Source organism: Haemaphysalis longicornis, unplaced genomic scaffold (assembly GCF_048455015.1).
Source record: "Haemaphysalis longicornis isolate Haplotype H1 unplaced genomic scaffold, Haemaphysalis longicornis Haplotype H1 scaffold_2, whole genome shotgun sequence".
In the NCBI taxonomy this organism is placed as follows: domain Eukaryota; kingdom Metazoa; phylum Arthropoda; class Arachnida; order Ixodida; family Ixodidae; genus Haemaphysalis; species Haemaphysalis longicornis.
In genome coordinates, this window is record NW_027526295.1 from 117,778,027 (window position 1) to 117,838,958 (window position 60,932).

General features: G+C 47.3%; 1 protein-coding gene across 2 annotated transcripts; it reads left to right on the plus strand.

Annotated features, from left to right (window-relative positions):
* Nucleotides 1–15,628: 15,628 nt before the first annotated feature.
* On the plus strand, nucleotides 15,629–56,773 carry LOC144167331 (uncharacterized). Of its 2 annotated transcripts, XM_077696624.1 has the most exons (6): nucleotides 15,637–16,113; nucleotides 18,374–18,474; nucleotides 27,703–27,765; nucleotides 39,449–39,523; nucleotides 50,891–50,944; nucleotides 56,581–56,773. In XM_077696624.1, exons 1-6 carry the CDS (start codon nucleotides 15,960–15,962, stop codon nucleotides 56,662–56,664), a joined length of 531 nt encoding a protein of 176 aa, XP_077552750.1. In that variant the 5' UTR covers nucleotides 15,637–15,959; the 3' UTR covers nucleotides 56,665–56,773. The 2 variants fall into 2 exon arrangements, with proteins under 2 accessions (XP_077552751.1, XP_077552750.1); XM_077696625.1 differs by lacking the exon at nucleotides 39,449–39,523 and having other exon boundaries at nucleotides 15,629–16,113.
* Nucleotides 56,774–60,932: the final 4,159 nt, after the last annotated feature.

Consider the following 60,932-nt stretch of genomic DNA (forward strand, 5'->3'; position numbering starts at 1 on the left):
CCAGATATCCTGGAGAATACGTCGGGTGGGTAGCTGTGTCGTCGTGCCTAGATTTTTGATACAACTGATCTTCAGTTGTAAAGGACCTTGCAAGCTGGCGGCACTCTTCCGCGTACTTGGCAGCTTCAGAAGCTGGGGAGCACTCGGAGCGATCCGGTCGGTAGGGGAGAACCGTATCAAGGGTACATGACGGCTCGCGACCATACAGGAGGAAAAAGGGCGAGAAACCTGTTGTGGCCTCAATGGCTGTATTGTACGCATAAATCACGTAGGGCAGCACAAGGTCCCAGTCGTCGTGATCCGCTGAGATGTACATCGACAGCATGTCGCCGAGGGTGCGGTTGAAGCGCTGAGTGAGGCCGTTTGTCTGCGGATGGTACGCTGTACTTGTTCGATGGACAACACGGCACTCAGCGAGGAGGGCACGAATAACGTCTGACAGAAACACACGTCCCCTGTCACTGAGGAGCTCACGAGGCGCCCCATGCCGCAGAATGAAGCGCCGTATGATCAAAGAGGCGACGTCTCGTGCTGTGGCGGCAGGCAGAGCCGCAGTTTCGGCATAGCGCGTCAGGTGATCGACGGCGACGATAACCCATCGGTTGCCGGAGACTGTGTGGGGCAAAGGTCCATACAGGTCTTTACCAACACGGTGAAATGGTTTCTCCGGGCAAGGAAGCGGCTGCAGTGGACCCACCGAGCTTGGAAGGCGAAGACTTGCGACGCTGGCAGGTAGTGCATGACCTAACGTACTTGTGCACAAAGGCGTACGTGCCACGCCAGTAATAGCGGAGACGGACACGGTGGTATGTTTTTAACAAGCCAGCGTGGGCACACGTTGGATCGGCATGAAGCGATGCGCAAATGTCGGTGCGAAGGTGCCGAGGAATTACGAGCAGCCACTTCCGCCCTTCGTTGAGGTAATTCCGCCGGTAGAGCAACCCGTCACGAAGAGTGAAATGCAATGCTTGTCTGCGCAGGGCCCGAGGTAGTTCAGTACGGGAGACGCCCGAGAGCAAGGGATGAGGGAAGCAATCAATGGGTCCTTGCGTTGTTCAGAGGGCATGTCAGTGAAAGAGAGAGGGGACACAACAGCGTCGTCAGGCAGGATGCAGGCATTCTCTGGTGACACTGGAGAACGGGATAAGGCATCAGCGTCGGAATGTTCGCGGCCAGACCGATATATGTCGTACTCTTGTAGCCGTAAAGCCCAGCAAGCTAGCCGTCCAGACGGATCTTTTAGTGTGGACAACCAGCATAGCGCATGATGGTCTGTGACGACGTCGAAAGGGCGGCCGTACAAGTAAGGTCGGAACTTATCTAGTGCCCAAACTATGGCCAAACACTCTTTTTCCGTGACGGAGTAGTTTGCTTCAGCCTTTGTAAGAGTACGGCTAGCGTAGGCGACAACGTACTCGTCAAAGCCCGATTTTCGCTGAGCAAGCACAGCCGCAAGACCAACGCCGCTGGCATCAGTATGAACCTCAGTGGGGGCGTTCGGGTCGAAATGCCGCAGGATAGGTGGCGACGTAAGAAGCTTCCGCACGTCAATGGTGCAACGATGGTCGCAAAGTTGCGGACGAAGCGCCTGAAGTAAGAACAGAGTCCGAGGAAGCTCCTGTCGGTCTTCATAGATGTCGGCTTCGGGAACTCCGCAACTGCCTTAAGCTTAGACGTGTCGGGTAGAACTCCAACCTTCGAAACGACGTGGCCCAAAATAGTGAGCTTGCTAGCGGCGAAGCGACATTTCTTGAGGTTGAGCTGTAGCTTCCCGTCGGCAAGACAAGTTAAAACGTGTTCTAATCGGCGTAAATGTGTCTCGAAATCCGGAGAAAAAACGACGATGTCGTCAAGGTAGCACAGGCATGCTTTCCATTTTAGTTTGCGCAAAATGCTGTCCATCATGCGCTCGAAAGTGGCAGGCGCATTAAAAAGGACGAACGGCATCACATTGAACTCATACAGGCCGTCAGGTGTTATGAAAGCCGTCTTTCCGCGATCAGCCTCGGCCATAGGTACCTGCCAGTACCGGGAGCGCAAGTCGTGCGACGAGAAATATTCGGCACCCTGCCGACAGTCGAGGGCGTCATCAATACGCGGGAGAGGGTAGACATCCTTTCTAGTTATCTTATTAAGGCGCCGATAGTCGACGCAAAAGCGTATCGAACCGTCCTTCTTGGTCGCAAGGACTGCGGGAGACGCCCAGGGACTGTTGGAGGGCCTAATGACGCCTCGCTCAAGCATTTCGTCCACGTTTTCATCAACAGTACGTCGTTCTTTGTGGGAAACGCGATAAGGTCCTTGTCGTAGCGGCGCGTGCGAGCCAGTGTCAATCGTGTGTTCGACTGTTGATGTTTGACTTAGCGGAGCTTTCAAGCAGTCAAAAGACAAGCGAAACCGATGGAGGAGGGGCAGCAGTTGATCTCGTTGTGTGGGCGTGAGATCTCCATCGATAGCCTGATTGAAAACGTCGGATGGTAAAACCTCTGCTTCGGATGTAGCACTCAATTCTGCCACATGAGTGATGATGGGAGTATCGTCGGGAACATCGATGACAGCACTTGGCTCGACAGGCTCAATCCTCCCGATAGTCTCGCCCTGTAGCAGCGAAATTTTATCCGAGGACCAGTTACTAACAAGCATGCGGCTCGTACCAGCATAGGTCGTTAACAGAGCGGACGGCAGCGGAAGACGTCTCCGTCGGAGGAAGAGGTCGGACGGCGTAAAAAGCACGGTTGTGTCACCAGTGCACGCACAGCACAGGGGCAAGGAAACCGAGCAGTGCGGCAACATTTTTGTATCTTCGCTGACGACCAATTTAGCAGCAGTTGCCTCATTAGGTGCGCGTCGCAATCTGGTGCGAATTCAACTTCCGCACGCGCACAAGCGATGACGGCGTGGTGACGAGCGAGAAAATCCCAACCCAATATGAGGTCATGGGAACAAGTACGAAGCACGATGAACTCTACAATGTAAAAAACATCCTGGATCGTCACTCGCGCCGTGCACGCTGCAGATGCATGGACGTGCTGTGCGTTTGCGGTACTTAGCGCAAAGCCATCCAACGGCGTCGTCACTTTTCTAAGCACACGGCAAAGGTCGGCATGAATAACTGAAACGGCAGCGCCCGTGTCGACTAACGTCAATGCATGTCGATCTTCCACAAATACGTCTATAACATTTGAGGGCGAAAAATGAGGACTTGGACAGTTCGCTGGTAACGCAGTTCTTGCCTCCTGAACTGCGTCAACTAGTTTTCCTCTTCGGTAACGGTTGGTCGGCGGCGCAAGGGAGAAAGAGACCGACGACGAGGGGAGGACGAGCGACGGGTAGCGAAAGTGCGGGAGTCAGAAGGTGCAGCGGTGAAGTCGGACCTGTAGGAGACTTCGCGTGGCGATCGGCTGCGATGGCCATAAGTAGGGGCTCCGGTATCGTCATTGGTGGGCGTCAGGCGTCGGCGGCAGTATCGAGCGACAATTGAAACAGATGGGATGGTTGTCCTACGTTCGCCAGGCACTGCTGGATTGCGGCAGAGGCCGAGACAAGGGCGGTGGCCTCATCGGTACAGGGTGTTGGTAAGACATGGGGACCCGCTGAGGGGGGACACCCACGGCGTCAGCGTACGTGACGATCGGTACCGGAGTCGTCCTTGCGACGCTTTCGGCATACGGAAGCAGTGTGGTAACGGTGAAGTTATGACGAGGAGGCGCAGTGGAAGTCGGCGAAATGGCGTCAGCAACTTGCTCTTGAATTACACTGCGGAGTGTGGGCGCCAAAGTAGACGAAGGCTTCGGGGTGTATGGCAGCAGGGAGAGCTGACGGGCGACTTCTTCCCGCACTATCTGCTTGATCTGCAACAGCAGAGAAGAGTTCTCGGGGTCACGGACCAAGCTCGCTATGGCGTCGTCTTGGACAAAGCTACGTCGTGTGCTCACTCGCTGTCGACGAAGCTCCTCGTAACTCTGGCAAAGGTTCACCAGTTCAGCAATGGAGCCCGGGCCTCTCGCCAAGAGCATCTGGAAGGCACCCTCGTCGATGCCTTTCATGACGTGCTTGATTTTCTCAGGGTCTGTCATAGATGGGTTCAGACGCTTGCAGAGGTCCAAAACATCCTCGATGTAGCTCGTGAACGTCTCGCCGGTCTTGTGGACGCGGCCGTGCAAGCGTTGTTCGGTGAGCAGTTTCTGCACAGCGGGACGGCCAAAAGCAGCAATTAATTCCGTCTTGAAGGCACGCCACGCAGTTATGCCGGATCCGTGGTTGTTGAACCACACTTCGGCGAGACCGGTGAAAGAAAAGCTGACGTTATTGAGTTTCATGGCGTCAACCCATCTGTTATGCGTGCTCACACGTTCAAAGGACGCCAATCAGTCCTCAACGTCTTGCTCCTCATTGCCGTTGAACTTGGCAGGTTCACGTTCACGGAGAGCGCCAGCGCAGATGATAGCTGGGCTCGGAGGCACATGGGGCGTGTCGTTACCGCCAGGCATGGCCGTTGGTATGGTGCGGCTGCGTAGTTCCGGGGCTTGGTCAGGGACGCCGACCGACGCCGACCGACGCGATTCTTGAGCCTTGAGGGGATTGCTTCAGGAACCCAGACGGGCGTAGCTGAAGAACCGCAACCTCCACCAAAATGAAAGGGGGTTTATTGGCTGGTAGATGCAGACGGTCGCAGAGGTCCAGAACCACAGAGACCGAAAGAGCCGACGAACGGTCACACCCAAAGCCGCGCAGACCGAGCTTCTTCTTCGTTCACACGAGCGGCTGGTTGTCTGCTAGCAACATGGCGATGTCCAATGGCACATAGCCATTACAAGGGATTGTCCGCAGTGCCTAATTATTGAAGCCCACGTTACCTCATTACAATATTGATATATATATATATATATATATATATATATATATTTATATATATATATATATATATATATATATATATATATATTTAGTACATACTGCAGGCCCAGTTTGGGCCCAAGCAGGAGGGGCGATACAGCACATACAATACACGCAAATAAACAGCAATCCGTTATCGTACCAATCCGTTATCGTACGGGGAAAGGAGTTTTTAAACAGATTCGTTATGGCATTATAAGGTGTTAACGATTTTTCATGTCGATGTCTTGTCAGTCGACACCAAAGGTTGTATATATATATATATATACATATATATATATATACATAGTCTCGAAACATACAAACTCCCACAGAGCGGGAGAAAATAAGGCAAGTAACGACAGAGACAAACGAGAACAACATTAACACATAAAATTTTACTAACGTTTCAGAAAGAGGACTTCCTTTCTTCCGAGTACAGAATAAGTTGGTTTGAGAATTATCTATATATATATATATATATATATATATATATATATATATATATATATATATATATAGTAAGGAAATGAGGGGCTCGTTGAGGAAATACAGAAAGATAGGTCAGCAGTCTACGACGCCAAAGGAGGCATAGGGGTGTGGTTAGGCTCTTTTCTTTTTTTTACTACGGTTAATGAAGTGAACATTTTTTTAATATACAGAAGAAAGAAAGAAAAACACGCGCCCAGAGTGGGGACCGAACCCACGCCTTTCGATTACATGTCGAATGCCTTACCAATTCGGTAAGGCATTCGATTGGGCAATTGGTATATATATATATATATATATATATATATATATATATATATATATATATATAAATATATATATATATATAATGTTTGTAGATGGAATTATGGTTCGTGGGCAGCGAAAAAATGGGAGAAGTGGAATAGGGAACAAAAGGATAACCAGAAATCACAGTCACACGGTACGCACATGACAAAAAGAACCAAAAAGGCAACAAACAGAACGAGAAAAAATTTTCAACGAGGTAATACTCCTTTTCTACGGTGGCAACAGGGGTGAAAAAGGCGCCAAAACAAGATGTGCCCATGCACCCATTTTTCATCGCCAAAAAAATCACTGTCAGGCGGAACGAACATGAGAAAACAAGAACTAAAAGAAGAAACAGAACAAAAAAAATTAGGAAGGTAATTACCTTTTCCCGCCCTGGGAATATGGGGGAAAAAGAGGGATGAAAACAAGATATGCCCTTGCACGCATTTGGCATGGGCATAAAAAAGATAACAAGGAAATCACAGTCGCCTGGTACGAACTTGAGAAAGAAGTAAGAAGAAAAAGAAATTCACAATTTAATTGGTATTTTCAGTGTCCCGTGGCAACTGAGGGCAAGAGAAAGGTCAAAAGAAGATATGCCCATGCACGCATAAGGCGCACATCTGGCCATACACCACCGTTCTAAGAATCAGAGTCAGGTGATTAAAACATGAGAGTACTATACTTGGCTTCTGTTGGTGGGGAGTAAGGGTCGCGTCCAAAAGCAGTCAGACGGGCAGTTTTGACAGGACATGATTGTACATTCATATACAAAGAGCAGAATAAAGCAGGAAAAAAGAAAAGTGGAAGAAGAAATTACCCCACCTTCCCGCGAGGGGAAGCCTGGGAGATGCGACGCATCTTGGGGGTTCACTTGGCGTTTCCGTTGGGTTGATTCTCTAATTGCGTGAAACGTGTGAGGAACGCGTATGATGTATTCTTTATTTAACACGCGGCGTAACTTTAGGAGCGTATGGCAGCGGCTTCACGTTGACGAAGTTCAGCATCGGCTGCTTGCTTCAAACGTTTGCATTCGGTATCACGTTTACGAAGTTTGGAATCGGCTGCTCGCTTCAATCGTTTGCGTTCAGCATCACGTTCACGCCGCTTCGCAGCCTTGTCTTCAGTGGTGCTACCATTCCTGTTATCACAGTGATCGGTGCTTGTTACGGTTGCGCGGGCGATAGCAGAATTGTCAGGCTCCATTCAACGCATCGATGGAAATCGGAACGCCGGTGCTGGAACGACCGCGGCTATGACGCAACGTGGCGCGGCTATGATGCAACGCAATCCAACACAATCAACTTTAATCCAATCCAATTCAAATCCAATCACATCCAATCCAATCCAAGCGACGCCAAGCCAAGCAAACTCAATCGAATCCAATCCAACGCCCCTCGCGAGAGAGTGTTCGCTATCGGAGAAGAGAGGGGGTGAGCGGCAGAAAGCGCAGCTTGCGCGGCGAGGAAAATGGGGGAGGGGTGTGGACGGACAACAACAACGCCGCATGGAGGGACAAGGCGAGTGAATGAGATGCAGTCGCATCTAAAAGACAGGGTCAACCAAGTCATGACAATAAAGATAAAAAAACGCAGGTTCACGCGCATGACGCGCACATGGGGGTGCACATCTGGTCGGCACATGGTACCAGGCGAGGCGCCAGCAACGGACATTGGAAAACAGAAATACAAAAAAGGAAGAGTAGAGGAAAGCAATCTCACACACTCGCGTGCGTAAATCGATTACATGCTAACAAGGGGAGAGTATCAAAGCTAACAATGGTACCGCAGCCTTCTACGCAGAACATAATGTCCAGACTTGCTGGTCAGATTTGGTTTAGTGAAGCCACTGGGCTACAAAACGCGGTGCTAGCACGAAGCTATTACCCTCTACAGCGGGTCGCCAACTAATGGGAGAATATTATCGACGGAAAGAAATGAACAGGCATAACACTGCCCTTAAGAATGCAGGATTCCAGCATATGAATAAGAAGGAGAGAGGTAGAGGAGAAGGCGAAAGCCGAAAGTTTATTTGCAGCAAAGACGCGTCAATTTCTCATAACTTTCATTGATGCCAAACGACGCTGACTTAAACTTAGAGATGAGGTAGGAATCACGAACCTCGCGATCGTGATGTGTTTTAAAACTAGATTCGAGAATTGTGGCTTTCAGGTGTTCAAAAAAAATGACCAATAATGTTAGAGGCAAAGAAGAGAGGCAAAGAAGGGCCGGTTTTTGCATGACAGCGGTGATTGTTAAACCTCAAACGATAGGGTGTTTCAGTCCAATGTATTCTTTGCCGCAGGCGGTGCATTCCAGCAGGTATACGACGTTGGCCGATCAGAGTTAAAGTTATTTTGTACATTAACATAATAGTTTGAAGGTGTGCTGGCGGCGCTACAGCGGTCGTCATTTGTGGGCATCCTACACCGTGGTTTGTTACAGGGCATGCAACCAGTAGTCTGTGGTGGGCTGATGCAGGATTCGATGAGAACGTCGCTCAAATTTTTGCTGCGTCTATAAACAACGCGTGGCGGCTGGGGAAATAAAATTTTCAGGCGTTCGCTTTCAACAAGGATATTGTAATGTTTTCTTATTGCGGATGCAACTTTTGGGAAACAGGCCGAATTGGTAAAAACAAGGTTTGTGTTTGGATTGGGTTTCGGAGCTTTTTTACGAAGAATTTCAGTGTGATTCAACTGGTATGCTTGTATAATCTCGTCGTCGATCACCTGTTCTGGCTATTTTTGATTCAAGAGCATGGTTTTAAGTTCTCCGCATTTAAAATCGAAATCCATTTGGCTTGTGCAGATTCGCCTAAAACGGTGAGATTAGCTATAGGGTATTGCGGAATTGCACTGCCTGACATGGCAGCTATGGAAGGGCAGTTACTGGCGCGTGTCCGTAGGTTTCCTATAGAGATTAGTCTGAAAGCTGCCCTGAGAAACTGCCTGTAACATCCAGGAAATTTATGCTGTGCGTAGAGTAGCAATAAGAGAGGGAGATAGTAGGATGCCCAAGGTTAAAAGCTTCAATAAACGTAAGAAGCTCCATTTCACCATGCTGCCATATCATGAATATATTGTCTATGTACCTTTTGTAGTACAGTGGCTTCAGATTTTGGGTTGCGAGGAAGTTTGACTCTAGACATCCCATATAGATATTCGCGCAGTTGGGCCCGATTTATCTGGTTTGTATTCCGCATCCCCAGCTTCGGGATTTTTTTGGTGTATGGTACTTTGTGCCACATGCTCATTCCCTTCAAAAAGCCTGAACCCTGCGAGAAACGCTTTAAACGTTTTGTACTACGAATGCCCTTTTATTTTAAATTTGTTTTTGCTTTTGTTGAAGGGTAAATTCTTTAGTAGCGTCTTCCCTATAAGCACATCAATGCTGTTAGGGAACAGCACCCACTTAAACCCTATGCACAGCACCTGCTCCTCTCAGAGGAGGCCTCGTGGAAAGTGTCAGCAGCGCGGCTACTTAACCTTTATACCAAGGGACGCGTAAATCTGCTACCTAATCTCAACGCATTGCACTCATACGCCGTGGGTCTCGCAAGATGCGTCGAAGGGGAATAAAGCAGATGAGCGCGGAGTCGCCTCACAAACGATATTACCTACGTACCATAATCCACCCTTGTCGAACTCGAGTATAGCACTGTAATCGTTAGAAATTACAAGCTTCCACAACCTCATGAATGCCACGATATCTCTTCAGAGGTTCTAATACTTGCAATCTCATCTCCGGTCGCTTTATAATAGGTTAACGACGAGTGTTGCTTCATTGTGTCTATGAATACGCCTAGCGCGTGACATCATAACATTGGTAGTTAGCAGTTTTTGCCAAATATGAATTACCCCTGATGTTTTGTTTTTCCTCTCTCAGTAATGTGAGTCCAAGTACCTTCCCGCCGTTATATGTCTGGATATATACGCTTTTAGCTGGATTAACGACCTTATCTCAAAGTGAAACAATAAGCCCCAACGACACCGTGCAGACGAGCGAAACATGAGACTGCAAATGAACCCATTACTGCGGTTTTCATGGCTTACAGGATTCAATAAACTGGCCAGAAACCAAAGAAGCAGGGACTCTTTAAACATGAATTTGACTGCACTGAAAGGCTGACGCAACGGTACGAAACCAGAGCAGCGTTCGCTTTTGGTCTCTACAATAAGGGCGAAAGCTTTCTATTTCCTCTTTTCCAAAAAACCGGCGTTGTTGTTTCTCGAATCTAGAACTGGCCGCTGCGGTAAAAAAAGGAAAAAGCACTCGAGTTCATTAGTGAATACAGTCCTGGTCATTACAGTAGGATTCGAGTGTGTTAGCGCTGCGATGCTGCCTAAGCAAGTGGTCAGTGGTGGAAGAAGGTCTAGCCTTTTGCGTGTGGCGGTGACACAAATCGCGTGACGCGTGACCGCGACAGCATATTGGGAAAACAGGTGCCCGCCAGCCAGTCAGTACTGCTATTCTGAACAAGCTGTGGCCTGCGGTGCCGCCACTTAATGTTTAAACGGGTTGTGCCAAAAAACAAGGAAACGTATGCACAAACACACATGCAACGACCGCGTACAGAAAAAATTCATAGATAAGGATTGCCAGGGGAAACGATAGGGCTCTGGCTTTAAAAGTCCGAATGCAGGCTTGAAGGCACCGAACATATTTGCTATAGTCATACCTCTCTCAGTGCGTCTCGAGATATTTATACAACCAACTATTGAAATACATACGTACATACACACACATAAATACATACATGCAAACTGATTACCGGGCAAGAGATTTAAAAAATGTCTTAGCAGAACCGAGCGAATGGGCACTGCATAGGACATGAATATTTATCAGCGGGCCACGACTTCCCTTTCTCCCAATCAGAGCGTAGCCACCAACCTCACATGAAAAGCAAAAGAGCGCTATGCATTGATACTAAGCCGCCGCACATCTTTAATGAACGAGTTTAAAACGCTCCTGGAATTTAACACACACCTAATTGACTTTGTCAGCCAAGGTAAAATGTTTTACGCCGCATGTTTTCGGCCGCTCATATTTTCAAGTGTCTCACAAGTCCAAGCCGACCAGCTTTCTACATTCAGTGGTCATGCTGCACGAAAGCTACGTGCTCCATTGAATGCTGAGGCACAGCAGCCTTGTCCTGCGTCAAACATCCGAAACAATAAAGAAGAGCATTGAGACATGCCTAAACGACCGTTTACGCATGCCTTAGGCTTTGGAAGGCACCTCCGAAATGCTGAACCTTGGCAGGGACACGTTGTTTGTTTTTTGAGGTGACTAAACAACGGAGGACTCTTCGAGTGTACCGGAGCCCTAGAGCTGACGCAAAGAAACACTTTTGATGCCGAGTCCTCTGGTTTTTATTTTCCCAAAGCGATTGACAATATTCCGCTGTTCATTATAACTCAGACAACACAAATATCACCGCCACGTTATCCCTCCACAGAACCTTGCGTCCTAACAAATTCACTGTCGCATCCCTGGCCCAACTGGCCCAAAAAAGCCAATGCCTCATCCATAAAAACCGTATATCACGCTTATCTACACGTACCTAATGCATTGGACTATAACAGACACATTTAAATTTAAAGATTAGTCATCATCCCCATAAAGTTCCTCGTTATTGCACGAGCCACAAAGTGGGGTCAGATGCTTTCATATAAAGCGACCAACCATTTCAGCAGCGTTTGAATTCTATCCCCTTACAGAAGAAATCTCTGACAACCTGCTCCACGTGCTCCACTGACGAAGCCTGTTTACGGACCCCATGTCAGCTCTGCAAATTTCATCTAGGAGGAGTAGTTCTTCCCCCAGCGCATTGGTGCGTGCCATGCCCTTTATATTAATCAACTCGCCTAAATTTCTAGAAAGGACATAACATTGCAGCGGATACCTGGTTCCAATAGTACCGCAAAGAATAATACAAGCCGATGCAAAGCGCCTTAAAGCCTGCTCGATTGAAAATATTACAAAGTTTTCTTTACTAAAGGAAAGGCTTTCACCACGGCTTAGCGATATGCAGTAGCCGAAAGAAACTGGCAATGGTGGAGCCACAAAAATAACCACTGCGTTTTTCAAGCAGTCGACAGGACGTTCAAATCGACGATTCCAAGTCAACTCCTTTGTATCGTAAAATCCTGAAGCTGTAACCTGGGACTGACTTCATCTTACACAAACAAATATCTTTGTCTTGTTCAAATGACAACAAACCGACAATTGTTCTTTTATAAAAACAGATCTGCATATTTTATTGGAACGTGCGGCCAACATGATCCCAAGATGGCCCATTTTTCATGATATTGAGCGCCTAGAGAAAGGACACCAACTGTTAATATTATTCCATCAGCATAGCCTAGCTCCCCAAAACAGCTCCATTCTCTAAAATGTTTGTCCACTTAATTGCAGGACATCAGCAGCATTTGGAAAGTGTTGATTCTGAGACGCAAGCTAAAAAAAAAGTTCGCGGTTCCACGCCTAGCCCACTCCAGTTTTTTCCTTCTTGTCCACGTCATTGTAGGGCACTTTTTCGTACATCGGCGACTCTCAGGAGAGAAGCGCTCAGGAGACTGTAAACTCCAACAAAACTGTCTGCTCTTTTTTCCAAGAAAGCCATTCGTTCTCCTTTCTTCACCTTCCTGACTTTCTGCATTTTCAAATCTGGGCATTCGTTACCGCTTCTTTAACATTCGACCTATTACCATAGGTTTAAAAAACTTTCTACAGTTGTACAGTTGTACATATTGTGCACATTGTAACCCGAAAATTTTTCTAGTGAACAGTATTACATTTGACGGCTATGCTAACGTTCTCTAATCGGTATGAGCTTCAAATGCTGCACCCAGCCTCTGCTTCGCAGTATATAGCAAGGACGAGTCAGTATGCTCGCTTCAGTGCACCGGAGCTTGCTTGATCTGTGGACCACACCTCATAAATTACCATTCAAGCATTACATCAGGCATTAGATTGCACTGACGTTACTTGAGCCGCGCCTTGTGTTCTATAGCGGTGAGCTCGACCTCATTATTTTCCCCTAAACGTTGAATATGCATGTACATGTCCCTTGAATGCTTGCCTGTTTACAACAATCAGATTAGAGCTGCCTGTTTTCCTCTATGCAGAGCCTGTACTGGTTTTGTAGTTTACGCAACGGGGTCTATCTGCACAAGAAACCCCGCAATCTCGTATAACCCTATTTTAAATAAATCACAGTAAGGAAGACACCGGACCCGCCATGGTGGCTCAGTGGCTAAGGCGTTGCGCTGCTGAGCACAAGGTCACGGGTTCGATTCGCGCCGCGGCTGCCGCTTTTCTGATGGAGGCGAAAAAGCAAAAACGTCCGTGCGTACGAGATTTCGGCGCATGTTATAGATCCCTAGGTGGTCGAAATTAATCCGCAGCCCTCCACTCCGGCGCGCCTCATCGCCTGCGTTGCGTCGGCGCGTTGAACCCTGCAATCAATCAAATCAGAGGAAGGTGCCGGGGCCTCAATCACTTTTCTTTTCGGTGCGTCTCTGTCTTTATGCGACGGTCGGAGAACAAAATACGAACGGCAGCAATTTTCGCTTGCCTGCCATAATCTCAGAGCATTCATCTCAATGTTGCAGGCATGGGCAGTCGCTTTGCAACGAAAAGAGAGACAACTGAATTTTTTAATGTCCCGTGTTAGTGACCACTAGTTTGAGCCTGACTACGACAATGCCATTCCGAGTTAATTAAACGGCTTCGACTTGGAGAAGTGCCTAGTGACCAGAAATCAGTGATGCCCAGCGCACCCCCACTGTCTAAATATTTATCCATAAGAAAAGACCTCGATTCATGTCCACATAGAATGAACAACTCGGTCACCACAAAGTATAGAATGTGGTTAGAGCAAGTGAAGGCGTAAATGCGCTGGAGTGTGGTCCTGAGAATCGGGATATTGGTTTCCATGACGTGTTAAAGGTACTCCTAATATCTGGTGAGTCATCGATCGGCAGGGGGATAACGGTTGCGGCAATATTGTATTGCACGACCATATCACGAGTGGCGATTAGACGGCCCCCAGCGGATTTATACCGTGATAGGGGTGAGACGACCACCAGCCCGAAAGCTGAGTACCCTTACCACATAAGACATCGTCGTGTTACCTCTTAGACAAGTGCAGAGAGGGGTTCCAAATGTGCTCAACTGGAGACGTCGGCGGATTCTTTCCTCCGCTGTGTAGTTTGCACTTTCTTGTTCGTTCTGTAGATGGCCGTGAGGACGTAGCCTTTCTGATGGCGGTACCTTGCGGCATCCAAATACGATATATGTTAGCGGATGGACAATTTCGTTCCCTGTGCTCGAGCCGGTCATCCATATGAACTCGATGGGGCGCAGGGTGCATGTTCACATCAAGGAGATGAACACGGAGACTGGCATTGGTGCCCCGCAATTTGGACTTGCGAGTCTGAAATCGCTGAGGAGAGGGGACACAAAATCTAATATCTGCTCACCACCTCAACTAGCGGTCATTCATTGGGGTTGGTAGATGTGACAAACTTCGATCCGTTTCCGAGCCGTATTGTGATTACCTAAGACATCAAGCCTGACAGTAAATACATTTTGGGGGATTTCCAATGCTATCATGTCGACTTTCTTCATTACACTACAAGTCTACCAAGCCCACACTTGGTGTAGGGTAGAGAATATGCGATCTTTCTGATGATGAATGACTGCACAAGTTGTAGCCAGCCCTCTCCCCGCACCCGTTGTTACGATAAGGCACCGGTGGATCAGATTCAATTGAGACACCCAATTTATTTTACACAGAAACGGAACTGGGAGAGATATAATTAGGTTATATTGTCAGCTTTAACACTTGGAGCATTGGCACGTCTTGAGCAGGGTAACCGTCCACAAAATTTATCGTGTCTGGCAGCGCGCTTCAGACGCAGGTTCCGCCGCCACCATCTGGACCACAAACATTTATGCGAGCGCATTAAATGCCTCAACAAGCGAATATCAGGCGCCCTGCGTCGGCCTGGCCAAAAGGCCGCCCGAAAATGTCCAACGGCGAAACATTAAACAAACAGAAATAAATTTCAGCCGGGCTGGAGGATTCCAAATACCCGCCCAGTTTTTATCAGCGCAGATTTACCAAGTTAGTATTGTCACGTATCGAAAGACTACGCTGCTGTCTTGAAGGGAAAACAAGTTTATTTGAGCGAACTTGTGCTCCCCTGACAACTGAAAAAATACACAGGCGGCGAAACAGCAGTCAAAAAAGTGACGTGCGCAGACTGGTGTCGACGAGTCGAATACCGCGGCGTCTGCTCTCCGGGCTTTTATCTTTCAGCGCGAGTGTTTCTCGAACCGTCGATTTACATCCAGAACATTGTAGATCAACGAAGATTATTCTAGGCTATTGACGTTAGGGCGAAACGCTTCCCGTATTAGGATGAGATGACCCGTGCGGCATAAAATAAAGAATAGAACACGCCCTTCGCTTGAGAAACAGATGACGCAGCCGGGCGCGGACGGGCAGTAAAAACAAAACATAAAGAAACAAACCCAATGCATGGTTCGCGGCAATAGTCATGACGATAATTACAGTGGCTAGTCTGTTCTAAGGGATTGTCTTTGCAGAATAGGCATAGCTCACACCTAAATCTTCCACTCGCCATTACTACTGAACCATACCACGCCTGACTCAGTTCCATACTTTTTGATTAGTCAAACATTCGTGAGTGCTCAATGGAGATGCCATTAGGAACCAGTAACGTCTGCTAACATTACTCAGTATGCAGTTTGCCGCTGCCAGTGCAACCTTGCATTATTGGAGAACTACGATTAAGGACTTTTCTGCGATGATCGGTAATTTTGCTTCTTGCCTGGGTGTATACGCTCCTCTATATTTTTTCAAGCCATCTGCGCGCGTTCTTCCGTGGACACAACTGTGAAAATGGGTAGGACAGTTAAAGCAGGAAATATCCGTCGGCTTGCTTTAGAGAAACGCTCAAAATCTCATCAAAGGCATTGCGACGGGATGATAAAACCTCTCTCTTCCTTTTTTCTTTAATAATGTGACACAGAATGACATTTTTTTTTGTCTTCAAAGCAGGTGTGCACGGTCGCAACTGACTCTTAGTACTTACTACTTAGTCGAATCATTTCGCTATTGGGGCATTTTGGATTTATGTTGTTCTTGTGCAAACTGTAGGAGTCTGGAAATATTCCAGTCTCTTCACGGTGCTGTGATTTCTTTTCTTTTTTAAAAAAGCTCCTAGGAATAAAATATCTGTGTTTTGCATAAATTTGTCGCATGCGCTAATGAACTCAGGGAGTCTCGATGCAGGCACGCAGTGCAACGAGCTGCAGAAAATGAAGCCAGTTTTGGTGCTTGTCTTTGCAAGCGTCATTCTTGGGCTAAAAAAGCCCGTTCCCTTTTCGACCAAGCCATTTGACTTTTGCTACGAGCCATTGAGTGAGTTGATATTAATTACTATCTACCAGTTACCACCTGATTGCTCCACTTGTGCTCTTGTTTATATGTTCCTGTGATACCGGCAGGGCTGTGCCTTCAACGTTTTTCCTAGGTAAGATGTAAGGTCAAGGCAAATAGAGGAATCAAGAAGGTGTCTGTTTCAATTTTCTTCGATCGATCTTGTACAGAAATATAGGTGTCCGAACTATTTTAAAATAAATCAGTGAATACAGCCAACTGTGTTAAAGAGTTGATTTCTAAAGCTATGTTAACTCTAAAACTTCGTTTATCCCATCTTCAACCAGATTTCGTGCAGATGGCTGCTAGTGTAGTCATGTGAGCCGTGGTGTGTGGCGAATGTTTGCACAATTTGCAAAACATTTTTACATGATTCTGTGTTAGTATTAAAGGTAAACTTTTGCGGCTTCATACTAACTACCTTCATTAGCGTCTGTTATTTATTCCTTACAAGCAGCTTTCTTTTCTCTCAGAGTCGACGGCACTGCGTTGTCGAACAGGAGCCGAGTAGTTTTTCCCTGCCCAATGGCATCTTTCTAATAGGGGCGAAAAAGCAAAGCGCCACTCTGCCGAACTCTTACCCGTCGTGTACATTTACAGCTAACCTACATAAAAGTTTAGCCTCCTACAATACTTTCCTGTAAAAAAGTATACATTGATTAACCGATACGGTGAGTAAATACCAGGCTAAATGAACATAATTGTTCAAAGGGGATACACTACCATTGCCGTGTATTAATTGTTGATTGTGTACCTGTAATTGAACTCACAATCATTTTAATACGGCATAATAACCAGTAAACACCAGAAATTGTAGAAGTCAGCCACATTTTAAAAGCTGCTTCGGATTGCATCAGTCATCCGTCTATTGCTTTGCTTGTCCGGGGAGTCGCACACTTAGATGGGTAAGAAGCACGAGTACGGTGCCTCACATGGCATTCGTGTTGGGAGGCTAAACTTATGATGTATCTGTTATGCGGTTCTCGATGGTTTTTGTCATTTGTGTGACTAAAAGATTATTATTGTTTTCTGTACGTGCGATCGAGTGTGCCGAGACCTGTAACGCACGTAGGGCGTTTCAAATGGGCGCTGGGGTATTCATGCTTTTGATGTCTGCAACAACGAAAAACGAAACAATACATTAATAAACAAAATCGATAAACAAAAAGAACAATAAAAACAGCCGACATTTAGGAAAATACAGATTCCACGCAGACACATTCAAGTACTCATTTTTCCCCAAGCAATCAGAGATTGGAATGCGTTACCAGATAACGTGGTTGCATGCAGAACCCTTGATGTTTTTTGTCGGCAGTATCAAGCCCTGGACCAAGTCTGAGCATTGCCCGTATCAGTTATCTATTGCGGTTTTGAGTCTGTCATTTTTGCACGCGTGTGCACGTGCATGGTCATTATACCGTTCACACATTGTCATCTTTATCCCCCATGACGAATTTTGATTCACAAAAATGACATATTGTGTTTACCTTAAATCGTGAACTGTCGCAGTTTCGCTACATCGCTCTTATTTTTCATGCCTTACGTTTCCCTTCTTCAAATACATTGTAAACGCGAAGTGTGCTTTGGATTTCTTTCTGGCGTGTGCTATGTCATTGCTCTGTTTTAAATGCGAAGTGTGCTGCGAAAGTTTATTTGAAGTGTCCTATGTCATTGTTCGGAATGTATCCCCCAATTCCTGCAAAATCCTCCACTAAGAGGCTATCAGTATCTTCTAAATAAATAAATAAAATAAAACAGTTTACGATACTGCGCTTGTGTTGTCCTCATGTATGCCTGACTCCGTTACCATGCGTGGAGTGATTGGTTTTACGATGGACGTTCTTTATTTTTGATAAGTAGTAAAATTGCCAATCCAAGGACGCAGGCTCCGTATTAACGTAGTTTAGTTCGCGCCCGGTGCATTTTTACTGTATTTTCTCCTCCACTGCATTCTCCCGCAATGTACGTTTGTCCGCTGTTTTATTGTGGTTTGCCCTTATTAGGTACTTGTTAAAAACAATATTATTTATTCCACTTACTTACCTAGTAGGGACAAGCAGACGGGCGTTTTGTATTGCTGCACAGGAGGTAGAAAAGGTAATTGTCATGATAACAGAAGACATTACACCATTAGCCTTCCCACTTTGAACGGAAGAAAAATTAGTTACGGGGATTAATCCCCCGTGAAGTTATACTAGTCGCAGCGTGAGTGCATACATTGCAATCTGTATTTTCTTTCCAGACCCAGTGGAAACTGCACGAGCAACGAAGATGATAACAGATATGTTCTTGTCTTGTAAACAAGAAATATTTAATCTCAACATCAAGCCCGGGGTTATAAGGGTAATTTGATGAACACGTAACTCTGTTTTCAGCTTTAAGGTATGAGTTTTATAGTGTATTCGTTGACTTCACTCCAGTCAGAAAAGATTACACAAGCTACTATGTTCACAACTGTAGTGCTGTGTTAGGAAAAGAGCTCGATATTTAACCTTCGTGGGCGCATTCAGACTACTCAGGCTACTCTTTTTAAAACGCATACTTTGGCAGACCTTGCTGTAAATTTTCAACGCTGGCGCATGTACACTACTCAGGTTACTCTTTTTGAAATGTATACTTTTGAAGACCTTGCTGTAAATTTTCACCGCTATGCGTGATTTTTTAGGCTTACAAAATCATCTCAGTGCCAAGATGACCAAAAAGCAGCATGAGTTCGTAGCCTTTCAATAACATATTGTTAACTCGATAGGAATCAATGAAAGAAGGCTGTTGGTTGACCAACACTTATTGGACAAGTGTGCGCTCAGCCGATTTTAAGCCGAATAACATGCCTGCTACGTATTGAAGCCTTGTACGCTTAAATGTTTTTACAGACTTGATTATTCAGAAAATTAATCATTGCTGCCTGTTGTTTTCAAACTCTCCCGGGTGTATGCTCGTTACATGGCTTATGCGTGACAACGCTCAGCCGATATTGTTGTAGGCATGGCTACATGGCGAGCAAGAATTCTAGACGGCAACAAATTTTCCAACCAGCCCTGGAATGGTATAAAACGGTTAAATCTAGAGTAGCATGTGCGCAAAATATGTGTCTACTGTTCCTATAAGTACGTTGTCGGACTGATATACTATCTGTCTGAGCATATTTTCAGCCCTCAATTCCCTTAACGTGACAAAAAGACTGTGAGATTGCCGCGCCGAAGTTGGACGAGGACTATAAAATACACAGTAGTGGGATGTGGTGAAACGATATAAACCAGGTTTGAAACATTGCGATTTGCTGTAATGACACCAAAATACAATGCATAAACTACTTAGAGCAGTGAACCGGGTCATGATAAACATCAAAAAATATAAAAAGACACTCACGTAAGGAAGCAAACAGAAAGAACCAGAAAACGCTTGAAGCTGAGCGCAAGAAACTTAGGCCTATGTCTTTTTGAGCTGTTCAAAAAAAAAGCTTTGTGGCAAGGGTATTCTAATTTACTTGCAGTTATTTCAAACTGATCGATAGATTTCTCTTTTCAGAAACATGTCTCCTTATGTACAATACTGATGGTCTTAGGTATCTTTCGCCAAAAAAATTACATTTACCCATACTTCCCCCATCACCCATCCTGCACGTAAAGTCTGTTGTAAAGTAATAAATTCAAACCTTAGTAGCAGCTCATTTCCAAATCGCAGTGATCTAAAATACTTGTATATTTATTGTTATCATTCCTGTTATCTCTTTTTAATCCTCCATAAGGCACACGTCATGTTTCCAGCGTGTTTGAAAAAGTCAAGGAAGGGAAAGACAACGTGGGCAGCGCAAGCGTAGCGTGGGGTTTATGGAACAACAATTGCGTCAAGGCTTTAACAATGATTGCACGCGTGTAATATTTCATCTGTCCTCAACATTTTGGTTTCTTGAAACCGGGAAGAAGACCGGCATATAGCGATCAACCATGAATTAGCTGCGCGACAGCAACGAGTTATTTTCGGTGCCAATAAGAGGCGACAGTCAAGGCGGAGATTGAGAATTATTAAAACCCGTCACAGTATTCGCATGACTTGCAAGAGGGGTTTGACGAACTTGTCAGGAAAAGACATTACATTTTGCAGCCACACAAGAAGACGGGCGAGCTACGTGAACGCAACGGTATTGGTCAGGATATCTTCGACGCCTAGGGATACCAAGAAAACATTCGCCATGCACTCAGTCGGCTCCCCATTACCGTAAATTCTGTAAGGGCGGCCGGCGTGATAATTAATAATGATGGCGCTACAGGCGAGCCGGTCTCCGCTTAACAGCCGAGAATCGTGTCCAATGCTATTCGCCCAACCGCCCAGGCGGACGACCGCTCTCACGCACATGAACTTTGTGAGCTGTCCTGCCCATGCAGAAAGTCGACACTAGTAACAGTGAGCCACAAGAAAGGCAGGGGTTTTAGGAGCACTTTCAGACTCCGATACCCAACAACGCACACCCTCCGGCTATCGTCAGCGTAAGAAACTTTCCCGGCTGTCAACCAACGATCGAGTGCTTCAGCAGCCACATAAGCTTACGCTCACGCTCATCGCACCGAGCAAAGAAAGTGGAAACTGATCCTGCTGCGTTCTCTACGTCATGAAGTCCTGAATTTCGACCCAGGATATTGTAGATTTAAAAGTATATTTGAGTACTTTTGTTGTAACTGTCGTAGCAGGTGTGTTCCATACCACATTACGATTACAGCGACATGCGGTACTTAGAAATGCTTCCAGTCTCTACCGCAACAGTAGCAGTCGATTAAGACTGACAACAGCAGTACTTTATTTTGTATGGTATCTAAAGTTTGCATTAAGGAAAACGCCATCGTTACACCTAATACACAGCAATCCCCAAATGCCGAAGATGAGATGCAACGCAAATGCCCGCCTGCAGAAAACGGCGTCGAAATAGCGTCAAATGTACTAACAATGGACAAGTGCGAAGAACACAAAATACGCCTGTCGCACACAACGACCATTCAGCGGTAGCGGTCCAAGCACAGGACGTAAAATGGGTAGGTTTCAATGACGTGAAGGAAAGGATAGTGACGTCATAATTTGACTTAGACCGAATCTGCATTTCAGAGACTGCACAAATGGGGGTCCCGTACCAGAGCGATTCAAAATCAGGCGAGAGGAATCGCCGAAAGAGTGCGAAAGTTTGCACCATTGTTCAAATCTGCACCGTTAGAGATCACAGAAATTGGAAAGGCCGAAGAACCCTGTCTGAAGAACTAGCGAGGCATCGTCGAGAAACAGTACCGTAAGTTGAGGCAACGCCAGTCACAAAAATAAAATTGTCGGAAATGACATGTACAAAAATCAAAGAGGAGCAGCCGCAAGACAGATCATGGAACACCGCTCGACTGGCTGTACCAATGCTACCGTAACTGCGACACACTGAAAGTGGGCTGACATCGCCTTCAGGACAAATGCTGCAACACTAAACTACAGCAGTCGTTTCAGAAAGTTGTACGCACAGTTCGTTTCTCGTCTGCTTCCATTTGGCGGCACTTTCCGGTTCGGACATTTGCAGGACTGTAAAAACAGTGCGTGAAAAAAAAAAGACATGACAGCTTTCGGAAACATTTTGGAAAAAGTGGCGAAACCGAATTGTTGCGATCACTGAATAATGTCTCATTTTCACCGTTTTTCTTCCTAACGGGGTTAAAGAATATGACAAGCACGTTCGACCGGACAGGATTGAGCTCGGACCTGATGCACAACAAGGAGTCATCAGAAGCCACGCGGGTCTGCGTATAGCTGAGCACGAGGACGCAGGTTTGATTCCCGGCCACGGCAGCTGCTTTTCTGATAGAGGCGAAAAGCAAAAAAATGCCCGTGTGTTCGAGATTTCGGCGCACGTTAAAGATGCCGCAGGGGTCAAAATTATCTGGAGGCCTCCACTACGGCCCGCCTCATCGCCTGCGTTTCGTCGGCGTGTTAAACCCTACTATCAATCAATCGGGTCTGCATACAGACACGAGAAACGTTCTTAGCTTCCGGCTACCGATTCATTATTCACGGAAATGTCTCAGAGCGATGGCCGTTACATGATGTGTAATCTTCTGGCTGTTGAGAAGCGCATAATACATACAGAGAGACTTCTTGAAGACAAAGGGGCAGGGCTGGACAAGGTACATTGGTTTCTATAAAACGCACCATCCAGGAAATGTCACTGGGGCTGTATAAGAAGGACAAGTGCATACAAAGGCTTCCCCAGCGACCCCACATGAGATATAGAATGTCACTTCGCGCAGTATTTTACTGAGAAATTCCTGAAGGAATACCGCCACTCGGCTGCTGCGACCTCGAGGTAGAGTTCGGGGAACTGGCGCTGACACCTCTTGTCGAGCCTTTGTGGGTGTAACAGCGTTTTCTTTTCTAAATTTTTATTTGATCAATTGTAGGGTTTAACGCGCCCACCTAACGCAGGTGACGAGGCGCTCCGTAGTGACTGGCTCCGAATTAATTTTGAACACTGGGGATCTTTAACGCGCACCGAAATCTTTTACGCACAGGCGTTTTTGCTTTTCGCCTCCATCACAAAAGCAGACGTAACGGCCGGAAACAGAACCCGTGTCCTCGTGCTCGCATCACAACGCCTCAGCCACTGAGCCACTACAGAGGGTTGTTTTTAGTTCTTACATTTAAAACAAAAATTGGTTGGTGATTACGATACTCTATAATGGGATATTTGGGCACAGCATGAGTGCTTTGAGGCAGCACTCACTTGTGCGTTGTCTCGATGGCAGCGATGATAAGCCTCTGCGTCAGCGGCGGCAAGTGCGTCTCAGAAAGGGACCGCGAACTGCGTGTTAAGCGATTGATTGATTGAAAATATCTTTATTGAAAAGAAAAGAAAAAAGAGGGGAAAAATAAGGTGGCTATCCCAATTCCGGGATTCCACTGGCCTCCATCGCCGCTATGGCTCTCTCTACCAGCCATCGCGGGCAGGCAGGGTCATCGCTGCGCAGGGAGGCCTCCAACTGCTCCCTTGACGTGTTTGTGAGTGGGCGTACTGTTGGTATGTACTGGCATGCCCACACTGTGTGGTACGCGTCCGCCCTCCCCCGGCAGTGCGGGCAAAAAGGTGAATATAACGTGGGGTACCAGCAGTGTAATCTAGCCAGTGTGGGTAATGTGTCTGTCTGCAATCTCCTGAGAATGTGCTCTTCGTCATTACTGAGGCTTTTGTCCGGTGGTGGATTTGTTCTTCTGTAGAGTCTCAATATGCTCAAATATTCGGTGAAGGGAACGCTCACCATGTTTAAGGACGGGGCTTGGTACAAGGGGGCCGGGATAAGAAGACCTCGGGCTGTGGCATCTGCGGCCTCATTCCCCTTGTGACCCGTGTGTCCTGCGTCCATATGATGAGCACATTTTCCGGTGGGCGTTTACGAAGAATTTGGTGGGTGATTTTGAAGACATTGCCCTGTATAAAATTTCTGCAGGCCTCTTGCGAGTCAAATAAAATTATTGCCCTGGGGTTGTAAGCGATAGCTAGGGTGATGGCTGCTTCTTCCCCCTGGGCGGCTATTTTTGTCTTTAGGGTAGCCGAATTTACAACTCTTCCATCCGCGTCGTAACTGCTGCTACCATCTTGTCCTTTTAAGGTCCGGTGGCGTCCACGTATAAAGTATTCTGGTTGCTGCCCCATAGTCACCCTAGGTACTCAGCCCTGGCTTTCCTTCTCTTCGCGTTATGTATGGGAGCGAATGCACATCACAGACACGCGCACAACCCCACGTTTTCACCAAGCGTCGTGCCGTCGAGCGCTTCGTTCGAGCACAGCATACTGCTCCCCCACGGCACCCTTTCGGAAAGCGCTGGCTCGCACCGCCACTGCGAACCGACCTCCCCTCCCAATTTCACGACACTATGCTTCTATGCCGTGTTTCACTCGTCGGTCTTCCCATCTTTCGCTTTATATTTCACTCGTTTGTCTTCCTATCCTTTAAACGCCCGTGTGTTTGATATTTCGGCGCATGTTAAAGATCCCCAGGTGGTCAAAATTGATCCGGAGCCCTCCACTAGGGCACGCCTCATCGCCTGCATTGCGTCGGCGCATTAAACCCTACAATCGATCAATTAATCTTCCTATCCCTCGCTTGTTTCGACGACGGCGACCCGGTTTGGCCATTCACGGGCGACAAAGGGCTGCGCCCTAAAACATTTTTTTTAAATCTGTTGTGCGGGTTGTTTTTGTTAATAATAGTGGCTTAACATCCTCTGGGGTAGTGTAAAGCCCCTAAAATTACTAAGGCAGCGGCTACTGCTCGCTTCTTCTCCGCCGCTCTGCTCATGTTTACTTTGTCGTCTCCCGCAGCGCGGCGCGCCCTTTAACTTCGCGACGGTGCCGCCGTCTTTGTTTACCTCTTCAGCCTAGACGCCCTCACTGGTCCATTGGGATGCAGACTGCAGACGGTTTTTCTCGCAGTTTGCTCTTGTTTCGGTGCCCCAATCGCATTTTGGTGGCATTTATAGGATTTCTAGATCCCAGTTAACACAAGGAAGGAAAGAAGCGATGGTGAAGGAGAAAGGCGCCGATATCATCAGATGGCGCTACCTTAGCTATTTTAGGTGCCTTAGGGTGGGGAAGTTTTGTGCTCTACGTGGAACCTTAGCATGACATGGCAAAGGAGGCATCGCGCCACCATGCAAAGCAAAATGCGAGGCGCTCAACAAGAAAAGCGACGATGCGGGTGCTTTCCATCGTCATGAAAACAACTAGCGTTCACATCGGAGCTCTCACTCTGCGGGAAGACATCTTGAAAGCGCCAGGAGTGGCACATCACCGCATAATTCTATGAGGAGCCTAAACTTTCATATACCTCATGAATGAACTGCGGGACTCGCTGCACTCGCCCCGTCCTGAATCGAACTAACTCGACGTGCGGCAAATGAGCATGGAACTCCGAAATGTGATCAATATGGTGCGGCAGCTGAAGGAACTGTCAAACAGCGAACAAGTCCGTCGTACGAGCTCAGGTAATTCAATGGCTTCAGCTCTGTGCTGCTGGGCGCCACGACGCGGGTTCGGTCCTGGTCGCGAGGGCCATTTTAAGTGCGAATGCACTTCTTAAGCGACCCTGAATCACGCGTCCACCGCCGTCCGTCCGTCCGCACCACATACCCACTTAGGGCGATTGGCCAAGAAGAGTTCCTAATTTCTTTAGCACATACCCACTTAGGGCGATTGGCCAAGAAGAATTCTTTCGCATCACCCGTGCATTCCCACTTCCCCATCGACGACTGCTGCTTCGCCAGGAGCGGAAGTCGGGGCGAGTACTGCGGCGTCTACCTCGTCGGTCACGTCTACGCGAACCTCGTGTCGCACGCCGTGTCCACCTCGCCGGTCAGGGACGAGTCGCCGTACAGTGCCGTCTGCACCGACGCGTACTCGGGCGACGGAATCGTGGTCGTCACCCTCTACCTCGCGCCAAACATCTCGCGCGACGACGTCGTCGAATACGTGGACGCGGCGATGGAGAGTGTGGCCAGGCGCGTAAAGCCCTCGGACCCGGTCGTGGTTGTTGGGGACTTTAACGTGGACGTGCGAAAGGGCGGCGAGTGGTTGATGGAATACATGCTCGCCAACCACTCCATGACGTGCCTACCGCTAGAGGCTCCCACCACCATCAACGGCAGCTACATCGACCTGGCCTTTGCGAGGAACTGTCTGATACACGCGGTCTTGCAACAACGCTTGACCGTACATTTCAGTGACCACAAGGCGGTCATAATGACCGTCAACTACAACGACAACACCAACAAGGGCTGAATAAAGAATACTGTCGTTTCACTTTACTTGCGTGTGTGTATGATCGCCTCGAACATACACTTTACTTCACCAAGATTTCCAGAGAACGACTAACGGGGTGTGTGAATCCCCACTTGATCACGCGGGGGTGTTAAATGCAACTAACGGGCGAATGCCAACACAGTTCAACATAACTCCCCCTCATAGCATCACCCGTGCATTCGCACTTCCCCATGCTCGCCTTCGGGGAAATGCGGGTAATTTTTTGAAGACGGAAGTCTTTCTTGGGCTACCTAAACGGGGAAATTTCGGTCTGTCTGTATGTCTGTCTGACTAGATTTAACCACGTGGCCAAAGTCAAACAGAAGTTCCGCAATAGTCTTATATACCCAAAGCCAGCTCTAAACGTCTACGTCCGGTTGCAACGTCCATACTTGTCAACATTGTTGTAACAAGAACAAGACATTACGCAAATATAAGATAAAAATCACTACATTAGTAACGTTTGCAGTGTTTCTTTGTTAAAAATTTCGTGGTTGCTCGGTGTTTGCGATAACAAGGGAAATACTACATCTACTTCAGAAAACCGACGCCTGCTGTCGCGCGCGCCTATATAGCTCGTGACAGCATTTTAAGAAATCAAACGGCGACGGCAACGAAAGGTTCCACTAGATAGGTTCCACATTCTGTTTGCAACGCACGGGGAGAAGAGAAATGGGGTTCCATAAATATTGTAGTGGAGTGCCTCGATTATCGCGCGTCTCCGCCGTACGGCTGCGCTGGCATCTAGGCACCAGACTTGGTGCAGTGTAACGGCGTAAATTTAAATTGACCCCCGCAAACCTCTAGCGTGTTTATCTTTGGAGGAACGAGATTGGAGAGGAACAGCAAGAGAGGTGAGCGAGAAAGAGAAGGAAGGCAGGAGGCATTCACTAGGCAGGGGTGACAGTCGACTATCGTCATTCGTCGACATTTGCAACGAAACAAGACGATAAGTGGCTATTTTGTATGTGGAGGCGAACTGTGAAAACGCCTTCGTTTCTTGAGTTGGGGGCACGTAACAGATCCGCAGGTGGCCGAAATTGTTGGTTAGCTGTCTACTACGGCACATCTTGTGTACCCCAGACGCTTCTTCGGCTGGTAGAAAAGTATAATTTTTTAATGTTTGTTTTGTGTTGCGGCGCTTGCGCATGAAGGAGGTAGACGCGAACACTGCGGGAACCGGAAGACGCTGGATGCCCCGCTGGAATAACTGGCGTTTTGCGCCAATTTGGCATGGCAAAAAAAGGAAGCGGCGATGTGGGTAGCCTTAGGCAAGCAAGGGGTTCATAGAATGACGGTGAAGTAAAAGTAGCGGCTACAAGGCGTTCCGAATGATCGCGCACGGTACGAGCTTTTCGCAGGTTTAAACAATCTTAATTACCACGATCATCTTTCAACTGTGAATTGTATCCTGGCTACCCGATGCACCGTCGTACAGAAATCGCCACGTTTCTGCAGTCTGCTCACGATTTACCTCTTCTTTCTTTCACATCCCCTAATATTGGCGCGCTTTTGTCTAAAGTGAGAAGCCGTAAACTTTCACACTTGAATGGAAACTTTTTAAATAATGGTAAAAGTGCACGTTGTAGTAGAACTGCTGGTTGAGCTTTCCTCATTTTTGTCGGAGTTTGAAAACGAAACGCGGCTACTTAGCCACGTTCTGTGCTTAAACGCTGAAGTTAAGATGATATATATTGAATTCATCCTTCGAACCGGTTCTTGCGCACTAAGGAATAAACCATATATCTTTGCAGGAGTCTTCTGCTCTGTGTATATCTTTTCGGTTTTGCTACAGCCTTGCAGAGGAAAGAACCAACGTAAGTGCATACTGTGATTTTGTGGCATTGAGTTATACCCGTACACATAGGTTTAAACGACCTCTGAAACAACGTCTGCTGTGAGGCAAATTTAGGAAGCAAATAGGTGCAAAAAATAACCCCAATTTTTTCGCAGCAGAGGTCGCTTTTCTTATCAAGTTTTCGGCGTCTCATTTGCCTGAAAGGTATACAAAACAAGTAACATGCATGATTACGGACCCAAAATTTAATAGAAACTCAATTCATTATTTTCAATCATGTGTAGTTATGCAGTGTTCAAATAGGAAATTCGAATGGAATCCATTATTGCGTACACATAGCCCAATACAAACTAAATTTGTTACATTCAACCATGTGCAGTCATTCAGTGATTAAAAAACCTTGGGTGTACAGCAAGACTCAGTGCTCATGCATCCCGTATTTACTATTATTATAATGATGTTTTGAAGTCATCTGTGGAACACTTGTAAACATAGGTTTGTATGCAGATGATTGTATGTTGCACAACCACATTACCACTTCCCAAGGCAAGTGAATGCCTAACAGTGAATTATCGGTAATTTGACATTGAATTGACACGTGCTATATGCCCATAAGTTACCACAACATTGTAGCTATGACTTTCTCGAATTAAAAACAGCCTCCCAGTTTCCCTTTTACTTACAATGGGTGCTTCCTAGTTCATGTTAGCAAATTCAAATATCTTAACCTCCCATTGTCACCCGACCCTAAACACGGCAGACATGTATATCAGATAAGTTGCCACGCTGTACCGCAAATTGACTACTTAGAGCGTAGATTAGAAACCTCTACAACACAATGCCAGTTAACTAACTACTTAGCGCAAAACGCGGAATACTATCAGTGCGCAAAACGCGTAGCACAGATCCTATGAACATGGTACCCTCCAGATCTCTCCTCGACTACTTCAAAATTTTGTTTTTCCGCGCACGGTTAAATGTGGAGCGAACTTGACGAGCTTCGCGTAGAATAAACACTGAAGATCTCAAGAAGAACTTTGGGTGTTACAAAATTGTGTTCGGTGCTTGCTTTTGTTTTTTGTTTGATTTTCTGTACCCACTCCTGCAATGTCCCGGCCACGGAACAGCGTATTTGTAAATAAATAAACGAATTGTAATGGAGATTGCTTGAAGTGCTCTCGCCGTCCAATCCCTCTTCACCCACCGGTCAATCCCCGAATGAGCATGTACCACGGACCAACGGCTGTCATCACCAGTGCCTGATCGCGCGGCTCGAGTCGAATCATCTGGCTGGTTCACCTTGGACGGTTTTGCCTCTTGATCCCTGTCTAGCGGACTCCGTCTTCCTTCAAATAAACCCCTTTGCAATTGGTGGAGGAGCCGGGGTTTCAGGTAAACCGTCGTACAGCCTGGAAATCCGCAGCCGGAAGCTACCAATGCCCGTCACACCCATGGCCGCTGCCGACCAACCGCCTCCACAGGTGCCATCGGTCATCTGCGCTGGGGCGCTCCGTCAGCGCGACCCGCCGTTTTTCAGCGGTAAAGGTGACTATGACGTTGAAGATTGGTTGTCTTCTTACGAGCGAGTTAGCGCTTACAACACATGGGACGACGCTACCAAGCTGCACAACGTCCCATTTTCCCTCGAAAAACCCGCGATCTTGTGGTATAACAACATCGCAGCGACCATGAAGACCTGGGCTGACTTCAAGAACAACTTAACTCGGGACTTTGATCGACCCGCCGTACGGAAACTGCACGCTGAACAACGCCTGCGTACATGGGCGCAACTACCGGGTGAGAATTTCACCAGTTACATTGAAGACGTTGTGGATCTTTGTCGGCGCGTTAACTCGTCCATGTCCGATGATGACAAAATCAAACACATCATGAAAGGAGTGGACAACGACACGTTCCACATGCTTGTGTCCAAGAACCCTCGATCCGTGACTGAAGTCATTGGCCTGTGCCAGAGTTTTGAGGAACTGCGCCGGCAAAGGGCCTTGGTTCGCCATTCATTGCCGACCACGGAATCTCTCTCGAGCCTCACGTTCTCTTCGAACCAATTGCAGCTCGAGGCGAAAATCAAAGAATTTGTCCGCGAGGAAGTAGCACGTCAGCTATCGCTGGTGCCGTTTACTGAGCAGGCTTCGTCCAGCCTGCCTTCTGCTCTGCAGGCAACCATTCGCGAACAAGTTGCCGAGGCACTCCCGCCTGCTAACGTCGCTACCGCAGTGGTCGCACCCCTGGCCGTTCCGCAGGTGGCAGCTACAGTCGCGGCGCCGCTCACAGCTACAGTCGCTGCAGCTCCAGCAGTCATGCCAATGACGTACGCCGACTGTCTCGCGCAGCCAGTGCACCCATCTTTTCGGTCGTTTGGGCCAGCGATACCAGCAGTGGCACCTCCCACTTTGCAGCCCGCTCCTCAGTTTCCACCGACCCGACCACCAGCTGTGCCGTACGGTAATCCCTGGCGCACTCCCGACAACCGGCCTATATGTTTTTCTTGCTGCTGCCCCGGTCACGTTGCCCGTTACTGCCGCCGTGTCGCTTCATCTCCTCGTGTGCCCCAGACGTCCGCCTACGCCGCACGACCACCACATCATAACGTGTCCTCAGGACCGCCTCCAACCTCGTTTTCCGCCGACCGTCAGATCTTCGAAGGCCGCCGATCGCCGTCACCCCGTCGCCGCTCCCTATCCCCCATGCGCCGCCACTCCGCCCCCACTCCAGAGGGAAACTGATTCGCGCAGTTCCTGAGGCACGACCTGCGTACCCGTCGAAATACCGAAGCCCTCACCTACCTCCGCAAAATGTAATTGACGTGTTAATAGATGGAGTACCTGCGCTGGCGCTTGTTGATACCGGAGCAGCCGTGTCGGTCATAAGTGCTAAACTGTGTCGGTCGCTGAAGAAAGTTACGACGCCACTTCTGGGACTTTCTCTCCAAACTGCAAGCTCAGAACATGTTGCACCTTTGGCTGCGTGTACTGCTCGGGTCGCCATTCAAAATATTCTCTACACGATTGAGTTCGTCGTCTTGCCCATGTGCTCACACGACGTTATTCTTGGGTGGGATTTTTTGTCGAACCAGAATGCCGTAATTGACTGCGCCCGTGCCGAAGTCGAATTCTGTTCGCAAAATGACGCTCCGACCCCTAACGATTCCTCTACTAACGGAGAAAAGCTGGCCGTAGACGAAGACGTGGATATCCCGCCGCAAAGCTCAGTTCTTGCCGCCCTTTCCGGCAGTACTCTGGCGGATGGACCTGTTTTATTTACGCCATCAAACGTTTTCGTTTTTCGCAAGGGTTTGCCGCTTCCGTTTGCTATGCTGACACTCCTATCTGGCCGCACAGCGATGTTTGTTTGCAACCAGACGACCCGCCCCTTCAGCTTGCTTCGTGGGGAAACTGTCGGTAATATTGAACCTGTCGAATCCGTCTTCAGCCTCGACGTTTCCGACAACGCACCTTCACAGCAGCTACATTCGCTGAACGCGGTTGGTCCCACCGATACGCCCACCTCTGACGACATCTTCCAGAAGTCCATCGCTTCCTATTTAGACCCCCCGCAACGCAAAGACCTTCTGGCTCTTCTTAGGAAGTTTCAGTCTTCATTTGACTGCAAGCAAGCTCCTTTGGGCAGAACATCCACGGTCGCCCATCACATTGACACAGGTACCCACATGCCGTTGCGACAGCGACCATATAGGGTGTCGGCTTCGGAACGTGGCGTGATTAGTGAGCATGTTGATGATATGCTCCGACGTGGCGTCATCCGACCTTCTCAAAGCCCCTGGTCGTCGCCTGTGGTCCTAGTAACGAAAAAAGATGGGTCCCTCCGATTCTGTGTTGACTATCGACGCCTTAACAAGATCACCGGGAAAGACGTTTATCCCCTGCCTCAAATAGATGATGCCCTTGATTGTTTGCACGGTGCTTAATACTTCTCCAGCCTTGATTTACGCTCCGGTTATAGGCAGGTCCCGGTTGCTGAGTCTGATCGACCAAAAACAGCTTTTGTCACGCCAGACGGCCTATATGAGTTTAATGTAATGCCGTTTGGCCTGTGCAACGCGCCCGCCACGTTCGAAAGAATGATGGTTAATATCTTGCGTGGTCTCAAATGGCGGACATGTCTCTGTTACCTGGACGATGTCGTCGTGTTTTCCTCGGATTTCCAGACTCACCTGACCCGTCTGCACCAAATATTGACATGCCTCACTGCTGCAGGGCTCGAACTGAACCTTAAAAAGTGTCGCTTTGGTGCTCGCACATTGAGTATTCTCGGCCATGTCGTGTCAAAGGATGGCATCCTACCAGATCCCGAAAAGCTCCGTGCTGTCGCCGAGTTTCCCAAACTGACGTCAATGAAAGCCCTTCGCAGCTTTATTGGGCTGTGCTCGTACTTTCGGCGCTTTGTACGAAATTTTGCGTCTATCATTGCGCCACTGACCAAGCTCCTCGGTGGTGACAATGGCCTGTCCTCGTGGTCCAAGGAGTGCGATCAAGCGTTTACAACCTTGCGGCGTCTGTTGATTTCGCCACCCATACTGCGGCACTACGATCCGAACGCCCCTACTGAAGTCCATACTGATGCCAGCGGCGCAGGACTCGGTGCGGTGCTCGCTCAACGCAAGCCTAACTACGAAGAGTACGTCGTCGCGTACGCTAGCCGGACTCTTACAAAAGCTGAACAAAACTATTCGGTTACCGAGAAAAAATGCCTTGCCATCGTCTGGGCTCTTTCCAAATTTCGACCCTATCTCTACGGCCACCCTTTTGACGTGGTAACCGACCATCACTCGCTATGCTGGCTGTCGTCCCTCAAAGACCCTATGGGACGTCTTGCTCGTTGGGCGCTCCGCCTGCAGGAGTATGATATTCGAGTTGTTTATAGATCCGGCCGCAAGCACTCTGATGCGGATGCACTGTCTCGCTCTCCGCTGCCTGGTAACCCGGAACGTCTTGCGGGAACCGATACGCTGGTAGCGTCATTGACCTTCGCCGACATAGCTTCCCGGCAGAGCAGTGATCCATGGATTGCGAAGATCATCGAGTTTCTCTCCACTACACCGACTCCTACACGGCACGGCCCCGGGCTCTTCGACGCCAAGCCGCCCACTTCGCCATACGGGATGACCACCTTCTCTATCGCCGCAATTATATGCCCGATGGTCTGAAGTGGCTTCTTGTGATTCCGCGCAGTTTGCATGCGGATGTATGCGCTGCTTACCATGCTGATCCCCAAACCGCTCACGCTGGCCTTCTTAAAACGTACACCCGCCTCCGCCAACGATACTATTGGCGTGGAATGTACAGCTTCGTGCGCAAATACTTTCGTGCTTGCACTGACTGTCAGCGCCGCAAGACGCCTGCACCGCAACCAGCCGGCCCTCTGCAGCCTTTGTCATGTCCCCTTCATCCTTACGATCGTGTCGGAATCGACCTCTCCTGCCCCTTGCCATGGATTCCTTCCGGCAACCGATGGATTATTGTTGCGGTCGACTACCTAACCCGCTACGCCGAAACCGCAGCGCTTCCAGCCGCTACGGCGCGTGATGTTGCTGGGTTCGTCTTGCGGTCCCTTGTCTTGCGGCATGGTGCACCCCGCGAATTACTCAGCGACAGAGGGCGCGTATTCCTCTCTGGGGTTGTTGAATCCCTCCTCGCTCAGTGCAGAATTGTTCATCGCACTACGTCCGCATACCACCCACAGACGAACGGCCTGACCGAGAGATTCAACCGCACACTCGGAGACGTGCTCACCATGTACGCCGCTCGTGATCATTCAAATTGGGATGTGGTGCTACCTTTTGTAACGTTTGCTTACAACACCGCCGCACAGACCACTACTAGCTTTTCACCATTTTTTCTCCTCTATGAGCGCGAGCCGTCTTGCACAATGGATACAATACTACCGTACAGCCCCGATTCGTCAGAGTGCCACCCTATTTCGGACTTTACTCGACAAGCCGAAGAGTGCCGCCAGCTCGCCCGCTCACTGACAACAAATGACCAGGGTCGCCAGAAACATCTTCACGACAACGACCACGCCTCATCTTCCTTTTGTGCTGGCGACCTTGTGTGGCTGTGGGTCCCCGCTACAACACCGGGTTTATCCTCCAAACTGCTTTCGAAATATCACGGCCCCTACCGTGTCCTCAAGTGTACTTCTCCCGTGAACTACACAGTAGAACCACTGACGCCCTCTACAGACCTTCGCTGTCGTGGCAGCGAAACCGTCCACGTCAGTCGCTTGAAGCCCTACTACGTCCCCGCAGCCGTTTTATCGCCATAAGTCGCCAGGATGGCTCCTGCTTCACCGGGGGCAATTGTAAAGGAGATTGCTTGAAGTGCTCTCGCCGTCCAATCACTCTTCACCCACCGGTCAATCCCCGAATGAGCATGTCCCACGGATCAACGGCTGTCATTACCGGTGCCTGATCGCGTGGCTCGAGTCGAATCCTCTGGCTGGTTCACCTTGGACGGTTTTGCCTCTTGATCCCTGTCTAGCGGACTCTGTTTTCCTTCCAATAAACCCCTTTGCAGAATAAATGAATAAATTCAACTGCTACATTACAGCCACTCACGCACACTGCATTGACATATCATGATGCTACCCCTTTGAAGCAGCGAAGTCTCACCCTCAGTCAAGGCAGGCTAGGCCTACTTCGTGCTTTCGTGAAGTGCATAACAGTACACAAAAAAAATTTCCGCAGCAAACTACTCAGTCCCTCATCTGTCATGTCATGGCTGCAATTTAAGGTGCATCCTTTTAACGCACAAGAGGCCATTAGGGTTACAAGCCTACAATGCGAACCGATGCCGAAGTCAGAAAAGGTGCAGAACCGTATGTTTCAGATATGACGCCCTTGCTTATTGACTGGGTTTCTTCCTCGCTCATTCTCAAGCAGACTGCTTCTCCGGAGACAGCGCTCGTTTCACATGTAATTGGAAAACTCAATCTTTTTGTCTGGCTTGTGAGCTTGGTATTTCGCTTCCTTGCGTGGCCTTGTTTTGCTCTGCACTTGCGCTTATTTTTACATCACGGTATTTTATAATGGTGCATGAACATCAACCATTAGCCGTTTATTTCGGGATTTCCTTTTAACTAAACCTGTTACGCTGAACGGTGAATTAAGAATCAGTTCCGTAGCAACGACAGTGTCATGATAGAGTAGGCTGCCGGGAAAGAGGTGCCTGTGACAAATGCTTCCACCCTTTTTACGGTTGTGTACACAGGAGCTACCTTCCTTGTCGGTGGGGCACAGAGCACTCGCCGCCGCGCGCCGTCTGTTCAAAAATGATCACCCGTATTTGCGTGAGGAATTCACTGATGCGTTCCGCAGATGATGGAGGGATGACGGCCGAAGTGACAGGATCGTGCAAAGCACCTCTCACCTCCGTGACATTGAAGAAAGCAGGCGGGCAGATTTCGGGGCCATAATTTTCAAGCCTGTTTATTTTAGGTGCGGCCTGTTTTAAAGAGCTAGTGCGGCGATCGCGTTCAAACATAGAATGACTTGTTAGGGAACAGCGGGCGTGAGCGGTCGTAAGCAGCGCTCTCTGCCGTGGCGGCTTCTAGGCGGTAGAACAACCCGCGTCTGCTTAGACAAACGTGCGACACATCGGCACCTTTTCGCTCTCTGGCCTTCGTTCAGAGATCGTGCCACGATAGCCTCGTGCGCTGCGGCTTATTGTAATTTTACTTCATATATTCTGTGTTTGTGTGGTGTTCATGTTTGTTATTAATACTTAAATTACGTTAATATTCTTCTTTTACATTTACCAGCACTTGGCGGCTCGTATCGTCAACGCCACGTTCATGCACCCGCACCTAGAACAATAACCTACTAAATCAAGCAATACCACTTAAGAGGTCATTAGTTGAGTATTGTCAGGGTTATTAACAAAAATGCTGTGACACAAAGGATCTGGTTTCGTTTCTTCTGGTCATCCGAAGCAGTAAAGAAAAAAATTGCAGAGAACATAAAAACCTGGCAAACTGTACAATGCTGCCGAACACATAGAACAACAACAGCAAAATATAAAGTGTTATTCCCACATGGAACACACGAGCCGCTAAAAGTAACGCTTCTTCTCCTGACAGCGGATCTTTTACGTACTTAGAAAAAATATTTTGGGCATTTTTTATCTAAATATATTGTGCTCTGCTGACACATAAAGGGTCTTCCAAAAGTGCGAATTCTGCTTGAGGTACTGCCAAGGTCATTAAAAATTTTTGTTGTCAATTTTTATGTATATGTATACCGAAGCCAAGTTTAGAACTTGTCCGAGTTAAGAATAGTCGTAACAATAACCGTAATCTATGCTGCTACCCGTTCACTCTACGAACCTCAGAAAGAAATGGATTTGCGAGCCTTACAGATATCAAGAGTATATTTTTTGAATATATGTGCAAGATGCGCTTCAAACTGCGCTGATGTAAACTAAATTAAACCATGATGACAATGATAATTCCGGACGTCTCAAACACCGAAAAATTCGCACACATGTAGTTTATTAAACGAGGCTACGCAGACGGGATGCCACTCGTTGTACCAACTTTAAGGCCAGACACTGGAACGCATGACCTTTAAATCAATTACATCTTAGAAACGTTTTTCTTAGGGCCGGCTGCCTGGCTGTATATCTGCATTGTCAACTTGCACCAAATGAACCGATCTCACACGGCAGGTTATTATTGTTTTTCCTACTAGAATATTGCTAGGCCCGCGTCCCATGCTTTTATTATAGGTTTCAAGATTTGTGGTTTAACTATTTGGTTGTTATTGTTGACCGTTTTATTAAAAAGAATATCGTTTCATGGGACCCTAGTTTTAATAACGAAAGAATAGCATCACCGGAAGTATGCGCATTGTATTTTAATGACTAATAATTAATGAACACCCTCCTTGGCGAAAACACGGGTGAATCGAAGCTTGGCCTCAGTGAAACTGAAAGTGAATTCTCCCTGCCAAAATCAAAGCACACAACCATTGGAATCGAAATGCAAAACCATTTATCGATAACAACGTAACCTTTTCTTTTTGCTGAGCTTTACCCAGACACACCGCGGTGCAAACCAAGCGTGGCCTACCCATGCGCAGATGGTGGTGAACTGGCTCACGCGACTTCCACGGTGCACACCTGTGATATTGGGTGATGCGCCGCGCATGACGCGCGCGCCAGCTGCGCAGGGGAGCGACAGCTTCGGGCAAGAAGTGAGAGGAGGGGGGAAACCAAAGGAGGATAGTTTTGCGCGACGACACCGGAGGCGCAAGCAACTCTCGTGCGATCTTGCGCGGCACTTGTGCACGCGTACGCCGGTGTCAAATGGGACGACCGAGCTGCGGGAACACAAAAGTGCCAGTTGAAACTTAGACAACGCCATTTGCAATAAAGTGTATCATAGTGATAAATTGAAATACGAACAACGGAGCGCGGGGCTTTTAGTACATGCCGCCCATCTTGGCGACGGGCCAAGTATGCACAGTGCGGACAAGTTACGGGAGTTTGTGCCCAACGTTGATATGGAAACAGCGTCGTTCGGCGTATGAGCGTTTTGGTTTGTTTTTCCACCACGTTCGGCACCCGCTCACGCAAGCGTTATCTAACTTTGTTGGTGCGGTGAGTGAAAACGGTGCACGCAGCTATGTTCCTTTATTTTTTGTTTCGTGCTGAGCTCCCAACAGACAACGGAAAGACAATGGTCTTTCCATATCAAGGTTCGTCACGAACTCTCGTAACTTGCTTGCATTGCACATACGCGGCCAGTCGCCAGGACGCGCGGCATGTACTGAAACCCACGCGCTCCGTTGTTCGTATTTAAATTCATCACGACAGTACGTACAAGAGATAAAAAGCGGAAACCCCAAGCAATTTGACTCGCAAATGAGTATTATTTTTCGAGTGTACACTCCGAAGGCTAAAGGGGAGACCAATTTGGAGTGCCACGAACAGGCACCCTAAGGTGGTAGGGGAAAAGAATAATAATTATTTGTTAACGCGTACTTTATACGTGAAGAGAAGACAAACCCACGGAACGTTGTTGTCCTACGTGAACTGCCATGCGCAGGCAGCCTATACTAAAAACATCCCATTGTTACAAAGTAATAGAAAATAGGTTTCAAAAGATTACTTTGAAAACCATTGTCTCGCTTATCAGTTAGGTACTGAAACAAATACATAAAATATATTATCATGTAGTTGGGGCATTCTTTAAGCAAAAAATATATTATCATGTAGTTGGGGCATTCTTTGAGCAAAAAATGCGCTACTTGAAAGGAAAAATTTCAAGCTAATAGTGCGAACTGGAGATTTCCCAGTAACGATCTGACACAACCTCTGACTGCAAAACGGGACATTTAGTACACACAAGCGACACGCCCACGCCATGGCCGCGTGGAACTTATATGTTACGCTCTTTTCCTTTTTTTTTAGTTTTCTTTCATCACGTCTCAGAAGGATGATAACTGGGGAGGCATCACTTTTGGTGATTTTGAGGGCCGTAATAACATTAAGCTACTGCATAACGCACCCTAACAGACATCCAAGACACCTTTTGTTACTTATTACAACCTATCGAATAAAAACACTCTTCTCATTAGCGTCCGCTTCCCTCGTTGGTTGCCTCTGCCGTTTCGTTCAAGAATTGTAACCCCGCAAAAACGGCTCCTGTAACTTTAAATGCTTTTGCCGTTAAAATCAGAAACGCCAATTCGTAATTACATGTTTTATTCCTTGAAATCAATAGCTTTCTTCATGAACCTTTTTCTGGTACTTGGCTTTTTTAAATTCACTTTTAATAAAAAGGTAAATAATACATGACCAAACGCGGACCAAGTTGTTCGTGTTTTCGAGTGTTACTAAAGCAATGCCTTGCAGAGAAGAGCATGCACAATAGGCAATATGTTTGCACAAGTTTACCTGAACAAAGTAAGCTATCGTCCATGTGTATCAGGGTTAATGTTACATACAAACAAAAAAAGCATGCTTTACCTTCTTTTCAATGCCCATTAGCGTCAACATTCGACGGGGGGGGGGGGGGGGCGGGAGAAGCTAGCGAGTCCAATATATACTCAAATCCTGCGGCTGTCGCTAGCTTCGTTGCGAGCAAATTGACGGTTTCTCCTTGCACGGACAGTGTGGCCCAAAATGAAAGAAAAATATCTCTGCACACGTGTAAGCAGGAGAGAAACAGCAATGTTTCATGTGCTGAACTTTGTGGAAAATTATCTTTCGAACTTGTCCAAAGAGCCGGCTATCATAGAACGGGCGTTGTCACGCAGTCATCAACAGGCGACCTGTGCAGCGGAAAAAGTTGATATTAAAAGCTCCATTGTTAAGACAGTTTGGCTTTTGCAATTTCTTTACCTTCCACCCAATTGTCTCCTCCATATTTTGAGATAGATATAGAGGCGTGAAATGACGCTACTCGTATATGTGCGCCCAACGAAGCTGCACAATTCGTATTTCCTTTGTTGAAGTATGAACCCTCGTGATATTGGGCATATAATACCTTGTGATAATGGACTGGTTGTATTGGTTTCGTGGCGGCCAATATTTTAAATAGTGCTAACTATTCTATTGTCCTAAAAGATCATTTTTTTTTCTTTTAAAAAGAACGCAATTATTTGGTAAAATATGCTTTTTGTAGAACAAGATTGAATCCTTGTTTTTTTTCTTAAAATGCAGAACACTGCAGCCATGGCTCAATATGCATTCAAGTGTTTCCAGAAATTTGGAGATGCCGCCCTCACAGTTAAGTCGGTGGGTACCTTTCGGATTTTATCAAACCGTCACAAAACAGGAAAACGAATACATCGTGGCTGTCACGTGTCTCGACCTGCACAGAATAATAAACGACGAACAACACTGCAACCCAATTTGCACCTAGCCAAATCCAATTAGCTCTAACCAGATAACGCTAATTAGATGGCGGACAAAATAAATGATCCTATCCAACAAAGTTCTACTCATTCCTGTAGTTACGTCTCCCTAGAGGACGTGCCTACTGCAGCAACACGTGACGAGGCGCTGTAGATCCGCAGACGTTACGAAGTGGGTTAGGCAAAGCCGCTTTCACCCGCCGCGGTGGCTAAGTGGCTCAGGCGTTGCGGAGCTGAGCACGAGGTCGCGGGTTCGATTTCCGGCCACGGCGGCCGCTTTTCTGATGGAAGCGAAAAGCAAAAACGCCCGTGTGTACGACATTTCGGTGCACGTTAAAGATCCCCAGGTGGTCGAAATTAATCCGGAGCCCTCCACAACGGCGCGCCTCATCGCCTGCGTTGCGTCGGCGCGTTAAACGCTACAATCAATCAATCAAGCCGCTTTCATAGCAATTCGCTTTAACAGCTTAGCCGCTGTTGGTCCAGTCTTTCCGTCAATTTGCTGAAGCTTGTGCGCCACGCAGAGTTTACCGCACCCGCCGGCAGCCACAATCGCTTAAAGGGACACTGAAGTGATATGTAAACATTGCGGGATTACTAGCGCAAATTGTAGTCCGGAGTCCCCAGGCCATGTTTCGACCACTCTAGGCGCGTTTACGCGATTTTATTTAGTAGAAAAACTCATTCGAAAACGCTGTCCTCCTCTCTTTACGCTCGCCCATTTTCTGTGGCGTTTTCGTGTGACGTCAGGAGGGGATGAGCTGGCAATTGGCTGCGCCACGGCTGCGCTACTGCACGGCTCCCCGGCCGACAGAGCCAGTCGGCCCAGCGTTTCGTCCGCCGACCGCCGGCGGGTCGTCGCAATCAAGGAGGTTAAAAAAAATTGCTTGGTCGCAATTCGTTCGTTTAGTTGAAACGAAGCCAGGACACGTTTGTGAATGGAAGAATGTGCCTTTCTTTACTTGGTTTGTTTGTACACGGTATCTAGCTTCAAGTCAAGGTCGCTTCACACAAGCGCTGCACATGCGACGCTTCGCTGACTGGTACGCCAGTAGGAAAATATAAGGCCTCTTGAAGGCGGGAGAAGAGTCAGCGAAGTCAATATAGGTACTAAGCAAATAAAATCAAATGATATTTTTACCGTACAGCGTAAAACTAGGGCGCGGGAAGCACTTTTTTGCGCTGGGCGAACAAGCACAGCGGTCAGCAGCACGACTACGCATCTGTGAACGCTTTTCCGTGTACGAAATGCAATTGCTAGACGTGAGCTACTGTGGAAACTCGGGCGACGCTTACTGCACGATCGCAGTACAACAAATAGTCACCTAAGCGGCTTGAAATGCCAAAACTAAATAAAAGTGTAAACCGGTTGTACAATATATACCCTATATTAGCATGGCATAGGCGTCTCGCTCCGTGGCCTAGCGGTCTGAGGCGCTAGGAATTCTCCGCAAATGTTTTGCGAGTCACGAGTTCGTATCCCCGTGGGTACGTGCTTTTTTTTTTTTTGTAACTTAACTTTTTTGTTTTCCGCCGATGTTTTCTATATTGAGTTCACCTTTTTTGGGGCCGCAACGTTCATGGCTACACGAACTAGTTCACAAAACGCGCGCAGGCTGGCACTGGCGGGCTAGCGAGTTCTCGTTGGCGTGCTGTTGCCATAAGCACCGACTGCTTGCAGGCAGTGGGCACAGGCCAGAATGAACAGACCCTTGGCCTGGTGCGAACACGCTTTTTACGATACAGGCATGAGGGAGGCAAGCTCCAAATATGGGGGAAAAGCGCATGACATTTGGGCGTCTGCGGGTACGCGGAGGGCGTTCATGCACTGCGTAGGTCTCGGCTAGTGAATGCTACGACTACAAGCCGTCCTGGGAGGCTTATCTTGTGCATTTTACAGCCGACAACATGGCAGAAGCGCGGTACGATGATTACTGAGATATTGAGAATGCCCATCCAACAAAGCCATTGGTTATGTTTTACAGAACCGAAACCGAAACTTGTGTGATTGCTAACCTTGGGCATCGTCCAATCACGGCGCCCCTCCTCTCAACGTCACAGCCTTAGTTGGTGCGGCCGCCGCAAACTGCGCATGGTAGTTTTTCTTCTTTCGCGCTTTGTAAAATAATTACCGATTTGTCAACCGGTTAAACGTGAAAAGTGTGCTAATTTGAGCCAGTCTACGCAGTGCCAGCAAAAACGGGAGCTTGACAAATTCACTTCAGTGTCCCTTTAATCTGGGACCGGCAGTGATCCGGATCCTGGTCCCACCAATACCGCGCGCAGTGGTCTCGCAGGGCGAGCCCTTCGCCCTCCATCTAGCGAGGGAGAGAGGAGGAAGACTTCTAACTCTGACGTTTAGCTGCCGATTACTTTGCGCGAACAGCACAATTTGCGCGGCGGTGTGCTTCCGTTCTCGGACGAGCGCGCATCGACCTTCAAACCGATACAGGGGAACCACAGCCCGGCTGTTTCGGCAGATTTCACTGTGAGAGTAACTAGGATAGAGAGAGAGAGAAGAAACATTTATTAGAGCAGACGGTGGTGGTTGAGCCGTCACTCGGTGGGGTGGGTTCACCTCAGTCCAGGTACCCTTGGGCCTTGGCTGCAGCCCTGGCACGGGTGACCAGGAAGATCTGGTCAGCGTGACGGGAGCTGGTCAGCAGGCCCTCCCACTGCTCTGGGGAAGGTCTGGGATTGGGGGTAAGCGATGGGGTGCTTTGACAGGCCCACACCATGTGGTAGGCAGTATTAAGAGAGGGGCAGAATTGGCTGGTGAGGGTGTATTGGGTAGGGGAGATAGCGTGGAGGATGGGTGCGTTGTAATATGTGTTTGTTTGTAATCGACGCCAGATGACTGCTTCCTCCTTGGTTAGTTGAGGGTGAGGTTGAGGCAATGTGAGGCGAAGGTTGCGATAATGGTGCAGGATGCCGTGGTAGCGTGATGGAACAGCGGGAGTTGGAGGAGGCTGGACCGTAGGTTCTGTTCCTGGGGGAAATGCCCGGTGTGGAAGGGCGCGGGCAGCGGCGTGAGCCGCCTCATTTCCCTCGAGGGACGAGTGGCCAGGGGTCCAGACGATGTACAGGTCGGGGAGGGGATTGATTGATGCGAGTATGCGTAATGCAGGAAGTGAGATGCGTCCACGTTGAATGTTACGGCAGGCTTGCTGGGAATCTGTTATTATTGTAAGGTATTCGGAGCCAGTTGTAGCGGCGATGGCTATGGCAATTTCTTCGGCAGTGGTGGTTGATGTCGAGAGAGTTGTGAGGGAGGTGAGAAGTGTGTCTTCTGAGTTTACAACCGCCAGAGCATGAGCCTGGCGTGTGGGGTAGAGGGCGGCGCCGGTGTAGCGAGATTTACTTTTTAATTAATTTTTATTTGTTTATTTATTTATTTATTTATTTCTATTAGGTATTCATTTTTTTATTTATTACCAGGGCCCACCCGGATTATATGAGTCCAGTGATTTTACACTAAAACAAATCTCAACAACAGCTATGAAGAATAGCTGATGATGGTTGGAGTTTTTTGGCGCAAGGCCAGCTGGGGCAAAGAGCGCCAAACAAAAGTATCTTAAAAAAAGTAGCTACTAAAGCCAGAACAACAATAAAATCAATTAACGGCAATGGTGATGGCCGGTGTATAGGGCCAGATTTGATATGCGTGATAGGAAATGAGGTTTACAAACTTTACGTCTGATAAATACTCAAACACACGTTTCACAGAAACTATGGCATCGTCACCGATAAACAGCGATGGATGTAGTTGGATATGTTGTCTGTAGAGTTCTCTGAAGAGTTTGTGTCGTGTTGTGTGAAGTGCCTTGCATGTGATTAGTATGTGCACCACGGATAGGGCCTCTCCGCACCTGCTGCACTGGGGTCTAGAAGATGCCGTCAGCAGATACGAGTGCGTTGCATGGGTGTGCCCTATCCGTAGCCTACCCAAGGCGACTTCCGTGTGTCTGTTGTGTGAGTCAGCTGTGTACCGTCCCAAGTGTGGCTTTATTACATGTAGTTTGTTGTCTGTCTGTTCATCCCAGTGTGTTTGCCATGTTCTGCGCAGGTGTTGTCTTATGTGTGACTTGAGGTCTGTGTAGGTTATCGTTGTAATGTCTACAGTGTTCCTGAGTGCAGCAGCAGCGGCCCTCTCGTCTGCCAACTCATTCCCAGCGATCCCTGCGTGTCCTGGTACCCAGCAGAGGAGCACTTCATGCTTTTGTGCATACGCGGACATAATAGTGTTGAATACAAGATTAACTATGTGGTTTTTGGAGGGCTTGTGCGATGCCAGTGCGCGAACAACACTCAAAGAATCTGTATAGATGATGGAATTGGGAATCTGGTTCTCAAGAATGTGTCGTACAATAAGTAAAATTCCATACGCTTCTGCTGAAAAGATTGTTGCGTGCACGCTCATGGTTCTGGCTGCATTGAAATTCGGACGATGAGCAGCGCACGACACCATAGTGGAGGTTTTAGAAGCGTCACTGTAGAATTCTGCACGAGGGTATTTAAATTGCAAAGAAAGGAAGTGCTGCAGTATTGCAGCTCGCAGTACCCGATTTTTGTCAAGTTTCATAAAAGAAAGGTCGGAGGACATAGGACGAACTTTCCAAGGAGGTAAAATGTCTGAAAAGGATGATCTGTACACATCTAAAAGCGAAGCGCTCAGATCCGAGGCTCGCTCTCTCACTCTAAGTAAAAAGGGCGGCGGAACGGATGGGCGATTTACAAAAAGCACAGATGTGGATGTGTCGTTAAAGACAGGATAAAAAGGATGGTTATTCAGCGATAAAATTTTAAAAGCATAAAGTAAGTCCATGTACGTCCGTTGGTTCTCAAGGCTCCACTTATTACACTCGGCATACAGACTCTCGACAGAGCTAGTGCGAAAAGCACCCGACGAAAGCCGTAGCCCCAAGTGTAGCACAGGGTCAAGCATTCGCAACGCTGTTTTAGTCGCCGACCCATATACCACACTGCCATAGTCTAAGGAGACCCAACCAAAGCAGTATAGAGCCGTAGTAGGAGTTCTTTGTCGGAACCATACGATGGTGGGAGAGAACCTTAAGTATATTCATTGTTTTTAGATATTTATGTTTAAGTTCCTTGATGTGTGGAATCAATGTGAGTTTCTGGTCAAACACAACACCTAAGAACTTGTGCTCCTTGTTCACAGGAAGCGACACGCTATTCAGTCTAATGTCTGGGTCTGGATGGACCCCGCGCTTCCTAGAGAACACAACGTAGGAGCTTTCTGCAGGATTCAATTTAAATCCATTCTTGTCTGCCCAGCCGGCAAGCGTCTTGACACTAAGCTGGACTTGACGTTCGCATTTTGACATATTACATGATTTAAAAGATATTTGCACGTCGTCTACATGCATAGAATAAGAGATTGTTGGTGGCAGTGCCTTTCCAAGAGAGTTCATCTTTACTATAAAGAAAGTGCAACTCAACACGCCACCTTGCGGCACGCCATTTCCTTGGACGGGAACCTTTGAAAGTGCACAACCAACTCTTACTCTGAACGTTCTCTCCGACAAATAACTTACAAGGGTGTTCGACATATTACCCGAAACACCGAATGACCTGAGGTCACTAAGGATCCCATAACGCCAAGCGGTGTCGTAGGCCTTCTCGAGATCGAAAAAGACAGTTAAACAGTACTGCTTATGCACGAAGGCATCCTTGATGTATGAGTCAAGTGCAACCAGTTGATCGTTTGCCGATCGCCCCACCCTAAAGCCTGCCTGGAAGCTCTCGAGAAGACCATTGTACTCGAGAAAGTACACGAGCCTGCGATTGATCATCTTCTCGAAGAGCTTGCACAGGCAGCTCGTCAGGGCTATTGGACGGTAACTTGAGGGGGACGACGGGTCCTTTCGCTCCTTCAAGAAACCACTACAATGGCCTCCCTCCAAGAGTGTGGAATGTGCCCCGAAAGAAATATGTTATTATATAGATGTAGAAAGAAACCACTACAATGGCCTCCCTCCAAGAGTGTGGAATGTGCCCCGAAAGAAATATGTTATTATATAGATGTAGAAGTGCTTCAAGTGTGTCTGCGTGTAGGTGTTGTATCATTGTGTATGTAATGTTGTCTGGGCCTGGAGCTGAGGGTTTACACGTGCTCAGAGCAGCCCTCAGCTCATGTAGGGAAAACAGGGAGTTGTAAGAAGTCTGATTTGTTGTTGTCGTGTAGGGACTCCTTTTCACAAGAGGCTTTATGTTTCAGGAAAGTGTTCGTGTAGTGTGCTGAACTGGACACGTGTTGGAATTGTTGTGCGAGTGTGTCAGCCTGGTCTTCCAGTGTGTCCCCTGTTGTACTGACCAGGAAGCTGTGTGTCTGTTGTCCTTTGAGTTTGCGTATACGTGTCCATACCTTGCGTGTGTCTGTGTAGGAGTTTATAGATGTTATTAATGAGCGCCAACTATCTCTTTTTCCTCCCGGCGCACACGTTTTCCGAATGCCTTGGCCCGTTTGAACAAGAGGAGGTTTCCCGACGTGTGGTACCGACGGATGCACGACCGGCTATATTTTGTACAAAATATAGCCGGTCGTGGACGGATGATACCCCACGCCTTGTTCTGGGCCTCTCGCGCCCGCCTACAGTCCTCATTCCACTACGGCCTCCGCTGGTGGCGTGAGGCACCAGAGGCGTGGGGAATATACTTTTCGGCGGCGTCGAGGATGTGCGCCGTGAGGAGTTGTGCGGCTTCATCTACGTGTAGGTGTGTTATAGTTGTGTAGTGTAGTTTCGATGTCTCTGTAAATGTGTTCCAGTTAGCTCGTGCTTCATTGAACCTATTATGGGAAGATGAACTGCTTGGGCCTTTACCTATATATGTAAGTGAGGTGGGGAAGTGGTCACTGCCATATCGGTCAGTTCCCACACCCCACTCGAGAAGAGGAAGAGAACTGCGGTGCCAATAGCCAAGTCAAGACATAAGTATGTGTTGTGTCCTATGTTATGATAATTAGGCTGTTTATTGTTGAAAAGGCATGCTCCAGAGGATGTAAGAAACCTCTCTATCAGGCGACCCCGGGCATCCGTACGAGAAGAGCCCCAAAGAGAATTGTGAGCATTAAGATCGCCTGTTAGTATGTATGGTTCGGGCAGCTGGTCAACCAGCGCCTCGATGTCAGAGCTGAAAAGTGTAACATCAGGAGGAATGTTATGGAGCATACCGTTATCAACCTATTAAATATTATTAAGCGTATTGCTACAGCCTCAAGGATAGTGTTTAAAGTGACAGGGTGGCATGCTAAGGATTTCCGGACGATTATGGCCACACCGCCAGAAGAGTGTGTGCAGCCATCCCTGTCTTTCCTGTATACGAGGTAACTATTCAAGAAATTTGGGTGTTTAGAATTCAAATGTGTTTCCTGAACACACATTACACTTGGCTGATTGGTATGCAGAATCTCATACACATCGTCAAGATTATTCAGAAGGCCTCTGCAGTTCCATTGAACAATATTTTTTCTTCCCATTATGATGTATTACAGCTACTGGAGTATGACTATTTATGTAGGGTCTTTCGGGGCTTGGACTCTTGGACGGGGTTTCTTTACCTCCTCTGGAGGTTTAGATGGAGGGACCCGCTCCTTCCGCTGCAAAGCAAACAGGAAGGGTCCCACATCCACCTCATCATCTGATTTGGAAGGGGTACCCGGCGTACCGGACCCCCCGGACCTGGCACCCTTTGCGGTGCCCTTCGTTTTGGCCGCGACCACCGAGGGCGTCAGGAGCGCCCCGGGTGGAACAGGCGGTGCGGCGGAGGTGGGAACTGTTGCGGTTTCCACCGTCTCCATCTCCTCCGGGCCCTCGTGTGTGCTTTGGGCAGCGGGAGAGGAGGAAAAAGAGGGTGCAGCATCCCCAACGGACGTGGATGCCACCACAGCCGCTGCTGCCTGAGCAAGCGGCGCGGTGGTCGGTTGAGCTGCCGGAGGCAAACCAGGGGGGGGGGAAGAAGGGGGGGCGGCGGCGGGACCAATTCCGACTCATGGTACTGGGTTCCCCCCGAAACAAGACGCCGCTCCGCCCCCCGGCGAGCTGCGTCGGCGTACCTGCCCAGAGGGAAGGAGGCGAACCTCTTCCGCGCCTCTGGGAAGGTGATGTTTTCGTTGACTTGCAAGGCAATGATCTGTTTTTTTTTTTGTTTGAACTTTTCACAGCTCCTAGAATAGGCAGCGTGTGGTCCCTCGCAGTTCGCACAGGTGAAGTTCTCGGATTTGCAATTGTCAGTTAGATGATCATGTGCTGCACATTTTGCACACGTCAATTTACCACGACAAGACGTTGTGCCGTGCCCAAACCACTGATACTTGAAACAGCGGCGTGGGTTCGGCACGTAGGGTCGGAGTGGACATCTCAAGAAACCTGAGTTGACCGCCTCAGGAAGGTTTGAACGGTCAAGTGTCAAGATTATGTGCTTAGTAGGAATTATTTCATCATTTGGGCGTATGGTGATCCGCCTCACTGCTGTCACGCCCTGATCTCGGAGGCCCTCGAGCAGATCTGCGTCAGTCTCATTCTTTAGATCCCGATCAGAGATCACGCCCTGGCAGCTATTGAGGCTGCGATGGGGCGTGATCTTGATGTCAACATCTACCATGCGCGTTTGCTTGAGGAGGTTAGACGATTTTTGTTTTTTTTCTACTTCTATCAAAACTTCTCCCGTTGTAAGTTTCTTAGCCTTGTACGACTTTCCGATAAGGCTTTCAAGAAACTTGCAGATAAGAAACACAGACTGGGAAGTGATGGGCTTTGTCTTGTCAACAGATGCCATGATCAAAAACCGCGAGAAATTATCAGGCTTTGAGAGAGAGATCGATTGCAAAGGAGAGAAAGAAACTTCGGTGCGGCCCCTTTTGGGGGGCCGATCACGTTTGGGGGGGGGGGTTGGAAAATGCCATATGATACATTGGAAAGCAGGGAGACGGGGGTACTTTCTCCTTTGACCTTACCCTGGTAGTCAAAGAGGTCCCGGAGCTCCCTGCCTGGTCGACAGGCAGGGAGCCCATCGGCTGGAGCTTGACCAATGCTCCGACGGCCACCGTTCACGGCTTCTAACCCTTCACCTTTCAACTTCTGGCCACGGTAGGTGACAGCTTAAGTATGGGGGGCTCGGGGTACGCGGTGTCGCCACTCACGGTCACCAAGATTACTCAAGGTGCCCCGTGCGGGGTATGAAGAATAGCAAACCCACACAAATAATAGGGTGCGCAGTTTTGAGAAAAAAAAAACTTGCGATGTAATGGAGGCTTCAACAAGACCCCGTGTAAATAAATATGAAAACCTTTCGTATTCAAGGCGAGCTACAAGCGTTGTTCCAAAGATGTCCCGGTTAGGGTGGCTACGTGAGTTGAAAACAAATTTTATTCAGTGATGCTGACCTTTAGCATGCGATTCACTATGTCTCGTTTTTCCGCAAATGGTGCAAGCTGTAGTCGGAGAATCAAGCAGAGAAGAGACAGGAGGAGTAGGACGACTGCAAATCCGTGCAAATATGTGATCTCTTTTATATTGATTGGAACAATGATTGGAACATTGTAATGATTGGAACAATACACCCGAAAATTGCCTAGAATCTCTTTGTTCATTTGAGGCAAATGTTTAGTTGTGCATTTGTAGTTACCTCTAGCGTTCACTGTTTTATACTTCAGTTCTTGTTTCTGCGCTTTGCTGTTTACTGTTTGTATTTGGTTGATACTGTTACCACATCATGCCCCTCCTGCTTGGGCCTACATGGGCTGCAGTATGTTCTTAAATAAAATAAATAAATAAATAAAATAAATATAAAGCGCAAAAGTAGGATAGGCAGAAGAACATTCTGCATGGTGAGAGGGGCCATAGATTAAGGGGTTCAGAGATAAAGAAAAAGATTAAGGCCGTCGTACTACCTCCCAGCCAAACTGGTACCCTTCAGTCGACAACTCTGCATAGCAAGCAGTTGACAACTGGAATTTTAGCTGAAATCAGCTGAAACGCAAATTAAAAATGTATATTTTTTAACTTTACTGATAGTTATGTTTGTTTCATAACGCAAGTCCGGTGCGTAATTTCTCATGTAAATTACGTATATAACAACTATATTAGATTAGTATAATACAATATAAATAATAATTTTTATAGGTAACCTAAGTCTTCTTACTAGCTTTGGCACGGAGGTATTATCAGAGTCCTTCAATGCTTCTCTCCTCATGAAACTCCCGGCCAATTTTCGTACGGGGACAAAGGCTACCGCGTGGGGCGCCACCGCAGATCGGAGAGCATCGGGTGGCCGCCGCTGCTCTGTAGCCAAACCGGCAGGCAAGAACGCAGTAGCAGCATGCCCGTTCGCGGCAAATTTTTTCGCCACTCAGAAAATGACGAGTCCATTTTAGCAGCCCACGACACGTAAAGCGAAAACGCACTGCTGATAAGGCGGCGAGCGTCTGTTTTATCTTTCGTACTCCGTGGTCCGTTCCCTGCCGAACGCGCTCTGACTACGCCCCCGGCTGCCCTCCGATCACCACCAGCGCCGCGGCGCGGCCTCCCTTGGCAGCGTACGAAGCTCTCCCATAGCGTGACGGCGAAGTTTTATGACCAGAAAGGCATTGAAGGGCTCTGGTATTACGTCGTCCCTTTTTACTCATCACACTACGCCACTGCTCACTTTTGTTTGTGTCTCTTTGAATGCCCTCGCGTCCTTCTTCGCCTGCTTTGTTTATTTGCACACAATTTCTGTTTGCCTCAGCGGTTATATTTTTAACGGGCGAGGGGGGCACAGATGATCCCATATAATGGTGAGACAACAGCGACGCAAACTTTTTTCGGTTAAACGAAAGCAATGTTTTTTTCGCGTCGTAAAGAACTTAGAGAAAGCTTTTATTAGAAGGGTATGAAAAGGAGTGCTGCTTATACCTGAACCTAGCCATTTGGGGAAAGGATCCTACGTTCCCTGCTTGTTCTTCATATCCGGTTCTTTTTTGTTCCTGGGAGCAGTTACTCGCGCTCAGGTGGGCTGTTTTCTAAATGTGTTGGAGACTTTCCGTCTTTTTCTTCTTGCACAGATAGAGATGTTCGTCCCTGCCTACTTCGGCCCGCCTTCGTTTCTCCCCATTGTCAACAGAACGCACATTAAGCTTATCAATGTAGATACCATTAACAAATGGTCCTTTTCGAGCTTTCGTGCGACCACAGACAGACTGCGAGATGCACCCACTGAAACACTGTTTCTCTGGCTTTGCTTATAGGACTGGGTGGAAAAGTACAACTTCAACAACACCGCCGTACTTACAGCATGGAACGTGAGTGTTTAGTCACCCGTTATTTCTTGGATAATTGTTAAATGGGCGATGTCTCACTGCCGACGATAAAAAACGATGTGTGTATATATCTATACATATATATATATATATATATATATATATATATATATATATATATATATATATATATATATATATATATATATATATATATATATATATATATATTTATATATATATATATATATATAAAGGGCGCAACCGGAACTGAACCGAAAAATGAAATAATGGTTTTGGGTTTCACGACAAAACAGTTCGACTCGACCAAACGTTGTCGGGGTAAGGCGCAGTCTATCGTAGTAGTCCTCTTCGCTTTCACGCAACCTTAACTTCGCAACCTGTCACACAGTAGTATGTTCCTGCTCGTATAGCTTCCAGAGTGCACGTCGGAGGAAAAGAAATGAAGCACTCCCGGCATCGTGCAAGCGATATGAAAAAAATGTCTTTTCCCGTTGTTTTGTTGCGACGGTATGGGAGCATTCAGGAGGTAAGATTGTTGCACGGGGCTGTCGACGGGGCCCGCACCCGAAACGTGACGCCTTGTTTTCATCCATAGTTCCCTAAAAAAGACCCCAGACTTGGAAATAATAAATACTTGGCATGTGTTATCCAGAGCAGACCAGTGGCTAGACCGCCATAAAGAAATGATGCATGTTCGGTCAGCGCCCCCCCCTCGCCCTACCCCAGGCCGTATTTCTGATGCTGAAGAAAAACAGAAACACTTGTGTGTTAAATGTCGACCCTCGTTACACATCCCATTGGTGGAAATAAATTTTTCTTCCGGCCTATAATGCGGTGATCCAAAGGCACTCCTAACTTTTTTGACAGGCTCTAAATTAATCGAGCTTCTTTAACCTTCAAATCTTCAGATTTCTTCTTTCTCCTAGTGCTCCAAGTTTTTTCTACGTTAGAAACTGGTTTTATTTTCTTCTCCCTATTATTCATTGTTGGTTCGTACTTCTTCCCCGTTTTTTTCTTTCTTCGCATCCTTATCTTCACCACTAGCTTAGCCCCACCTACTATGTGTGGCTAAGCTCTTCAGTGCTCATTAAATCTTTCTCTCTCTCCCTTTCTGTCTGTCTGTCTGTCTGTCTGTCTGTCTGTCTGTCTGTCTGTCTCTTTCTCATAACACAGGCATGGCTTTGGGGCATCAAATCCGCGAATACTTTCTGGCATGTGTGTTCCCGCGGGGAGACCCGAAAAAGCTACCCAATTAGTTTTAAATATTTCAGCGCGGGGTTCATTCGCGAATAATTTGTGTTCTCTGAATGCCTTCAGCCATCAAATATCGAAACCAAGAGACAGATCTTTCTCCAGATGTCCGTTCTTTTGCTCACCATTGACATAAACAAACGTGTCCTCACTGCGTAAAATGTCTGCCGGTAATTGTCAGGAAGCTTAAAGGGGACATTGTGTAGCAGCCATTTCTCGTCACACGTAGATGTCAGAAGTTTGCTATAAGGCACTGCAATATGTGAAGGCAATACAGGTAACAAGATCATATTTTGTGCTTTGTAGCTGCAAAACCACTGAAATAATGCAACGTGCTTTTAGTCATGCAATCATGGAGTGCAATCAAAGAAAAACCTTGGCTTCGATAATGGCGTCAGCATGGGGGTGCAAAAGGGCCTCTTGTTCCCCCCACCCACGCCAGATCAACATAATTTCCTTTCCCCGCCCTCTGTCGCTCCCCACGAATTCAGTGGGTTCACCCCCAGCAAATGTTGGTTCGTTGCTGAGGTTGGATGATGCCGTGGAGGAGATGATGTCTGGATGACGAGACTCACTTGGAAGGGGATGCAGAAAAAGAGCATTGACAGCTATTTATAGGACCTTACAATGAAGGCATAGAAGCCACGATACAAGACGAGGATAATTGGGTTAGTATAACATACGCTGCCACGGACGAGGGCTATCGCAGCACGATCCCTCAGAAGAAAAGCCCGTAGGCCGAGAGGGTGACGAACAGTCACACATTTGGCTGTGAAATGCCGTGATCTCTGGCGCCCAGAAGCTGCCACGGGACCCAGTCAGCGTACAGCGGGGATTGAAAGAAATACGAACAGCGGAGCACACAGCCTCCGACGCATGCCGCACCGCCTGCTCCACTGACAGTAAACTGCGCGCATACGTAGTTATTTTAGATCATTTGAGAGTGTGGCCTACTGTTAGGGGAAATGCTTGAAAAAGGAGCGACGTCCGAAGGTTATTTTTAAGCGTCTTTTAGATGCGGAGCATCTTATAGTCTGGGCATGTCCCGCGTCGGCGTCCGCACTCACACTGCGTACGCGCAACTCTCCTCCTTACCTCTCTCCCACAGCTGCGCGATACTCCCGCCACTTCTTCTCTCGTACCATCTGCGTGCACGTCGCTTCATCTTCTCCCGCGTTATCGCTTCTGCTTTCGCGGCGCATGCTCTGCGCTTGCGCATCTCTCCTCCTCACGCCTCCTCTCCTTCAACTTTGAATGTAAATCGGGTAGCGCGCTGCGCGTTTAGTTCATCGCTTGCTGCGGTTGACTCCACTTCACTCCGTTCTTCCGATGAAGTGTGATCGAAGCAACCGTTGTGTTCGTAGACGAATTTGGGGGAAATGTAGTTGAACCCCCTCGATGCCGCGCATCTACTCAGCGTTCCCTTCGGGAAGATGGGGCTATCTTTTTTATGCTGTGTCGCCACTGAGCGTCATGTTATCTACTACATTCACGATCCAAATGCGCAGCAAGCTGATTGCAGCCGTGGCCTCCGCAATTTGCTGCCGGTGGCGCGCCGCCGGTAGCCGATCACGGAGGCCACGTTGCAGCTAGCACGATGCCCTTCATGATCACCCTGCTCAATGGCGACATAGCGTGAAAAGGCGCCTAAAAAAAACGAGCGGCGTCCCTTTTGATCAAGCATTTGCCATAAATGTAGGCCACACTCTAAAACGCTCCCGAAAAAGTGCACATACGCGTAGTTTACTGAATTTGCAGCCAGATGGTGCAGCATGCGCCTGAGGCTGTGCTCTCCGTTGTTCACATTTCATTTAATTCCCCCTGTGCGTTCGCTCTTCGCCACGGCTCCGGACAAGCTCGTTGAGTTTTTTGCATTCCGTCGCCGGCTTCCCTCCTTCAACCAGTCCTCGCCCAAAGACAGTGCACTGACTACCTAAGGGCCTTGAGACCTGCCGGCTCAGTCATTCTCACCCTCAAGAGGAAAGAAAGGCATTCCCCCGACCTTGCTCACGGTACACTACACTGTTGTCAGCTGCGTCAATTCCTTTTGCTCCTGCCCAGGGAGAGGAGACAGAACAAAAAGACCACAAAGAGAGGCGAGGCATAACCCCGTCGAGGCCCATTGGCGCTGCCATCAATCCACTCCTCTCAATATAAAGTCATTCCGTCACTCATGGCTTCAAGTTGTAAAGTTTTGACGAAAAAATCAAAGATATCTATCTATATCACTATTAAAATTACAGCAAAGTGATGTAATTATCAGCTGTTGAAGCATTCTTCAAATCGAGTAGGAGGAGAAATAAACGTGTCTATTAGGCAGTCAGCCCTGAGGAAGAGTACTTATTGCAGGGTCTCTAGAGAATGCCCTACTTTTGGGGCTCACTTCATTCTTACTACGATTCTCCTGAAAAATGAAAACTGCTGGAAAAATAATACTAAAAAAGTTGGGCTTCCTGGCTCGTTTATATGCAAAGAAAAAGGGCTCGGCATTTTGCAATTTTCAGAAATATGTCATATTTGTCATTTTATTATAGACATTTCTTCGGCAAACGAAATACACATGCTTTGACTCATTTAAAAGCATAAAGATGTCGACAGAAATACATCTGCGATGATATATATACAATATTTTGATAGCTACAATACTTTTACGGAGGTAAAAGTTTTGAATTTTGCATGATTCGTCCAACGCGTGTGTGACCTGATCCAAGTTTTGGATTTTTTTCGGAAGGAAAAGCTTTGGTCACCACGAATTTAATTTAGATTCACTGCAAAGAAAGATGTAGATACAAATTTCACGCTCAAATAAAAAAGGCCGACCGCACACAATTGCTCAGTAGTTAGAGTCAATCATAAGTATGACGACGGACAATTCAGGACTGCTGGCTACAAAAAACGACGTATAAATACTACTGTGCCTAAGAATGGCTTGTTGGTATTACTGAACAATTACAAGAGGGTGAAGATACCGCAGGAGAGGGACACTACTCCGCCCCACGCATAAGAGCTCTCCCTCCTTTCTTAGGTCCTTGCCTGTACGCGCCGTGAGTATTTCAAGAAAATAACACCAGCATGCCCAGAAGTCCGCACTGGTCTCCATTTGGTGTTAGTGATTAGTCGCTTGGGAAACCCAGCGGGAAATTACTTATTCCCCAAGATACAAGTTTCTCTTGAACTGGTGGTAATGTGATGCCGAGGGGCAGTTACAATTACATTAAAAGTTCTGGATCTGTGACCCAAACGTTCAAGGGGCACATAAATATGATGTGAGAAACCAAAAGTTCCCCACCTACTCCGTGCACTTGCCGGAGCGAAGAACAGAAAGCCTGTAACAGTCTACGGGACCGCTAACCACTACGATATAACCACTCATCTGTGAACTCGATTTTATAACATATCGTCGTATTTATGTCACGCCTATCTGGTTTGAACATTCTCGATCCGACCGTAAGTGAACAAAACATTTTCTCCAGTTTGGCGTGAGAGTAGAGCACTTTTTCACAGTGACGTTCAGGCCACGCCACTTATCGGGCGTAGCTAGCGTCTCTGTATACTCCCTGCATTAAGTAACAAAGTGGTCCTCCCCTTGTTTGCCGTTACTAATCTTCTTCGTAAATCCCCGTCGTTCTTGGCCATCTTTCATTCGAATCGATTACCAGAAGATATTACCACAATTAATAATCACGATTTGTTTGTAAGCCATTTGAAGCGATTTTTATGTATAGATAGCTAAAATTATCAGAGCCATGAAACAAGTGCTATGTGCGCTTGCTTTGTATTTCTTTTCCATTTACTGTTTTGTTTGGTTGCTTTTCTACCTTTTCCTGTTGCATGCCCGCTCTCGACTGTTTGCTCTTGAATTGAAATGTATCCAACAGATTGTCCTCCCCCCCCCCCTATACAATGCCCTTCGGGGCCTTTAGGGTACATAAATAAAAAAAACGTAACAATCAAAAGCTCGCTAATGTTGCCGAAGCCTTTTAATAACACTTTGAATTAGCTATCTAGAGCTGCTCATTGTGACGGGGCAGCTATAGTCACGGCTACTAATTATGAAACGCGCAGTAGAGTGCAGACGGAAGTTGATGCTCGCCTGAACAACGATACTCGTTTGATTTCCCGCCAATAGATGGTCTCCGTTGATGACTTTTTATTTACTTGGGCAGCCAGCAGTGGATGATGCCTGTTTAGTAGATGCTTTTGCAGCTTTGCACAACAGATACAAGCCCCATTTTTTACCAATCCACTGTTTCTTACATAGCTTGCTTACGAAACGGCGAAATAGTGAATTTTCATGGGAGCAGACTTTTGCAAATCTTACTTTTTAGCTATGCTACGATCATAACGATAAAAAAAGAAGGTGAATCTTCAGCATGTAATTTCCCCGAATAATTTTTTTTCAGCGATGCGGCGCCAAGCACATGCCTCGAGACATTCGTTTTCTGCTCTTTGGACTGAGGTGGCTTCTGGACTTTATGTCGGGGTGACAACAATAATTCCACGGATGCTTGCGTACCGTAATCACAACAAACTTGTAACAAAAGCATTGGTCTTGCTCTTTGTTTAGGAATCTGAAATGACATAAAAACCGCTCAGTAATATGCCATCGTGCATCTTCATTGTTCTCACTTCTCGCACACAAAAACGCCTCTATTTAAATACTAACTCTTTTACCCTGCGATGCCCGGGTGAGCCAGTATACCTATGGCAGCCACATCATAGGGGAGACAAAACTTCCATACATAGGGAATTAAAATTTCGAAAAACGATTTTTATCGCTGGGTTCCGGTCTACAAAATTTTGATTTCCGGAAATTCCATCCCTTCTAAGAATATAGAGAAATCGTGGTTCGGTGAATTAATGATTATCTCGATTGCCTGTTGAGCTATTCAAATTGTTTTGGCTTATATAGATATGTAGGAGGCAAAAATCAAAAAACGTAGTTTCAGCATTTGGCCCTAGGAAGTCACAATTGTACGAATGTGCGTTTCTCATTACGGTGCCTGTTATACAAATTCCCAACTGCACGTTCGACCGATTTATGTACCAAATGTGTTTTGTGAACAACTCTTACTTTCGCATTTAAACATGGCGTCGTCAGACGCTGATAAACAGGCGACAAGAATTGTTTGAAATTACACCCCCCAAACGACTGAGACTGAAACGGCCTAACAGGTACTATCGACGCCCAGGCAAACTACTGGTCCTACGGGCTTGTAAATATTTGAGCTTCGTCCTTTCCTGTGGTAGATACTCAGTATAGATACATTTTGAAAAAATACACCGCTAAAAATATAAAAAAAAATTGATGGGGTTCACCGTAAATTATTCATGACATCGCAGGCCGATTTATATATTGAACTGGTTTTAGCTCGTATGTGTAACCCATTCAAATGTCTAAATACTGTTTAATGGCGTTTTCCTGGAAAACAAATTTCGGGGTTTTTTCCCAACAAACGTACTAAAGGGGGCCAATATTGTTAAGATTACACCCCTTCCACAAATCAAACTGGGTGCTGTATGATATCAACACAAACCACTAATATTCTGGACCTTCAGACATAAACTTTAAGCAGTACATTTCTGTTTTGGATAGAAGGGTGTATTAGGCTCTTATTTTTTACTGCACTCCTATGTAATGAAGCAATTGGCCCCGCGCCTTCATGCTTCGCTTAAAATATTGTCGAAAGATGACGCTTTCTTTGTCCCTGGTACGTTAATGCAACTCCTGTGTATACCTCCAACCTCTCGTGTTCTGTCCCGCATTTTACTTTTCTCTCCCACCTCTGATACGCGTACTACTCCTGACACTCTTTCCACCTTACGTTTCCAAAAAAGAATGCACGACTGTTCTAATTTGTGATTTATCGTCGTTTTAAAATATTTATTAGCCCACTTTCCTTCACCACCATCCCCTGTTATAATAGTATAACCTACTGACATTCGGTAATTTAAAAGCCGTAGTTTGCTTTCGGAAAGTAAGGTCTGAACAGACCCTAGTCAGTCGTCCATTGGTTTTGCTGAGGTGCATAACAATACAGCATCGCTCGGCGGGGGCTGCGGGAAAGTATCCCCATGCTTTTTCGTATTAGGAAATGCGGGATTCGTATTATTACGAACGTTTGCATTACTTCCGGCTGTGTGCTGCTAATTCCTTACCAAACATTTCTCCGACCGAATAAACGCGACCTACCATTTAGCTGATATGAATCAGGATGCACATGTGCTTAGTTGCAGCGGTGGCGTAGTTGCAACGGTGGCGTAGAGGTAGAGCCTCCGCCTCACGTGGGAAGGACCGAGTGCGTTACCGGCGACCATTGCCGGTAACGCACTCCCTCACCAGAGTAGGATTGGCCACCCTGGTGTATTAGCGGCCACAACCTCCCATGAATACCCCCATTAACCCACGGCCCCCAGTCTCCAGTGGCTGCGAAGCAACTGACCACGGTGGCGGTCAGACCTGTGACGCAGCAGAAGGTGCTAAGAATACCTGGACCCGGACAGGCCGCAATTGGAATCTCAACCTGGCATCGTTTAACACGAAAACCTTATCTAGTGAACCGAGACAGGAGGTGTTGTTCGAGAAAGAAAAGGGCATTACATGGGATGTCATAGGGCTTAAAGAGGTTAGGAGGACAGGTGAAACCTTTACGGTGCTGAAAAATGGATACGTCCTATGTTACCGTGGTCTAGTGGAGAGAAGAGAATTGGGAGTGGTATTTCCAGTCAATAAAAGCATAGCTGGCAACATAAAAGAATACTATAGCATTAACGAAAGGGCAGCAGGTCTTGTAATTAGGCCCAATAAGAGGTACAAGCTCAAGGTGGTGCAGGGCTACGCGCCCACATCCAGCCAATCCAGCCACGACGACCAAGTAGTGGAACGCTTCTATGAAGATATAGAATCGGCAATGGCTAAAGTAAAAACACAGTATACCGTAGTTATGGGGGACTTCAATGCTAAAGTAGGCAAGAATCAGGCTGGAAACAAGGCAGTTGGGAACTATGGTCTCGGCTGTAGAAATAGCAGGGGGGACCTACTAGTTGAGTTTGCAGAACGGAATAACCTACGCATAATGAATACCTTCTTCTGGAAACGGGAGAGCAGGAAGTGGACGTGGAGGACCCCGAATGGGGAGCGTAAAAATGAAACAGACTTCATATTATGCGATAACCCTGGCGTCGTGAAGGATGTGGAAGTGCTCGGAAGGGTAACGTGTAGTCACCACCGTATGGTAATATCTTCAATTAGGATAGATTTGAGCACTGACCGCAACTAGCTAGTACAAAAGAACCCGACTAATGAGATAACTGTAAGAAGGTAAGTAGAGGAATTCTGGTTTGCGCTGCAGAACCAATATTTACTCTTAACGAGGAAGCAGAGTTTACGACAAAGGAAGCCAGCGACAACCTTGCACGCAATATCACGGAGTGTGCAGTAGAAGTCGGGGGCATGATGGCTAGACAGTATACTGGTAAACTTTCCCAGGATACCAAAGATCTAATTAGGAAACGGCAAACCATGACAATCTCCACCCCAGCTGACAGAATAGAACTAGCGGAGCTTTCGAAGTTAATGAGCCTAAGACAGCTGACATACGGAAGTATAATATGGAGAGGATCGAACACGCTGTAAAAAACGGAGGTAGCCTGAAAGCAGTGAAGAGGTGTCTTGGCGTGCGGAAAAATCAGATGTATGCACTTAAAGATAAGCAAGATAAGCAAGGCAATGTCATTACAAATAGGAATAAAATAGTCATAGTAACTGAGGAGTTCTATAGGGATATGTACAGTGCCGGGACATCCAGGATAATGCCTAACGAGAAAGTAGTTCAGACGATATATATATAAATATATCGAAAGGCGTGGGTTCGGTCCCCACTCTGGGCGCGTGTTTTTCTTTCTTTCTTCTGTATATTAAAAAAAATGTTCACTTCATGAACCGTAGTAAAAAAGAAAAGAGCCTAACCACACCCCTATGCCTCCTTTGGCGTCGTAGACTGCTGACCTATCTTTCTGTATTTCCTCAACGAGCCCCTCATTTCCCTACTATATTATTCTGCGAAAGCCTAGCGAGGGTCTCGGTTCTGGCAGCCTTAATGCCTAGGTAGCATAAGAGGGCTTCCCGCCAGTTACCCGCTCATGACAGGCTGTAGACGTTGGATTCACGCCCCGGGGGTTGAAAAGAAGGTCCCCTTCTCCCCGTGTAGTCAGAGTGGCGCTGGCTACCACCCTCAAGTGTCAGATACACTTCTAGTAAATATAAATAGCCCAGAAAGTGAAGGAGAACACAGTCGCCCAGATAGCCGAATTGGTAAGGCATTCGACATGTAATCGAAAGGCGTGGGTTCGGTCCCCACTCTGGGCGCGTGTTTTTCTTTCTTTCTTCTGTATATTAAAAAAATGTTCACTTCATGAACCGTAGTAAAAAAGAAAAGAGCCTAACCACACCCCTATGCCTCCTTTGGCGTCGTAGACTGCTGACCTATCTTTCTGTATTTCCTCAACGAGCCCCTCATTTCCCTACTATATATATATATATATATATATATATATATATATATATATATATATATATATATATATATATATATATATATATATATATATATATATATATAAGACAGAAAATAGGGTAAGGCAGTCAAGAAAACCTCGGAAAGCAAAGGGGAGGTTGTGGTGGGTCATAGAAAGAGATGAAGAAATTTTTGAGTCGAAAAGAAAGTGGTGAAAAAATGTCTTATTTTCACGGAGC

Excerpts from the sequence above, each read along its gene's own strand:
- LOC144167331 (XM_077696624.1), top strand. The coding sequence starts at position 15,960 with ATGAACTCAGGGAGTCTCGATGCAGGCACGCAGTGCAACGAGCTGCAG. Across the intron at positions 27,766-39,448 it reads TTGCAGAGGAAAGAACCAAC|AACACTGCAGCCATGGCTCA; the intron begins GTAAGTGCATAC and ends CTTAAAATGCAG. Across the intron at positions 50,945-56,580 it reads CCGTACTTACAGCATGGAAC|CGATGCGGCGCCAAGCACAT; the intron begins GTGAGTGTTTAG and ends ATTTTTTTTCAG.